This window comes from Mytilus edulis, chromosome 3 (genome assembly GCF_963676685.1).
Source record: "Mytilus edulis chromosome 3, xbMytEdul2.2, whole genome shotgun sequence".
In the NCBI taxonomy this organism is placed as follows: Eukaryota; Metazoa; Mollusca; class Bivalvia; order Mytilida; family Mytilidae; genus Mytilus; species Mytilus edulis.
Window position 1 is genome coordinate 4,335,121 of NC_092346.1, and position 60,948 is coordinate 4,396,068.

Below are 60,948 nucleotides of genomic sequence, written 5' to 3' on the forward strand. Positions count from 1 at the left end.
GCTTCATTATACCCAGGTAGTCCATAGTAATACTAACACTTAGTGGAAGTGGAGAATCGTAGTAATCTAGATGACAATTACAACAAGCAAACACAGGACATCAATGGAGCAAGACAGATGATAAAACATAAAGAAGGAAGTCACACATAAACTTTACAATAACTTCAACAAAATCTGCTCTCATCTTCACATTACTAGTCATTTGCATCATATAAGCAATTGTTCAAACAATGATTCTTTTTTTTTTAAAGTATAATAAGAGTCGGCCGTCCATGAACATTTTGAAGGATTGGTAAAAGAGATTTATGAAGTACCTAAAAATCCTAATAATCCATAATAATTGCGAAAATCAATTTAGCATTCAAAATTTTAACAGTTTAATAAATAATAACTTTAGATATTTGATAATGATTACATATGGGGATAGTTCTAAATATACATCAAACCTTTAACGTTATTTATGAGACAAGATTGATGATTTGTTGCATGCAAATATGTTTAAAGTTAGACTTTGATTTATGAGCATGTAATACCTAAACAAGATTACAAAGGACGTAAGCTATATGTTTGAATAAAAAAAACCTGTTTATTTCGTGCGTTCGAAGAGATTTTCTGGATTAACGGTCATCATAAACGCTCAAACCCAAACAGTTAAAAACTAACAATGTAGAAAACCCACACATGTTATTAGTTATATGATCAAAAGGGACCTTCAATATAGCCAAATTCATATTAGGTCAACCTTGCCTGAGGGAGTTAAAACCTTTAGTTTCTTAATAATTTCTCAAGGTAATCAAGGGAAAAGTTAAGAAAAGTTGCTATTAATCATGTCAGTACTCAAGCACTGACTACTGAGTTGTTGATAACCTCAGGACTAATATTTCACCAGAATGAAAACTATATTGGAAAAACATATACATATACATTAAGTACCTAAAGAACCTAATATAGAATAATTTCGACAAACAATTTAGCGTTTAAACATTTATGTAAGTAATGTGAATTATTTAATATTTTACTACATAATTACATAACATATACGAGAATAAATTACATGTGGGGGTAGTTTAAAATAGACATCATATATTTAACGTTGTTATGCAGACATGCTCCATGAGTTGTTGTATGCACATGTTATACTTTCAATAGTAGCCTTTGATTTAAAAGAATTCGGGATTTAAATAATTATTAACTGGACGTATGTTAAAGAAAAGATATCTTCTTCGTCTTAAATATAAACTATGCATTAAACTTTGGCATTTCAGTTGCTCCAATAATGATTTTTCTAATATAGAAAACAAATAATTAAATCAAACATTTGATCATTCCCACCGTTTTTTTTGCCTCCACAAATCTAAAGGCACACACAAAGTTAACATGGAATTTATTATAGGTACATAAGTCCAGTAATGCTTAACATATATATGTAAACCTACAATTCTCTAAAAAGTATCAGAAATATTTGGAGCATCCTTTCAGACACTTAATAAGCTTTTAATAAATCCATAAAAAAAGTTACATTTGTCGTTTGAACATTTTCATCAATTAACCAATGAAGTCATTGCGGAAATAACTCAAAAAAGTCAAATATATACGAAACAAAACATAACAGATATTGAAATGCCCCATTGGTTACTTTGAGGGTCCTTTAACGGGTCACAGTTTCATGTGTGTATTTGATGTTGCTCAGTCATCTGAAATAAAGAAATTTTAAGCTTATAAACTGTACACTTATTTGTTTGCTGAAAGACGTTTTCGATGATATTGAATAAGACCAATTTAAATTTTATGTAAAACATGACTACAGTACACATGTATATCAAGCTTAATTGAATAAACCTGTCGGTCTTTTTAGAGGACATTACATGCATGAATTTATAAGATTAGTCACATATAGGAGGGGATTAAACCCCTCCTGGAGCACATGGTCACACTCATGTTGTTTTTTTATGTGCTGTCTGTGATTTTTTTTTATTCAGACTTGCATTATGTTTGTACTGACATTGGACCGCCGCCAACACTTTCCGTGCAATATTTTATAAACCATTCAACCAATGCTTTTCGAATTTTAATATGTTGTTACTACTGACGAAATGGAGGTCAAGTTCGATATTGACAATTTTCTTTTATACCGTTCAGGAGTTATGGTCCTTGATAGATTGGAAAATGTAGGTGCAATAACTTACAAATTACTTCTGAGTCGTTCAACAATCGTTCAACCAATCCTTTTCAAAATTTAACATGTGGTTACTGATGACAAAATGAAGCAAATTCAAGTTCTATATTGACGATTTTCAATTGTTATTCACTGTTCAGGAGTTATGGTCCTTGATATATTGAAACATGACCCTCTATGTCGTTTCCATACAAAAACTAATGACCTGCTCTTCGAATGCTTTTAAAATTCAAATATCTTGTTACTGATAATAAAATGGAGGTCAAGTTTGATATTTACTATTTTCACTTCTACCGTTCAGGACATATGCTCATTGGTAGATTATAAATTAAGAACATAACGTGGTAGGTCAAACAACTATGAAAGTATTTACTATACAGTTCATTAGAATACATCAACACCCGTATTGATGTCAATTTGACACCTCATTTCTTGTTTTGTTTAATTTCAGGTGTGTTGTTAACATCACACATAGTTTCTGGTAGTATCATATGGTCTCTGTTGGATAATCGTTTCATTGGCAATCATACCACATCCTCTTATTTTTGTCTTACCGAGTATGCAAACGGAGTACATGTATGTTTGGTGGGTGCCCTATTTGGCCCCGAATATTAAGTCCATTGTTTAAAGTGAACCAAAATTATGTTTATCAAACTATTAAGGCGTACCATGGCGTTCAATATAAGTATACATGTAGATGGAAATTTCCCATAGGAAAGGAAAGACATTAATTTTGTAAGTTTTGTTTAATAAGATTTCTTTTTGGATAAATTTATCTCAGAAATACATTTAAACTTCAAACATTTCCAATTCTCAGGAACTTCTTTTACACCATCACAATAATCTAGAACTTTTATCTGTTTCAACTTGTAAAACTTGCTAAAAGAACTCTTTTACATCGTCCGACTGCTTCAAAATGATTCTACTTTCCTTTTCCACGATGCCCAGGATAAGGGTATTTACTGTATATCTTTCTTTGGTGTCAATAAAATACCAGTACTCTTCTATGAAAGATGCAGACCAAGATTTCGCATTTGTTCATCAAAAATGCCTGAACGTATGTCATGACTATAAGTCTTCCCTCAGATTCAAAAAATTATCTCCAGCTACATGTAACCCTGTACCAAATTTGTCAAAGTTTCTAGTAATGCATTATCCCCTGTAGAAATGCTGCATTTTTCTTGTGAGTAAATAAGTTTCCCAACAGGACATTACGGCATAAAATCAAAACACCACAATATTTATCGGTTTTCAAATTGAAGAGCATCACATTTAGTATGTCTTAAAACAAGAAAGTTGATAACAAATTACCATATCCTAATAGTTGTACTGCATTGGAACATTTACATATGAACAGATACCAGAGATGTTATTATAGTTTCCTGATATATTTATGTCCATCTTTTAGCATATATTATTTTTCTCTAGTGAACTGTTTTTGATGAGAAATGAATACCCATAATTTATTATATAAACAGCCAAATTTCAAAATTGATTTTCTGACGATAATAACCCAATATAACTGTTTAAAATGAAATGTCCCTACAAATCAGAGTGCAAACAATGCAAAAAGACATTTTTCAAAAAAAATCTTGTTGAACAAGATATCCAATTTCTCCCTGGTTTTCGGAGAAATTGCATCTTAAGATATGAAACTGTTCGACTTCAATAAACAAAACTTATACTTTCTGTTGATATTCGGAAAATAAATCATAGCATTTTGAAAAAAAGAAATATAATCGATAACATACATTCTATTTATATTTAGTGCATACATACGTCCGTAATACGGAAGCCGATAAGGGCCATTCAAAAAAAAAAATTATGTCGTAATTACGACATAGCATGTCGTAATTTCGACATAACATGTCGTTATTACGACATCGCTATGTCGTAATTTCGACATAACATGTCGTTATTACAACATCGCTATGTCGTAATTTCGACATAACATGTCGTTATTACGACATCGCTATGTCGTAATTTCGACATAACATGTCGTTATAACGACATCGCTATGTCGTAATTTCGACATATCATGTCGTAATAACGACATCACTATGTCGTTAAAACGACATAGCTATCGCTATATATAAAAGAATATGTATTATGATTGCCAAGAGACTAAATGACACAGAAATTAACAACTATAGGTCATCATAATGCCCCCAATAATTAGAAAAGCCCCACATAGTCAGCTATAAAAGAGGGAGGAAAGATACCAGAGGAAGAGCCCCCGAAATGCTGTGTGGCAGACAGTGTTATAATTAATTATTAGCTCCCTTGGTAAAACTCCAAATTTTATATTTAATGTATTTCATTGTTAAATAATTTACATGAAGCTTAATAAGTACATATTTGTGAATTGCATAGACTTTGCTATTTGAATTCATTGGTTAAAGATATTTATTTATATTGTAAAGTTTAATATTTGCATCGTCGCAAAATCTTTGGTTACCTTCTTTGAATAGATTCAGTGAGAAACTTATATATTTTATTGATCCCATGTAACTATACCGACCCGACAGTGTATGTTAGGTCTAACAATCATTCCTACCAAGGCAAGTCAAGCTGTTCATCTCCCTACAAATAAGTGCAAACTTCAAGGCTTTTTGTTAAAAGTTTGAATTGAACTCTTGATTGCTCTATTTCTACTTTCAAACGTTGGGCACGATGTTCCTACAACGCTTAGGATTTAAAACAGAATCTTCGAAATTTCATTCGCAAAACAAAATAAAAATAAAAATGTTAGAAAACACGAAACAATATTGTAACAAATTCAGTATATGTTTTAAATTATGTTTTTACAGCTCTTGATCATATACTAAGTAATATCTAGTTTATTTGAGGATTAAAATAAGAAACCTATGTGAAAAAAACGGATGTCCAACGTTACATTTAAGAAAAACTGTTTTAACTCTTATGTATAGTGATCCTATTTCTTATTCTCTGATCTTCTTGATTCTTGGCAGGAACAACGACATGTGTTGGTTCTCTGTGCCGTTAAAGCCGTTATTTTGCCAAATTTCATTTGACTCGGTGGCTGCATATTAAGCTGGAATAAGAAAAATGTCCAACGACGTTTTTCATTAACTCAACATCTGAAAGTGAATTTTATAAGTAGATATAGCAGAAAATGAATTAAAAGAGTAAGACAATAATAATATCTAACAAAAGTACAAATATTTGCCTCATGTGAGTTCAAATATTGCTGATTCAATAAAATCTTCTCTACACAGTCGTTTTTCAAACGGTAGCCATTTTGTCCAAGTTGATATTTCATTTTTCAAATCAGTTAACGCGTATTTTTTATAATTGAAAAGAACAAAAGTTAGATACACGAAGAGTAAAAAATGCAAAGATTCTTTTCTTATTACCTACATATTTGGGTCTTAAAGGAATAAAATGCTTCCACACATTACAAAACGGTAATTATTACGATATAGCTATGTCGTTTTAACGACATAGTGATGTCGTTATTACGACATGATATGTCGAAATAACGACATAGCGATGTCGTTATAACGACAAAGCGATGTCGTTATAACGACATGTTATGTCGAAATTACGACATAGCGATGTTGTAATAACGACATGTAATGTCGAAATTACGACATGCTATGTCGTAATTACGACATAAAATATTTTTTTTGAATGGCCCTTATCGGCTTCCGTACATACACGATAATTAAATAATTGAGCTACTTAATTCGAAGAATACATTGTTTTCAGTTCCCCATTGAAAAGTTAGACCGGAGTAAATTATATAGTGGTTTATGATTGAAAGGACACATTTAATGATTTTGATATAAATGTCTATATGAATCTAATAATAGATAACAATCAATTCAACATTTTTAGGCCAAAATTAAAAATATGTTTGTTTCCCCTCCCCCCACTCGGGTCAAAAATAAGCCCCCGGGTCAAAAAATTATTTTCCACAAAAAAATCAAAATTATTTTTTTCCTGAAAATAATGTTTCCATTTTTGGAATGTGCTTGAAAGCAGGAGGATTGATAATCAAAATAAATACACTCAAATTGAGCACAAACAACTGATAAGTGGCCTGGACTGGACAAGTCAAACCATTCATGTGACCATGCTATGACAATCACATCCAGTTAAAAAAAAAAAAAAAAACCTGCCTTCCTGGTCTGTTTACAAAGGGTAGACCCGGGGGAGGGGAAACAGACATTCTTTTAAATGTGGTCTTATGACCTGGATATTTTTTTAAGAACATATTGTTCTGAACAATTAGTTTGCTTTTTCATAAGTTATACATTTCTTGATATTTTAAGGTGTCTATTCACTCCTGATATGTTGGCATTTAGAAGACTTGATTCATTCTTTGCTCTCATAGCATACATTTTCATACCGATAAATATTAGACTTTGTAAAACTTTTTCTCTAATTGTAACTTTGGAAGATAAATCCAGTTATGCAAACAAATACAGCGAGATAAAGTATTTAAAAAATAGGCCACTTTATGTTCCCTTGAATTCATTCATTTAAAAGTATGATATTGCTATTAATAAACATTCTACACACGTTCACAGGACATATATAAGTGTGAGATCAAAGTATATATTTTCTAATTGTGCCTTAATTATTTGCATTAGAGCTTCGAACTGTCTGGTTTTTTTATACAAACTGCAAACGATTATAGTATAGAACAATTTTTGGAGCTTGTCGGTAATATTTCAAAGTGAGCAAATGCTTTCCCAAGAAAGCTATTTTGGAATAAGATGTATAACATCAAACATTCTAATGTGGATAACATATCGTTTTGGATAAGTCTTTTAGTTTTGCTTGTACTGATTTTTATTCCAAAACAGCGTTTAGATAAGTCAATTTACGCACGTTTATGCATGACGTATCAGAAACATCACTAACTGAAATTGTCTACAAATGCTAGAGTATATCATCCTTTTTCATTTATCACTTAAACTAAAATTAGTGTGAAAAGATTGAAATATTTGACCATTTTTATTTCACGTTATATGCAAAGTTATGAATCGACCCTCGTATAAAAAGCAGTAACTGAATTGAAATGACTATGTCAAAGATCAAACGTTATCATTAAATTCGTTATTTTTAACTTTACGAGGTAATTAGGGACTTTTACTTTCAAGAATTTAAAATCATTTGTTTATCGTCCCAATACAAAAACACTTTAGAAAGCAATCGACCTTTCAGCATACATAATGAACAATTTGAACGGGGATGAAAACTAGGTAAAAAAATTGGAAAATTGGGAACCAGACGAACCTTAAATGAACACTTTTTAAATTGATCAAATATATTCGTCCATACATTTACAAGCACATTAGAAATGACCATATATTATAAGAACATGGGTTTTGAAGAAGCCTGATATTCTTAAAGATCTATCCTATCTTCACGGCAATCATTTTTTTCTTCCAGCAGACAAAGCCTCAAACAATTGTTTTTACAATTAAGAAATAATTACTTTAATTGTTTAAAAATTGGACATGAGAGTTACAGAATGGGAATCCCATTACCTACATATTTTACACTTTTCTTTTCAATCTGGATATTCTCATAAAAAAGAACGATGAAAATCTCCTTTCCCTAGAACTTCAACATAATTCCCATAAAGAACGATCGATAGTGACCATGACTTTCTAAATTTCTCACTACCATTCTTTCCACAGAAAATGATTTCATAAAAAAAAATACTGTCCTCTAGGGTCCTCAATGAGCAGTGTAAATCAGATCCTTAATAGGCTTATAAACTATAAAGTTCTACTAAAAATATTCAAATCAAGTAATTCCAATTTTACAGGGATATCAAAACGTGAGATTTATATACCAGTGAACCTGACATGACAATATCAAGTTGCTTGCATGGACACTTAGGTTAATAATAAGTTCAAAAGTACTGAATACGTATATATTTGCAATGTGTGAAATTCCTTATTTATTCTTAATACAGCACAGGACTATTCGGTTGTCGGGAGTTCAATGACTTTGCAATGGATCATCATTTTTAGAATAATATATCACTTCCTGTTAATATACAATCAGAAGCTAAAATGACTTTGAGGGTTTAAATCCATATTAGGAAAAACAAATATCAAATTTAAGTTGAATGTATCAAACAAATTGTACTCGTATTAGTTATTTTTCATCGGGATGCATTTCCAGAACTTTTCAAGGTGATCTATGTTCATTACATAGGGAAACCATGTTCAACGCTTTTACAAATGTTATTAATTAGTGTTATGTTATGAAATTAAAATACAAAATCTAGACAACTATGTGAAAATTCTTTGCTTATTCAAAATCGTTAAGGAAATATAATTTCATACCTGGATGGACTGATATGAACTTATAAAAAGAAATTAGTAAGATATAGATTACCAAAAGCTGAGCAGTTCACTTTACGTTATTTTAGATTAATAAATGTGATCTTAAGAAATAAGGACCAGTAAAGCTGAAAAATCAGATTTTGTATAGACGCCTAGCATATATTTCTATGAATGTTTACCCAGTTTTATCTTTAAAACTTTAAAAACCCAAATGTCAAGCCAATACTGCAAGTATACAAATGTTTAAAATAAACTTTATCTATGGATTATTTCACTGAAGGAATATATTAAAATTTAATCCAATTCTTTTTTTAAATATTTCAGAATTCTTAACTCCGCCTTTTACAATTTGCATAGAAACACTTCCGAAAACGTTAATTCTCAGTTTTGATTAAATTGGATCACACTTAGAAGTAATATATATGTCTGATAATTAAAGGCAACTCTCATTGATGAAATTAAACAAATATACAAAGTGAGTTAATTAATATAGTTATGAAATGGCTGTCGTTAAATGTCACTTTGTATATGATGCTAATGGTAAATTTATTTGTCTTTGTGAGTAAGATGAAAACATCATATTCTATTTGTTTATAAGTGCCAAAATCGTTTAAAGCACTTACACTATCCTACGGCGCACTTCATTGTAAAATTGCAGTGTGCAGTATATCGTTATCTTATATTCTACTTAAGACTTCTGCATAATTACTTGGTTTCTGGAGTGTATGTTGAAGAACTGTATAACATATTTGAAGATTTTTGTTCGACATATCATGTTTATTTGTATTTAAAGGTAGTTTTGCATCGGACCCATGTGCATTTAAACTAGACTTTCCATGCATAAATATATAGTTGTTTATACGTTCCGATTAGCCAATCATTTTTTATACAATATATTTTAATTCAAAATTGTAAGATTCAAAGCATGCAACCGTGGCAATGAACTTATAAATGAAAAATAAACGATTATTACACACACTTAATGTTCATGTATAATAATAACGACGGCACACAATAACCGTCTTTTTGACTTTTGACGTACGCGAATGTTGTTTAGGAATTTAGTTTGAAACGTTACATTTTGTCTCCTGTTATAGTGGTCTGTGTACAGTGTTCAAAAATGAAGTCGCAATCCTCTATATTTTTGTTGAATAATTTGAGAAATGTTGAGAGTTAGTTAAATTTTATAGATCAACATTACACTTCCAATATGCAAATCTTTTTGACGTATGAAATAATCAGATGTGTGATAATTTGTTTTTCTAAAGTTATGAATGAGGTTATATGAATTTGGTTTCATAATCACAGGATGTTTGGATTATAATCATTTTAAAGAGATACGTATGGTACATGTGGTACTGTCGGAAACGATTCAGGTCAAAATTAGTTAGACAGCAACAACTATTGAGATAGCAATGAACATAAGAAAGTATAATCCCCGATATAGACTTACCGTGGGTCTGACTGCACATTTAATCCTTTTCTGAATTTCATCATAATGTTTTACTACACTTCATTGAGACACAACGACGCACCACTTGAAAGATATTTCAAAAATACTTATAGATAATTAAGCGATAAATATCATGATGAAACTTATCTTTAAGACACCCTGTTCTTAAAGATATTAATATACCAGGGTACCTTGTTTGTGAAAGCTGTAGCAATACGGTAATTGTAACAGCTTTAGACTAACAAATCAATTATCATAGTAAAAAAAAAATTATCAAGATGATTCTACATATACAACTAACTCATATTAAATCCAACAGTGATCGATGTCCTTTTTAAACCTCAATAGTAAGATTCATATGATTTTCTTCATGCAAAAATTCATGTGAAACGGGATAGCTTTCTTTATCTATTGTAAACGTTGACGAGGACGTTACGGTGGCTCTTTCTTATGTAGTGTTAATTTCCCGGATTATTTTTTATATCGATATGCGAGTGTTTGCAGTGATTTCAAGTAACATTTTCGTTACTAAAATGTGTATAGCATGGTCTAATTAAGTTGGTAAACCATAAAGAAGATGTATTGTGGAAGTAAGATTCCACCGGCATGACAATGATTAACAGTTGGATTCTACTTTCATAAATGAACAAAGCAAAGGACTTGACTTTACATTTTTGCTGTTGACAAGATCAACTTACTGATTAGAGTAAAATCAACCTTGCCTTGATTTAGAACTTGACAAATTAAATATATTGCCGGAGATTGTATCTTCATTTTTATGTTTCTTATTCAGTTTTGTCTTTGGGTTGTTGTCTCATTGACGTAGCTTCGTTTTAATTTGTATTATGCTGCTTTGGTTCATACAGTCTGTGGGTGAACATACACTAAATAATTGTATGAAGCAAGACTAAGATGTTACGGTTATTTACTATGCATATTCAATGTATAGCAAATTAGACGTTAAACATGTACAGTAATCGTAAACTTGTAAAGTGCATGAACATATTATTTATATGTCCATAGTATTCATGACACTTTCTCTTTGGTAAATTATTGCTTCTAAGAAGGAAACTTTCAATTAAGTTTTCTAGATAACTAGGTTGACGTCATTTCATCGAATGTTTTACTGGGGTTGGTTATTTGATAAATATGATATACTAGTATTGCGTTTGTCACACTCTAAACACTTCCATTTTTTTATCTGTTGAATGCAATCATATTTCAGATTTTGATATGTTATTGTCATTGAACTGATTTGTGTTGCAAAATTCTTATTTCAACATAGTTTACTCATGACACATTTGGAAGTGAAAACTTTGCTATATTGCTTTCTTTGCATGTTTGTCATATTTTTATTCTATTCGGGATATATACGTTTTAGTTTGGTAGCTGATATGGCAGTTAAGAGTATGCATGTTATATGCCGTTTCTGTTCTCGTACATGTATGTCATTGGTTTGTATGTCTAAATTACAACCTTGTTCATGCAGCATTAAAATTCAAGGTTTGTATTTGGAATAGTGAGGTAAAAAGTCTGTATACCAACGTGAACTTCTAATTAACCTGCTCGCATTTAAGTCAATATAACATCATGAGATATGATATGATTGCCATTGAGACTACCCAATGGAGTCCAAATGAAAACATTGCCTACTGCAATGTCTGCATGTCATACCGGTGATAACCCAAATTTAACATGTCAATCTCAATTTTTATGTCTCCATGTCTGCATAATAATCTGATGATTGCAAATATTTACACAGGCAATGCTTTTTTCTTAATCTTTACTAAAAAAAATACCTAAATATTAATATCGTAAATGCAAAGCTTCATTACAAAATAGACTTATATATATATGTATATAGATCACGGTATCTCAGTAGCATGGGTTCGAATCCCGGCGAGGGAAGAACAAAAAATTTGCGAAAGCAAATTTACAGATCTAACATTGTTGTGTTGATGTTTAGACGAGTTGTATATACATAATGTACACAGCCATGTATCACCATCATTGCTGATGATCCGATGGATAAATCTGTTGTAGAGTTGTCACTGACTTAGACGTACTTATAAATATAATTATTTTCTGTGACTGTATCTTGCATTAATTTGTAGGATCCTTTACTATAGATAATTGAGCTGATCTGTAACAATAACATCTCCATGCCTTTTATATCATGTACTGTAGTACGACGCTAGATTTAAACTGACGAGGAAAGGTAACACACGGCCACCGAAAGCTTTATTATTGTGAAGCCCAGGTGGTCGTGTGGTCTAGCGGGACGGCTACAGTGCAGGCGATTTGATGTCACGATATCTCAGTAGCATGGGTTCGAATCCCGGCGAGTAAAGAACAAAAAATTTGCTAAAGCAAATTTACAGATCTAACATTGTTGGGTTGATGTTTAGACGAGTTGTATAGATATATATATAGATATAGAAACACGTCTAAATTGAAAACAACATTCAAACCTATGATTGCGCTGGATAAAAACCGCAATTTTTATACGTATGCATGTAACAAATTTCGTTGTAGAAGGGTCTAAATACAGCACAAACAACATTTTCAAAAAGACCAAAAGAGTGAAAAAATATATTTTAACAAAACGCATTTGACTAGCAGGTCGAACAACTGATGTTCTTAAACCCTGCTGATTGACATTGGCGATTGCCAAAAATATAGACATATAATAACTGCTGATTCTATTTCAAAATATAAATGTTTAAAGTATTGTTGAGTGTTTACAATATCTTGAATGGTTCGATAAGTTTCAGTGTATTGACAACATTGTCAAATACTATTTTATTCCACAGAATGACACTTACATTACAATGAATATGTTGCAGGCATACTATGAAGACATTTCGCCGATATATTTTCTTGATTATTTGCACTGTTTTTGAAAGCGCTGTCTTTGGGTGTCCTTCATCATGTTTGTGCGTTCATCCTTTCGACTATACTTATTGCCATGATAAAGGTCTAGCGACAGTTCCGTCTGGAATTTATAATACAACAACACGTTTGTAAGTATTTCAATTTACATTTGTTACTTAAACTTTGTTATAAAATCATAATGAAATTATAAGTAAACTTGAAAAAAAGTTCTACTTTGATTTAAAATAAACTTTTAATGTATGAATTTTCTGTAAAAGCACAATAAAGTTTTTAACTACAGCTTACTTTTACTGATATCACTATGCTTTATCAATTATGCTTTACCAATTTGTTATTAAATTAGATGACTTTATCAATATTTAGTGGATGTAACTCGATACATCAGACAAATTATATATACGCCTAACATATGAGGGTACGGATGGTGTTTACAGAATATATAATAATCCTTATGGGCAACAGTGCAGAATAAAGGGCTTAAAAATTAATAAATAAAAGATGACCAATAATAAAAGAGAATAATGGGGTCTTAAAATACAGAGAATAGCGAATAATGGGCAAAACAGACAAAGAATAGATTAAATGGTATGAAACACATAATAACAAACTGAAGGATCCCTAGCAAGACATATCCCAGTCAATAGACTAACAGTGGGCCAACGTTGGCAAATTGTCGGCTCGTTGGTCGACCGTTGGTGTTGGCTGCACAACCTTGGCCCAACGTTGGCAAATTGTCGGTCCGTTGGTCGCAAGTTTATGTTGGCTGCACAACATTGGCCCAACGTTGGCAAATTGTCGGTACGTTGGTCGCACGTTGATGTTGGCTGCACAACATTGGCCCTACGTTGGTCTGTTGTTGTAAATCCATATTATTATCTCATGCTGGTTATAAAAAATCGGGAAAATGTTTGCATTATGTTAAAATAGTAACATAGGGCCGATATGAAATTTTGTTAATAAAAATTGATTATGAAATATTTTACGCTTTATTTCTCTTGGGAGGAGGATAATGTCGATTGTTGCATGCTTTATGAAAAGTTAATGTTATACCGAAAGTATTTATCAACTGAAATTACATTTACATGTTTACAACTCTATGTTGGGCCAATGCCGGCCCAACGTTGATCATTATATTATACTCTATATATAAGCCAGGTAAAATTTATCGATTGGAATATCATTATTGTAATAAAAAAAATGTATATCGTAAACATAGATTGCCTGGTTAAAAGTTTAAATTTATTGCAATCATTATTTATAATAACTTTATTCATTAAACTTTGTGAAACATAATAATTTAGCAATTATATGAAGAGTGATATTTGATACAGCCAGTCTGATAAGGTTGACCCTATGTTCGACAAATTTCAAAGATAGTTACTATGGTAGTTAAGTTTATAAGAAATCTGAATGTAATGGGATGGTCACTTTTGTGGTTATTTCCTGTTGTGTATTTGTAAGAAAGCAGTAAAACGAAGAAAACAATAGAGAAAATCATATCATCTGGGTTCAAAGAGAAAGAAAGTAACATGTAAGTTGTAACTTTAAAAAATCTAAATACGATTAAGAATGACAAATACTAATTACTGAAGCTAATGGAAAAAATATGTCTTAAGATGTACCTTATTCCGTAATGTTTCAGAAATGTGGTATAATGATTTCGACTTCATTGAAATATAAATGAGTTTGTTAGTTTTATTGTATTTCTAAATCGCATGCAAACATATACGATATATTTGTGAAAACTGATCATATACACACTTGCATGTGTAGCAGTGTATTAGATATTAAAATTAAATAGAGTATTTATTTCGTAATCTTATTTACAAATATTATCTAAATTCATTGCAAGAATATGTTGTTATTTGTATATATTTATACGGACTCTGCTGAATTTAGTTTTTTGTCCTAAAAAAGGGGGGGTGCGGTAAAAAACTATACTACACAGACGGATATTTATAAAAGAAAAAAAGACTATAAATTAGTGTCTGAATTACTTGAAGTAGCTTTTCTTTTTAATATACAATTTTACATTTTAATATAAATTTATAGGTCAGGTATTTCAGTACTACAGAAGACAAAATAAATCGGAGTGCATAAGGAAAAAAAGAGAACTAGGAATAATAAGAATTATTGACAACATCCTAGCTAGAAAATGCATGGGAATGGAAATGGGGGAAAAAGCATTCTACCATTTGATAGCCCAGAATGAATAACTTTAAGAAAGTAAGTTAACATAATAGCCATCCTTTATCATGTTTATGCTACATCAGATTCCAATTTCACAGATATATACGCATAACATGTTTAATACTACCGTTAATGCTAGTGTATTAAGATTTGACTTTGTATTTTTTTCAACTAGTTTTATTTATTCACTTAGAACATTTTATGACAAAGTTTTCTGTAACCATTTCTACACTCAAAAAAGAGTATTTTTTCTATAGTGAGTTGACTGTTAGTGTTGCTCTCCACCAATTGCAACTCATTCAAAATTTTGACCAAATTGCAATTTGTTTTATTAAACCAAATTGTTCAACTGGTCAGAAAATTGAACAAATTGTTCAGTCAAAATGTGAAAGTGCATGGTGATAAAATAAAATATACTTACAATCCTATAAGACTTTAACTCCACTTTAATGATGTTGTGACAAAAATTAGTTTATCAGTTTGTATAGTTATATTATATTCATTTCCATGCTGAAAGGGAACTGTTTATTTTGAATCGCTATTAAATTGTCCAAACTAAGCTTTCATATAGTTTTTCTTTCTAAAAGTCTTCTATATTTATAAGAATCAGATATCATTTTAAATAAAACATCATATATTCAGTAAAATATGTGTGAAATAACAATATGCTATTGATAAATTTTCAGGGGAGATAACCTAAAATATTATTCTTTTGAATAAAGACTTTTTGAAAGAAAAGTTATTATCTCCCCCATGGAAACTTCCTACAAACATATATTGCAATTTACACATATTTTACTGAATATGAAATGTTTTAAATCACATAATGTCTGATTCTTATAAATATAGAATACTTTTTTGAATTGCTATTAAATTGTCCTAACTAAGCTTTCATATAGTTTTTCTTTCTAAAAGTATTCTATGTATAATACTAAAATTACGAGGTCCAATTTGTCAGCCGTCATCACGTAAAAACGACGAATAAAAAAATTCAACTTTATATATAACTAATATAGTACAAAGGTGTAGATTAAAAATTACACCACTCCAGGCCCTTTTGTTTTCCACGTAATTAATATTGCCAATAATTAAGAAGTTCCGGGTCGAGTCCAATACCGATACCAATAGTATATTCACCTGTTACTGATTACCTTATCTGTACGTTCCGCATCTGACAGGCGCACCATCAGGATTAATATGTTATAAAGTATTACACGGGTCATAATCACAGGGTTGACACTACTTAATTGTCAAATTGTTACCTATTGTAGTATTTTAATCAGTCAATACGAATACTAAAAATCTGGACTGAAATAAGGCGTATAGGTACAGTTTTCAATATGTTAGCGGGCATGACGTAAAACAGCGAATCAAAGAATTCAACTTTATTTATGACACATATAGGACAATGCTGTTGATTAAAAAGTACTCCATTCCAGGACCTTTTGTTTTCCAAATAATTAATATTATCAATAATTGATAAGTTCCAGTTCGACGAGTTCAAACAGAGAGATTTGAAAGCGGAGAAAACTGTGTATCTTATAATCGGCATGACTTTATCAAATGACAATACTAATACTAAAATAAGGCTTGCGCATAGTTATATACTTTAATTCAGTCACGGACCTGCGATATCACGGGTGTGTTCTAGTATTTATAAGAATCAGACATTATGTGAATTAAAACATTTCATATTCACAAATAAAATAAAAATAACAATATAACCGTAGAATGATTTTACCAAATGATGTGCGCATACTAAACATCATAATAACAATATACAGATATAAAATGCAAACAATACTGTATTATTCTTATGCGTAATTTAGACAGCTATCAACAGAAAATAACTTTATGTTAATCCGTGTGTCCGAAGCGCTACTCAGGACTCGTCCCCCTAAGGAACACACAACCCTAAACAATTGAAAGCCAATGAAGTAAAAGACGTGTGGATCCACATGATCAAAATGGATATTAAAAAAACAGCTAAACTCATCCAGGGTCAACCCTGCCAAGGGAGCCGGAACCTTAGGTTTTTCAATAAGTACTGTAACACGGACTACAGAGCTGGTGACACCCCTGGAGGACATCAGTGGTATCGACCCAGTGCCAGATAATGCAAATAGCACTTTAGATAATTTCATGCGCCCGAAGTGCTTTTCCGGAAACACCTCCATCAGGAACGCTCAAACCAAGCACGTTAAGGCCATGAATGTATAATACCTGAAAACTTGAGGAGCTATGTGACTCAGGAACCAAAAAAGAATGGCAAATTTCATTTCAAGTCAACTTTGCCTGAGGTAGTTGGAAACATGATAATAGATGACAGGAGGAAAAAAAGCAATAGCAGTTAACAACGAATGCTTCAATTGAAACAGGGGATTCCCAATGTTCGCGACTGTAACAACAGTGCAACGTTTGTCATTTTACACAAATGTCAAGCCTGTCATGCAATAGTACTGTTAGGAATGCGACTGATATGGTTTGTTCTATCTTGTAGTTACCCAATTTACTACACACATTTGTGGTAAAACCAAGCAAAAATCAAACGAAATATTTTATGTTTAAAATGGTGACATATCTTTGCAGTACTTTAATTTGTGTGGATAGGTGTCTAATAGACAATCATACTATGTCACTTTCATATCAGTAGACATATCTCCAATATCCATTATTCATTATCCTGCGATCTCCTTTTAAAGAGATAAAAGTATTTTTTGTATATTTGTCGCTAGTTAAAGTGACATTCTTTCTTTCATCATCCATTACAACTATGAATATAACATTTGCAACGAGTACAGAAATGATAAAAAAAAGTCTGTTTATCGTTCTAAAGCGCTAAAGTCTTTTCAAGTTTTGCATTTTTTTTAGTTTTTGTTGTTTAAACTCTAAAAAGATAGTGAAATATTTTATTAACTATTGCAATTCTTTTTGACATGCTGTTGTCTGTATGAGTTATATATTTTGTATCTCAAAATCATAGTTTCTTACTTTTTCATATCTTATTATTCATCAGTCCATCGGAAACTTCAACCGTAAATGGAATTAGATCGGGTAAGACTATATCTAGTTAACGTAATGAAGGTTAAAAAAAATGTGTACCCAAAAATAGCACAGATACATGAGCAATTATGTTTTGGCAATTTATTCAATTTGAGTAACGAAGTTGTTTTGAAACATAGATACAAAACGTAGAGGATGCAAATGAACTACCTGATAAAAGACAAATTAAGATGCTAGCTAGTTACATTCAACATAGGGAATAAAAAACAAATTGAGGTGTTGAGATATATTTTTGCATTTATCATTGATGTGCTGAGGGTATCATACATTGACATTTCAATTAATAAAGGGACATGTTATAATTAGATAAAAACATATCACGCCTAAAACTGATTTTGAAAATTTAAATTTTTTTCTACATCTTACCCAATCTCTAAATAAAATGATATATGAATTGTTTGTTGAGATATACTTTTGCATTTCTCTCTGATATTTTTTATTCGATGCGTTATAAAGTCATTTATGTAAAAACACAAGTGATCGAAGACCATTTTGCTCATAGCAAAACCTCTGTATGATCCTGATATTTTCTAGACTAAATATGAAATAGTCGTGGTTTTAAATTTGAGTATATTTCAGATTCATCGTCAACAACAAAAAAACACTTGATCATCGGTTCCGCTGTTGGTGTTGTTGCTTTATCTGTGTTTGTCATCGTTAGTATTTTCTACTTCTACAGTTATCAAAAGATGTATTTTAATATAATATGAACAATTATAATTTAGTACCAGAAAGCGTATATAAAGAAACTGTATCCGATATCCGTTTTTGTATGGTATGGCAATACAACATTGAATGTTTAGAATGTTGTACCATTCTGTAGCCGTAGTTGTATGGTATTTCAACACAAAACGAAATGCTGAAAGTGCTGCTAGAGTATGTAGGATACATGGTAATGTAAGACGTAAACACTTATTTAGACCTGTTGTTCCACGAATTGATCTCCCTCCCCTTAACACCTACTAGAAAGTGTATTGATATTGGCAGGATCTTATTTATACATTTTGATTGCAATCTTTCTAAATTAACTGTTTACTAAATTTAGAAGTTTTGAAATACTAAGGCTTTTCTAACTCAGGCATAGAATACCTTAGCTGGCTTTGGCAAAACTTTTAGGAATTTTGGTCCTCAATGCTCTTCAACTTCGTACTTTATTTGGCCTTTTTAACTTTTTAACTTTTTTGGATTCGAGCGTCACTGATGAGTCTTTTGTAGACGAAACGCGCGTCTGACGTACATTCAAAATTTAGTCCTGGTATATATGATGAGTTTATTTTATCAGTTAGTATGTTTGTATACAATCTTAATTTCATAATTGTATAATAATGTTTAAGTTTTTGTTTTCTCTCAAAATACAACTGTAACTGTTTTATCCAGTCAGTGTACAACATATCTACAATATTAGAATAGGGTGACATTTTTTGATTGCCAATGAAACAATATTCCATCAGAGTTCAAATGACGTGCTTGTATGCTTGTTTTCTGTTTATTATTAAATTTTTGTTAAGATCCATTTTGTTACATCTTGTGATCAATTTTATTTGACAATCTCAAATGACAGTCAATAGGGTTAAAGAACATCAGTTGTTCGACCTGTTAGTCAAATGAGTTTTGTTTAAATATACTTTTTCACTTTTTTGGTCTTTTGGAAAATGTTGTTTATTTTTATATATAAAATATACAAATAATAGTTCAGAAGACACTACATTGAAAATTCAAGATTAAGCAACACGAATCCCAAAATAAACTGAGGGTTAACTCAGTTGATTCGGAAAGAGAAGCAGATCCTGCTCCACATTGAAACCCGTCAAAGCGACATGTTTTTTCAAACGTTTCATGTAAAAACAAATAACAAATTAATCTTTTTTTTTGACAGTACGTCTTCTTTAAGTAGAAGTTTTTTCTTTCTATTTTTTTAATTGTATTTAGATATATCAGATGCACACATTGTGTTTTTTGGCAAAACGTGTTAGGAGTTTTGGTCCTCAAAGCTCTTCAACTGCGTACTTTATTTTGCCTTTTAAATTTTTTGGATTGGAGCGTCACTGATGAGTCTTTTGTAGACGAAACGCGCGTCTGGCGTATATACTAAATTTAGTCCTGGTATCTATGATGAGTTTATTTATTTCAGTTTCCTCTATAATTTCTTGGTAAAAAGTGCTAAATATTTATAAGTCTGGTAACTTTGTTTATTTTTTATTTTTTTTAATACCACTTCGGGTAACGCTACATATGGTGATGTTTTGTCCACGAGGGTATCATCAGCCCATGCCCAGTAGTCAGCATGAATATCAATTATATGGTAGTTTCTATAAATTTTCTACTTACAAAACTTGCAATTGTGCGAGTTTATCTTAGTCATATTTGGCACAACATTTTAGTCCTAAATGCTCTTCAATTTTGTACTTGTTTGCTTTCTACATATTTTGATCTAGGCGTCACTGATGCGTTTTATGTAGACGAATCGCACGTCTTGAAACATACCATTGTTTATATAAAAAGTATGTTTTGTTCAGTTTTGATGCATCCTTCATTTGTTGTTGAATTAATTTTTCATGGTAATGAAACTGCGTTTATTCAGTAGTTTTGTATAAAGAATAAATCACGGTAGCTATATCCTTAAACATAACTTTCTGCATCAATGGGATGTTCTCTTATTGTATACCAAGTTTAGTGACTATGCAGAAAGTATATACCCCATATAACTTAAAATACAATTAAAAAGATAAAAATGCCTTATATCTAAATAATATCTAGTCATTTTACATTGACGGTCGACGGAGGACAAACTATTACGACAACAAAGATGATCTCAGCTCTCAAATTGTAAACTTTCCAATTATTGTAGCAATATTCCATCAACGCTTGTATATAGTGTCAATTGTGTACGTTTTCCTATTCTGATTTCTTTAATAGAGTATTGTGTGGACAAAAAGCACTTCTGGCGTAATATAATTTTAAACTTGTTGCCTTTTGTTTGCTATTATTCGTGCGTTTTTTTTTGTCAATTGTGCATTTTAACATTGTGTTTCCGTTGTGTCGTTTGTTTTCTCTATTTTTGAGTGTGAATTCACATTACTATAAGACGTGTCACGGTACTTATCTATCTTAAATTCATGTATTTGGTTTTGATGTTATATTTGTTATTTTCATAGGATTTTGTTTAATGGCTAGTCCGTTTCTGTGTGTTACATTTTAATGTTGTGTCGTTGTTCTCCTCTTATATTTATTGCGTTTCCCTCAGTTTTTGTTTGTTATCCCGATTGTGTTTTTTGTCAAGGGATGTATAAGTTTTGAACAGCGTTATACTACTGTTGCCTTTATTTTACACTTACAATGACGTTTTTGAACAATCACAGGAATCTTGGTGGCCGAGTTGTCTAAATAGTTACTACTGTATTCACTAGTCAGTCAACAATGAGATTGTGAGTTCGAAGCCCGCTCGTGCAGGAGGACTCGAATACAATCTTTTTTGACAAGGATCGTCGGTTTCTTATCAAAAGTAGGTAGTCTTCTCAGGGCACTCCTTCTTCCTCCACCAACAACAACCGGCCACCGCAAAATAGCATAAATGCGGTGCTTAAAGTGGCGTTAAAACCAAAAAAATAAAAATCAAATCAAAGACGTGTAAGTTGGGAAGTTGTAATTATCCTTTTGTATGTTTGAGCTTTTGCAATGTTTTAATGTCGTCATTTGATGAGGGACATTTCGTTTTGATTTTTTTCTTTAAGTTCAATATTTATATGTTTTTTTTTGTATAATCTAGAATTACAATAAACGTACGCGCGAAAAAAAATTTCGTTGTGATGACCAACGATAATCTATTATTCTCAACAAATTGTATTTACCTTAGAAAGATATTAATTAGAAAAAACAAAATTAAGAAAAATGTATATGCAATTTTGAGATAGTATTCAGCTGCCTCAGAAAATGAAGAAAGGACCATTAAGTATAGCTCAATCACATATAAACATGGGAGAACAAATTGAGATGCAACCCACTTTCTACTATAATAACAAAATAAATATTTAATGAAAGATTTGTTTTCTATTTTGCGTAAAACATAAAAATAATATATCTATTAAAAAGAAAAGGTTAGTGGTTGTAGGGTAAATATATGCACATATTAAATGCATTGCGTGTCAGCAAGTTGGATCTTGACTCTACCAAATATGTTTATGTTTTGTAATTTTATTGCAATTACATACAATGTTTTTTTTTACTTTTTTCATTTTGTGCAAAACGTGGAACCATGTCTACGGAAAGGAACGTAAAATAATTGTATGTTAAATGCATTACGGGTGAGCAAGCAGGATATTGATGTCTATCATATATTAATATTTTTTTACAATTTTATGCATTTCTTTAATATGTCACATTTATATTTAGTTTCACCTTCTACGACAAAACTATGTCGTTTATTCTCATATTTAGACTTCACTCAGTAAGAATTGGTGGTTGCGGGTAGCAGTTAGACTAACAGGTAAATAATATGTATTAGATAATTTGTGGTATATATAATCGATAAATTCTAGTTTTCTAAATACAAAGAAAATGATTTTTTAATAATTATCATATAGATGAATAAGAATTAGTTCAAACTATACGACTAAAGTAATTAAAAAAAAATCTCATGAATCTTCGGAGAAAAAAAGTGTTGCTTTTAATCAAAGAAAAACGAATTGATTAATTATAATAAAGAAACATATTCAAAAAGTGAAAGAACAACACATTCATTCAAGAATGCGCGTATTTTTTTTTTAATTTATTTTCTTAAATTAGTTATTACTTCTTGATAATACGAATGCGCGTATTCTTTTTTCTTTATTTTATATTTTTAAAATTAGTTATTATTTCGTTATAGATTCGGAAATATTGTTTTTAAATGAAATAAAGGTTCGGAACTTAATCCTTTTCTAGGTATTCTCTTTTTATTTTGGTCTTATTTCAATATCTGACTTGTAGGGCTTTTATAATGATTTTCGGTATACCGTTGTTCAACTAAGGTGATACCAGAATAAAATGATATACTATAGGAATTCAGCTACTGTTTTATAAATTGTTTATATTTTTTTTTACATTTGTCATTTTGGGGCCTTTTGTACATTTAGCTGACTCTTTGGTGTTGTATTTGCTCATTGTACGTTGTCCTATATTAATTTTTTTTGTCATTTGGTCTCTAGTGCCACAACTTGTTTATTTATATTTATCGACGTCTTAGCAACGCCTATGAAATATGGTATGATTATTGAAATAACAACTTTTATTTGACATGCGAAATTATCAGATCTCGTTTCAGTGAGAAATTAATAATTACATTAACGGTACCAATTTTCCTGCACCAGATGCGCATTTCGACAATACATCTCTTCAGTGATGCTCGTGGCCAAAATATTTGAAATCCAAAGCTTATATAAAAGATGAAGAGCTATATATATACAATCAAAAAGGTCAAAAAAATATAGCCAAATCCGTGAAAATGCATTGCCACCATTCTAATGCAATTCCTTTGAAATGACAATTTTCTTTTCCCCACGCGTCGCTAGATACGTTTTAAGGAGGCCAAGCTTAATAACAGTTATGTCATCCAATTTGATTATAGATAACGTGTCCATTACGTGTCCATGTTTCGCTCAACAGTATTGACAACACTCAGTTTTCGTTTTAGTCGGGTAACATTTAAATCCACCAGAGGCCGGTTGTTCATGACTTGGTTTAATTTAACCATCTGTTCAATATAACCCAGAGTTAAATCATTTAACCGACGGTTACACAACCTGTTATTTAACATGATTTTAGCCCTTGGTTATGTAACCGTCAGTTTAATTTGTTTTCAAAACGGATTAATTTTATTTGAGAATTTATGTTCCCACAATGCATCATTCTTTTGTAATATTTTCTGGGTTAGCAATAATTCAATATGGCAGAAACACCCAGATCAGACAAAAAAAGGCCAAAGAAACCCAACATGACGTTGAGAAATATTATCATATTTTAGATTAATTCTAAACAAGGCAACAAAGTAAAAAAAAAAAGTCGAAATTTGGCAAATTATTGCTCACCACACCAGGAACCGCGCCTCAAAAGTTATCTTATCTAGAGGCCTACTATCCGTTGACTCTTTTTAAATTACTCAAAAGCAAAGCTGGTGTATAATTAGTAAGCATCCACTGATTCAGATAACTTTACCTCTTTAAAATTTCACATATCTGGTGCATGCATAATCAAAATTTCAACTGCGAGTGTTTCAAAATAATGTTCCGTAGCATAATTACCAACGTAAATTTGGTTAAATTTAAACATATATTATTAGACTATCATGTGCAGATATATTTTCCTTGCTGTCCATTTGTTTTTTATTGGTTTTGTCATTTCATTTTGACATATATTAAGCACTTTCCGATTTTATTTTCTTCGAGGTTTTGTACTTTTGTGATTTTACTTTTTCCTATTAAGGAAACTCAACTTATATCTTTGATCGTAATCTGTAACGTAAACTAACAAAGAAAAAGTGTGTTCTTTAACGCGATTGCTTAATGTTTGAAAAAAGAACTCGGAAGAAGGTTATCATCACAGATCAAGGAAAGCATTAATATAAATCGTTTGGGATCATCATTCATTATTTAGAAATGAGAATAGATATATATTTTTTGTATTTGTTTTAAATTTATTTTCGGGGAGGGGGCCGTATTCATTTTTTTAGAGGCGGGATTTTGAGAAGCTTGATCTGTTTTGAACATTGTTTGCGAATGATGAAATCGTTAAAAAAACGACTTTCATTGAATGTAAAACAAAATTTTATTTGTTATCTCATCGATCATTATGTAAAATGTTGTCGTGCATTTGTTGAATGTAATCTTCGCCTTTTTTTTTCTCTCTATTCGGTCCTGACTTCTCCTTTTTAACATAAATTGTCATCCGCATTTTTACCACACACTTATGTCCTGCCTTTTTCAAATCCCCCCTCCACCACCTCCAAAGAAAAGGACATCAGACTTGGCAAGGGAGGCGTATATGAATTATGCAGAAAGCACTGAAATATCCAAGAAGCTAGAAGAAAAGCTTGATCGCTGTATGCACAAGTATTTTGTCATATTGAAAAACAATTCTTTCAAAAACATACAGTAAGTCCGTTAGCGCTACAATATTTAAAAATGTCCTTTAAAATGTGTGTTTGTTCAAATATCTGGTTAGCTTGCTTGCTAGCTTAACTGTGAGGTCACTATAAAGTCAGGTAAACTGAGGGTAGACTAGTCCAGCAGATGACTAATATATCTGTCTGTAGGACTAGGCTATTTTGAAAGGAGGAATTTTCATTATCTTTTGAGGCGAGATGTATAGGGGACACAGCCACGTTAACTTTTATTTCTATAGAAGTCGCTCTTCACTATACTACTACCTGTCGATACATTTATTTTTGGCATTGCACAAGTCATGTCTTCTTTGACTATTAATGACGTTAAAATACTAAATCCCTGTGATGTGTTTTAGTCGATTTTAGTCTCTGATGCATGATTTTTTACTATTAATTGGTTTTGGATTTTAACTAGCTGTCAGTAACTGCGAGTACTCTCAAATCGTACTTTCTTGTTAATTCGACCTGTTGATACTGTTTATAATGCTTTTTTGTCATTTTTTATTTATATGGATCTTGGCTGTATACCAGCTTTGATTATTTGTAATATCTTCAATTTTTCACTTATTCTTACAACATTTGTATAAACTTCAAGATTATAAAAAAAACGGTTTTTTTCTAAAGTGAACATTGATTGGTTAAATATTTCTCAGTGTGTTTGAATTTGTTTGTTAGCCTTTTGGTCATGAATGTTTGTCTCTAATATTTAATTAACTGTGCATTTGTATTCAGATATCGCAGATCAAATTTATTCGTTCATTGTGTAATCATACGTTTTTTGATTGAGTTAAGTCTGCTAATTGATATTTTATCGTATGTTTTTATATGTTGTGATGTTATGCTATTGTTTCAGAAAAAGGGAGAAGGTTTGGGCCCATTAAAACGTTTAATCCCGCTGCAAATGTTTGCACCTGTCCTAAGTCAGGAATCTGATGTACAGTAGTTGTCGTTTGTTTATGTAATATATACGTGTTTCTCGTTTCTCGTTTTGTTTATATAGATTAGACCGTTGGTTTTCCCGTTTGAATGGTTTCACACTAGTAATTTTGGGGCCCTTTATAGCTTGTTGTTCGGTGTGAGCCAAGGCTCCGTGTTGAAGGCCGTACTTTAACCTATAATGGTTTAATTTTTAAATTGTTATTTGGATGGACAGTTGTCTCATTGGCACTCACACCACATCTTCCTATATCTACTTACATACTCATTACTTCATTGTCTATATTACAAGCAACTGACCAAAGATTCAACTTTTACCTATACACTCAATGCAATCGGCTGTAATTCTATTAAATTATCACAAAAAAACAATTAAAAAAATAATCAAATGGTCCCTTAAAAATTGCAAGCTTTATTGTGACTTCTTGATATATTCTGCTCTTATCATTAGGCAGAAACCTTGACCGCTGTTAGAAAATAAAATCAGCAAAAATTATTTAAAAATAAAATTAAGAATTGAAATGAAAAATATGGAAAAATGAAGAAATCCCATATTCGGAGCTGGGCTTAAGCTGGCTCAATAACTAAATTATGCACTAGTTCCGTGAAAATGGACGTCATACTAGACACTAACACATATAAATGAACTGAACTAAATTATGCACTAGTTCAGTGAAAATGGACGTCATACTAGGCACTAACACATATAAATGAACTGAAATTTAAAAAAAACACACACAAAACTAACAAAGGCCAGAGACAGGCGCAAATATGCGGTTAGGTTAAAACAAGTTATGTGAGATGTCAACCATACCTTATATATCTAGTCAACGTAGTTTTGTTGAAATGGTCCTCTTTGAAGGAAATTTTGTTTGAGCTTTTAAGTTAGGATCCTTGACACTAATGGTAAAACTAACGAAAGTACAACTGCCTATGCTTTTTTTATCTAAACTTTATACAGCTCCTGACAATGATGTGAAACTTCAATATAGATAGGATTCTCCGGTTCATTGAGATCTCTTAGAGATCCTGTGGAATTAAAAAAGTTTGACTGTATATATTATTCCAGGTAATAGGCAAATCGCAAGAAGGAAGACGAAGACACCTTTTTTAAGGATGGATTAAGGCAGCGAGGTCGTTGATACAAATCAGAATTAGAAAACTGAATGGGTCTATCAATGCCCATGCTTCGTCAATCTTTAAAGACCAAAATGTTGGAAAAAACTTATCCTACCTCCAAAAAAAAAGTGTTGATAATAGAATGAGGTATCGACAATTCACTTCAAAACTCAACATATACCCTCACGACACGTTCCAAAGAATAAATCCTGGGTAATCATAGGTCCGTTCTATGTTCCTTTGGAATTTCAACCAAAGATGAGGAACTGGATCTTCCATCACTGTATTTGATACCTAAACTACATAAGCGTCTTTACAACCAACGGTATATTGCTGGGTCTTACAAGTGCTCCACGAAATCTCTTTCTAAATTTTATCAGCAATCAGAGAGGGGTTCAAAGTTATTGTGAAACTGTCTATTCTAGAGGTGGTGTGAATCAGATGTGGATTCTTAAAAATTCCAAAGATCGTTATGAGCACATACAATCTAACTTTCTTTCATCTTCTAATATTATTAAAACATTTGACTTTTCTACTCTTTACACAAGTATTCCACATTCCAAACTAAAAGACAAATTGATAGAATTGGTATTGATTGCTACATTAAAAAGAATGGCCAACGTAAATACAAGTATCTTGTCTTCAGGAGGGATAAATCCTACTTTGTAAAATATCACTCTGTATAAAACAAAAAATCTCTGAAACTGACATTTTCAAGATGCTTGATTTCTGGATTGACAACATATTTTTTTACGTTCGAAGGACGTGTGTTTTTCAACAGATTGTCGGCAATGCAATGGGGACAAATTGTGCCCCTATACTTGCCGACTTGTTTTTTTAATTTTTATTATAAGGCTGACTTCATGCAGGAACTTTTGGGGAAGACAGATAAGATGTTAGCGATAGCCTTCAAAACTACTTTTCACTATATAGTTATCAAAGGTACCAGGATTGAAATTTAATACGCCAGACGCGCGTTTCGTCTACATAAGACTCATCAGTGACGCTCAGATCAAAACAGTTAAAAAAGGTGTTGATAATCGAATTAGGTATTGACAATTCACTTGAAAACTTAACATATACCTTCACGACACGTTCCAAAGAATAAATCCTGGATAATCATAGGTCTGTTCTATGTTCCTTTGGAATTTCAACCAAAGATTGAAAAAAATATAAAAATAGTGGACGAGTTCCAAAACTTGATAACTGTGGGGGTTTGAATAATCTAATTACAGATACCATAATTGACATTTTCGATTACCTGCACCCGCAGACGGGCGTTTCGTCCACATAAGTATCATGTGACCCTCGATCAAAACATGGTTATTAAGGACTATTAAAGTACAAAGTTGAAGAGCATTTAGATCTAAAAATATTTTTATAAATGTATTTTATACAGTGCAAACTGCTCCGAGTCGGAAAAGACCATTTTTTGTGCTCGATCAGTAAAATCCAGCACACATTTTACTCGACTAGTCTCGACAATGTCTCCACTGTATTTAATTGTACTTAGGTGAACTCAACTAGGTCTTGACTTTACTTAATTAGTCTGATTTAGTACTTGATCATTTTGGTATCGACCAAGGCTCGACCTGTATCGACCAAGGCTCAACCTCTCTCGACTTATGTCGACGAGTATTGACTCAGTCTTATCCAGTCTCGACCTGTCTCAACTAGTCTTGCCCTTTAAATTTAGTCTTAACTGGTGTAAATCAGCCAATCAAACTACATAAAAAAAAATGAACTTACAACATGCAAGCTTATTAGGTAGTTTGTTTTAATGCTGTGAAATGAAAGAATTTAATTTTACAATAGGTTAAAATAAATATCATTAAATTCAGATAGGCATCATAATGTTTTTTTTATATATTCTTAAAATCAACTTGGATTTTCATCACACTATGCAGCTATCTTAATAATATATATTTAGCTTACTGAATTCCCGGTCATGATATAGTGTGGTGTATTGCTGTCAAATTTAAGACTTAAATAATCTAGTTACAGTAAATAAGGCTAGGATTTGCTATTTCGGACAAAATAGAGACAGTACACTTTATTTTTTTTAATATGTTTTTTACATTAACTTGGATTTCCATCAAACTATACAGCTATCTTAGTTATATATTGATCTAACTGAATCCCATGTCATTGTGTTGTTTGGTGTATTGCTGTCAAATTTAGAAATTTAAATAATTAAGTTAAAAAACCTACGATATTAGAAATATATCTTTCCTTATAATTTGGAAAAGAAGTATATATGAAAAAGTGATTTCATTCCTTTAATGTTTCATTTCTCTTTGATATTATATTATATTAAGTAATTATTTAAATAGTGCTTCTCATTTTTTTGGTGATTAATAAACATGATAAAGCAATACATCCTGCTTGGGGCAAACTTATTAAAAAGATCGCATCTACCAGATAGTTTTAAATTCTAAATAAAATTCATTCAAAATTACATTATACTGTTAAATCTAAATCGCAAGGCTGTTTGAATTTACTAGGTGAGTAATACACATGTTTAAGAAAAGTAGGGATTTCTTTTTACCTGTAAAACTCACCTGTACTGATGTAATTAAACCATGTTAAAGTGCCATGTCATTAAATTTGACAACAAATATTTTTAGATTTGAGTTATAAAAAGTAAAATCACAAAAATACTGAACTTAGAGGAAGATCAATTGGGAAAGTCCATAATCACATGGCAAAATCAAATAACAAAACGCATCAAAAACGAATGGACAAGAACTGTCATATTCCTGACTTGGTACAGGCATTTTCAAATGTAGAAAATGGTGGATTAAACCTGGTTCTATAGCGCTAACCCTCTCACTTTTGTAATGACAGTCTCATCAATTTCCGATATTTTTACATTGATGCGTTAAATAAACAGACACAATAAATATAATAGTCAAAATATGGGTACATCAGTCATCATCGTTTAACAATTTTAAAAGGAACAATTTAACAGAACACAAAAACATCTACTATCTACGAACACATTTATTGAGTTTACTGTAACTTTGGAACACATTTCTTTTTTTTTTAAAGGTTACCAAGGATTGTTATGAAAGTTCATGATATTAAATTCTTGTTTAAACAAAAAAAGAGACTTTTTATAAATTTAATAACTTTTTAAATCAGCTTTGACCACAGGGAAAATTTTCAGCTATCTTTATCATATATTTTTTTACATACAAAAACCAAAGTTGTTTTGAAAATTGGTGTTTTGCTGTCAAATTTAATGACCTACTTTATATGTAATATTTTTTTTAGTTTGGATAGATTCAGATAGATACCTTTGATTTGAATATTTAGATTTGACGGCAATAAACTAAATAACCAAATAAACTGTTTTTTGTTAGACTACTATATAATATAGATAGTTATAGATTTGGATGAAAATCCGAGTTGCTTTGCAATAATATAAAATGTACTATCTGAATTGTGTCTGAACTGAAAATTCTAGCTTTTATGACCTACGTGTACATCAATTTTATTCTTAAATTGGTCAATAATACTACAAATTACGTAACGATGTGTTATTCAGCAAGATCAATGTATTACTAAGGTTGCTTTATAGTTTGATGAAAATGTAAGTTGGTTGGAAAGAGTGATAAAATAATTTGAAGTGTACTATTTGAATTATGTCCGAAATGCAAACTTTAGCGTTATTTACCTAATTTTTTTTTTTTAATTTGACAGCAATACATCAATCCTCATATTGACCTATGTTTCAGTAAGATCAATATATTACCAAGGTAGCTGTATATTTTAAAAATAAAAATAAAAATAAAATTATATTTGTAAAAATTTAAATTAAAGTATACTCTCTTTATATAGTCTGAACTGCAAATTCTAGCTTTTTCTTACCTAGCTTAATGAAATCCTTAAATTTGAAACAATACATTAAACTCAAAAACAACATGGGATTCAGTAAGATCAATATATTACTAAGATAGCTGTATAGTCATGATAGTTACGAAAAAAAATAAAGCGTACTGTCTCTTTTTTGTATGAACTTCAAATCCTAGCCTTTTTAACCTAGATAAGTGTAATTCTTAAATTTTACAGCAATTCATCAAACTTCATAACAACCTGGATTTCAGTAAGATTGATATATCACCTAGGTAACTGTATAGTTTGATGAAAATCCAATTTGATTAAAAAAAATATTGAAAAAATCAAAGTATACTTTACGAATAAAGTCCGAACTGCAAATTCTAGTTCATTTTACCTAGATTATTTTTATTTTGAAATCTGATAGCAATACACCAAACATCATAACAACCTGGGATTCAGTAAGATTCATATACCACCAAGGTAGCTGTTTAAATTGTGAAAATTCAATTTGATGTGAAAAAAATGTTCACAAAATTAGAGTAAACTATCTCTATTTTTTCCGAATTGTAAATCTTAGCTTTTTTTATTTTCAAATTTCACAGCAATAAATTAAACTACAAAACAAGCTGTAATTTTGTAAGATCAATGTTTAATTTAGTTAGATTGGCTGATTTACACCAGTCAAGACTAAATTTGAAGGTCGAGACTAGTCGAGTCAGGTACAAAAAGGTCGAGCCTTGGTCAATACCGTTTCAAACTACACCAAGATCATCAAGTACTGAATCAGACTAAACAAGTAAAGTCGAGACCGAGTCGAGTACACTTAAGTACAGTAAAGTAAAGTCGAGACAATGTCAAGACTAGTCGAGTGAAATGTTTGCTCGATATTACATGTCGAGCACAAAAACTGGTCTTTTTAGACTCTTAGCAAGTTGTTGTGATACACTTGTACGGTTTACGTTTTTGATGAACGACTTTACAAACATTCCTTTTCGCAGAATATCCTTCATTTCTTTAAAGAAAATACAAAAATCTAGAGCTATTGAAAAATGGTTTTCCAGTCTCTTACCTCGTCGAAATGTATATCTTATGCAATGATCTACACAGGCAAATTTTATTCTCATCAATTTCACGTGAATTTAACCTCAAACGAGCTTATACATGAAATTCACGTGAAATCTGTTTATGGGAGTTTCTGGTGCAGGAAAGTTATTACCATTAATTTTATTACTACCTCTGGGTCGATGCCTCTGCTGTCGGACTGTAACTCCCGGAGAGAATCACCAGCCCAGTAGCCAGTACTTTGGTACTGGCATGAAAATAAATTTATTTGTGTTATTAAAATTTGCTGTAACAAAATGCTACGATTTTTAATGATCAAGAAATAAATGTCATTAATGTGTCTAGTTTGTAGCCCTATCCTTCTTTATTGTATAGGTACACCAATTTAATTTTTATCCCATTTTGAGTCATATAAAAATGGGTTTGAATCAACCTCCAAACTGTCCATTATTCTGTAATGATGAGTATCCAAATTGCATCCATGCTTAAATTCACATCGTCAAAAGTCTTATAACCGAACTGTTGTTTAATTCCTTCAAATATTTTGAACACTAAATACTGTGAACGTTTTGTGTATATCTAAATATATTTACCTATGTTGAAAGATGTGCATAGTATCAAATCATAAAAATATTTTAATCTCTAGAAAATCTTGTAAGATTTGTTTTGCTATTTTTTTCTAGATAGGTGCAATTTGGGTACTCGAAGCAATTTGGGTACCCTTACGTTATAATCGTAAACCTGTTTTACAAAGTAAAAAATGCGAACGCATGAGAAATGTCAATAAATAAAAATCGGTTTTCGTCTCAGGTGGTTTGAGATTCCACTATCAGAGCTGACAAAACATATTGAATATTATTTCTTTCAAAACCAAACTCAGATCTAGATTGGATTCAAGAAGCGTCATTTAACCCGTTTTTGCGTTTAGTTCTTAAATAAATGACAAAATATCTATCGTGTGTTGATGTAGTTTGAACATGGTCTCGTTTATAGCATTTATATAGATTAGACCGTTTGTTTCCCAATTGAATATGCACGTCTCTTTATTAATTTAGTTATGTATTTCCACCTTTCCGTGAAAAAGCCTTTGTTCTGATTATCATTATTGATTTTTTTCGTCCGCTTAATTTTTTTCTTGCTAGTTTTGTTTTTCATAAGATTTTGCTTACATATTTGGAATATGATATTGTATAGTTTATATGCTTTTAAAATTAACAACCGCTCAACCATATACTTTACGTTGAAAATGTTTTCTCCCCAAACACTGTTTTTTATTGTGACCACTTCCCCTTCGCAACCGTAAAAGATTACAACAACTCTTTTAGGTCAGGGTCAAAGGTCAAGGTTTTTGATTTTGGCTTACTTTCATTCATTTTCAAAAACCGTAAATATATTAACAAATTATGTTTTCTAAATTGTTAGTTGCGACATGTCGTAACACTTATATTTTGATTGCAAGTAAACAAATACCGTAAGTAGGAGTTTTCTTCATTCTTATATAAAGAATTATGCGTAAAGTTATATAACTCATTAACCATACTTATAACAGACCTAGGGTATTTTGATTTGAGATCCTAAGTTTATGTTCTTGCAATTGAAGGTCAATGTCATGGCCACATTGGACGTTCTAGATTTCGACCTTTGCTTAAAATTCATATGTTCACAACATTAAGCAAACGGAATTGACATGTACACTGAACTTCAATGTTTTCATTCTGGTACTGATGGAAAGACCTTTAATTTTTCCCTGATCAATTGTTCTTTAATTATTAGATACATTTTAGTAAACTTTCTTATTTTGGTAGAATTATGTGTATGTTTTCCATAAACTTTCGGAATACATTATTAATATTAACATTTTTATCTAACGATAGTGTGCACGTGTCTGTGTGATTTTCTTAAACACATCTTAATTCTTCTTTTACGCGTTTTTCATCAGAAATGATGATTAACATTGATTGAGTTCTTATTTGATATCATATATAATGAGCAAATTAAAACTAAATAAAATGAGGTATATTGTAGAAGACAATGCTCCGTACACTTGTGTTTGTCATATGCACAGTTTTGACAAGTACAGTCAATGGTTGTCCACTTCAATGTAGCTGCTATGGCACGACGGTTAATTGCAGGAATATAAATATAGCAACAGTGCCGTCTGAAATTCCTAATTCGACAACCATTCTGTGAGTTAAAGTAACATTTTAGTTTTTGTTTATTTATGTCATTAGTAGTATTGATATAATAGAAATAATGATTAATTGCACATAAATTATAGTTTGTGATTCGGTGAAAAAAATACTATATGGATTATATCAAAACTAAACGTTTAAGTTTCATATTAGGAAACTATACTAAGGAGCAATCACTATTATGAGGCGATTAAAGCAGTCAACCTTATAAACAAACAATGCAAATTATAGACAATTAACGTTCTAAGATAAAATACATAAAGGGTATTGACTTCAAAATCATGTTCACCGATTCTCATATTTGAAATAAGGTCTTAGATACTTTTATTTTATTTCTAGGTAAGTTGCCTTTATTATTGCTATCATTAACTTTCAAGTATTGTTGATAATGACCTCTCTAAATTACTGTTTCAAATACGAAATGAAAACTTTCTTGTATGTTTTTCTGCATTTCAAAATAAAAATCTTTGGATTTTGTTGATTAATTACGTCCTTTTAATTATTCTTTCGATTCTGATAACTCTACTTGCCGACTTGTTTCTTGTTTATTAGACTGTCTTTATGCAGGCACTACTTAGGAAGAAAGATAAGAAGTTAGCAATATCCTTTAACTCTACTTTCCGCTATATAGATTATGTTCTTGCATTAAATAATTTTAAATTTGATGACTACGTAGAACGCATCTATCCCATCGGAATAGAGATAAAGGATACTACAGATACAGTTAATTCGGCATCATATCTTGACTTACATCTAGAAATTGACAAGGAGGGTCGGTTTAAAACAGAACTTTACGATAAAAGAGAGGATGATGTCAGCTTCCCAATTGTGAACTTTCCATTTCTAAGTAACAACATTCCAGCAGTACCTGCATACGGGGTATATCTCCTAATTGAAACGATATCCCCGTGCTTCCATTTCAAATCAAGATTTTCTAGATAGAGAGTTGCTGCTCACAAGGAAGCTATTAAACCAAGAATTCCAAATGGTAAAGTTGAAATCCTCCCTTCGTAAAGTTTACGCACGCCATCACGAATTGGTTGACCGTTATGGAATAAACGTTTTGGAATTACTGTTTCACAAATGATATCGGATATGTTCCCTACGTTGTAACTGAAATCCCCTTCCCTTTCATGAATATGACCTACCGACTTTTTCCCGGATTTTTTTATCACATAAGAAACACGACGGGTACCACATGTGGGACAAGATCTACTTACCCTTCCGGAGCACCCGAGATCATTCCTAGATTTTGGTGGGGTTCGTGTTGTTTATTCTTTAGTTTTCTATATTGTGTCATGTGTACTATTGTTTGTCTGTTTGTCTTTTTCATTTTTAGCCATGGCGTTGTCAGTTTATTTTAGATTGATAAGTTTGACTGTCCCCTCGATATCCTTAGTCCCTCCTTTTTTACTAGATTCTTTTAAGATGATTGCATCTTTGATTTTTTGTATCGATAGTATGTATTTACGTTTCAGCGACAAATAGCTGCCAGTAGTTGCGAGAACTCTTCGATCTATACTTAGTGTCTTTTGATGGATAGATACACAAGTATTTTGTTTGAATTGTTTTACATTTGTAATTTTGTGACCTTTGATAGCTGACTTTGAGGTATGGGATTTGCTCATTGTTGAAGATCATTTTGATGTGTAGTTATAACATTCATATATAGCACCTCTATCATGTTTCGTATACTTTAGTATATTTTTCTCATTAAACTTTTCCTAAAATATCAATTTCTCAAGCGACATATAAAGACTGTTATAGCAGTGATTGCCAAGACTTAAATGTAAACGATGAATTTCAATTCTTGAAAAGCAATCATGAAAGAAATATTTACCGAACATTCAATAAGACAGAAATTTCTGGGTTTGTGATGATGTCTTGTTAACAGGTCAACGCTTAGCTATCGTATATGTGTTATATACACTACTAGTTCCTGCATTTAATCTAATTTATTGACTGGCCTCAATATTCTGATATATTTTATCTGTATCCAAATGTTAACAGTTATATATCAATGATAATAAACAATATTTTTAAGTGTTAACTATATTATGCATTACCATACTTTTCTTTTAGGTATTTGAATTTTAATCAAATAACTACATTACAGACAGGAGTATTTCGAGACCTACAAACGCTGACTACTCTGTATGTATACATTAGAAGACCGTAGATTTTTACGATCGAATGGTTTTACACTAGTTAATTTTTGGGCCCTACAATGCTTTCTGTTTGGTATCAATTAAGGCTCCGTATTGAAGACTTGTACTTTGATCAATAATGGGTTTTTTTCTTTTACAAACTGTGACTGGTATTTTTGAGAATTGTGTCATTGACCGTCATAACACATCTTGTCAGATGAACTGTTAAAATATTTTTATTATGTAGCTAATTTTAACAAAAACTATTTACCGCCGTTGTTATCAAATGAGCGGCACGACAGGTTCCACATGTAAACAGTTATCAAAGGTACCAGTAGTTATCAAAGGTACCAGGATTATAATTTAGTACGCGAGACGCGCGTTTCGTCTACATAAGACTCATCAGTTACGCTCATATCAAAATATTTATAAAGCCAAATAAGTACAAAGTTGAAGAGCATTGAGGATCCAAAATTCCAAAAAGTTGTGCCAAATACGGCTAAGGTAATCTATGCCTGGAATAAGAAAATCCTTAGTTTTCGAAAAATTCAAAGTTTTGTAAACAGGAAATTTATAAAAAATGACCACATTATTGATATTCATGTCAACACCAGGATTATAATTAAGTACGCCAGACGCGTGTTTCTTCAATATAAGACTCATCAGTGACGCTCATATCAAAATAGTTATAAACCAACCAAATACAAAGTTGGAGAGCATTGAGGATCCAAAATTCCAAAAAGTTGTGTCAAATACGGCAGGTAATCTATGCTATGGAGAAGAAAATCCTTAGTTTTTCCAAAAATTCAAAGTTTTGTAAACAGGAAATTTATAAAACAAATGACCACATAATTGGTATTCATGTCAACACCGAGGAGCTGACTACTGTGCTGGTGACTGTGCTGGTGATACCCTCGGGGACGAAACGTCCACCAATAGAGGCATGACCCAGTGGCGTAAATAGTACCAGGATTATGATTTAGTACGCCAGACGTAACATCTGTTCTAGCCTCTCGTACACCTGAGATCACCCCAGTTTTGGTGGGGTTCGTTACGCTGTTGACGCCTTTTTGTGACATTTTACTATTGTGACTTTTTTTTTGTTCACACATCGTTGTCAATATAATGACATTTTATGAGATTATCATACAAATGAGAGGTTGCGGTTAATTTCTAGCAGAGCATGTTATCCGTTATAATAGTGTACGACATTTTAAGTCTGATAGTGCTCATTAGTGACAGTTATTGATTAACCTAGACTTTTTTAATCTCCACTCGAACAATTTTTACTCAGCTATGTTATTTCTTTGTATGTTTTATCATAGTTCATAGTCATATGCAAAACTTGTTTTCACACATTACAATGAGTAAGTAAATTATAAAAATACAATAGATCGATGTCAATTGGTTAAAAAAATATAAACTACTGTTGCCTATACATAAAGATGTTAGTCTATTTGTTTTAAAAGACTTTTAAAATATTTTCAAAATTTAATGAATCGACATGTATATATGGTGATTAAACAAATTGTTTAATTTAATAGAGAGGCGAAGTATACCGAAGGATCTTTCAAACTCATAGGTAAAAAATAAATTGACAACGCCATGTTAAAAAAAAAAAAGAAAAAGAGCCAAATAAAGTCTAATGATATGATGATTCGGTCTGAAACTAATAAAAATGCGTGACATCCCATTAACCCGTGTGTCTTTCAACCGTTGAGATGTCAAGTCAATACAATTTGTTTGTCTATAAGGGCAACAGTAGTATATCGCTGATCAAAACTCGTAAAACCATGGAATAAAACCAAATCGGGGTATTTAACTAAAACTGAGGGAAACGCATTAAATTTAAGATGATATAAAAATGAAGATGTGGTATGATTGCCAATGCAACAACTATCACAAAAAGACTAAAATGACACAAACATTAACAACTATATGTCACCGTACGGCCTTCAACAATGAGGAAAGCCCATACTACATAGCCAGTTATAAAGGCCCCGATAAGACAATGTATAACAATTCAAACGAGAAAACTAACGGCCTTATTTATGTAAAAAAAATGAACGAAAAACAAATATGTAACACATAAACAAACGACATCAATGAACAACGACACAACATGAAAATGTAACACACACAGAAACAGACTAAGCATTAGACAAAATCCGATGAGAATAACAAATATAATATATAAAACAAATAGACGAATATGGGATAGAAAAGTACCGTGACACGTCTTATATTGATATATTCTTGTTTTTTTACCCATAGAGAGTTATAGTAATAAATATAAATCTCTACCTTGTAAGTATTGAACACAATGTCTTTATCAGAACATATATTTATCATTACTATTGTTTTGTTTCAGGTATTTGGGAAGCAATCAAATTACCTCAATACAGCAAGGAACATTCAAAGACCTACCAGCTCTACATACATTGTATGTATACATTGTTATAATATCTAATCAAGACGCAAATGATTACAAAATCTATAGTTAATCTGTGTCAAAGTTCTGCAGTTGCCTATTGGTGTCGAAGAAGGCCGTAATGGTCAAAACGTATGGGAATTTCTGTACACTAAAAATAGATACTTCGTGTATTGTATCAGAGATCCTTGTTTAATTCCTACAAGCAGGTAACACCTCCCGAAACGGAAGCTTATTTTTATAAGCTAGAGTTAGAGGAGGGGATAAGGTCTCTGCACAATGCTAGGCGGTGTTGTCGTAGAAGTTAGAAAATAAAGTACAGGTTCCAGCCCCGGCGCCGGAGAGGAAGTTACGAATCAAATCTACTCTAACATCGTTAGGTTGATTTTCTAGGCACTTTCTATATATATATATAAACGAGTCTAAATTGAAAACTACGTTAAAACCTATGATTGCGTTGGATAAAAACCGCAATTTTTATACGTGTGCATGTAAAACAAATTTCGTTGTAGAAGGGACTAAAAACAGCACAAACAACAATTTTTCCAAAAGACATTACTTTTCTTATAAATATTTTAATACTAGAACAGGAATTATATTTTATTCCTCATGACGTCTGCTACATCATGTCCGTATTATAATGAATACAAAGAAGCTTTGAACGACTAAAACCGATTTAGTTGACAATAAGTGGAAAAAAGTAATTAATTTGTTAATTTATTATGTATAAAACCTGTAAATCATTATGATGTATGCTTGTTGTTTTAGTCCAGTCCATACTCAAACGAATTATTTCAATTCTTAGCGGTAATGTGCCTTTCATTGTGTTCTGCATTTCTCCGCCTGGGATGTGTGGCTTTTTAACAGAAGAGAAAACATACCCGAGGTACAGTCAAACTTATAAATCGAAAATTACCTTACAACGCCATGAGTAAAAAATTAAATAGACAATCACGCTAGACACACCAGAAACAAACTAAAGACTAAGCAATACAAACCCTCAAAATAATTAGGGTGATCTCATGTGCTCTGGAAGAGTAAGCAGATCCTGATTCACATGTGTCATCCTTCGTGTTGCTCATGATATAAGAAACCAAGTAATGAGTTAACAAAGGTACCAGGATTATAATTTAGTACGACGGACGCGCGTTTCGTCTACGTTATAAGTTAGTTTTATATTTTTGAGTTTGACTGTCCCTTTGGTATCTTACGTCCTTTTTTTATAAGTTTATATCTGTAGGTCACATTCATGAAAAGGGACGGGGATTGTTGTTTTGACGTAAAACATATCCTATATAATTTGTGAAACGGTTAATCCATAATTTTCAACCAACTCCTGAGGGCGACCGTATAATTTACGAAGGTATGCTTTCAGCTTTACCTTTTGAAAGTTTTGGTTTAATAGCTCCCTTGAGAGCAGCAACCCTCTAAAAATCGTGATAGAAAATAACACAAGCCCTAGAATATCGTATCAATTGGAAGATATTTACGTCGTATGCAGACGCTGTTGTTACATAGGAATGGAAAAGTCACAATTGGGAAGCTGAAATCATCTCTTTCTCTTTAAGTTTCGTTTTCAATCGACCCACATTGCCAATTTTTAGATGTAAGTCAAGTTATAAGGCAGCATTAACTGTATCTGTTGTAGCCTTTTTCTCTTGTTCGATGGAATAGATGTATTCAAAATAGTCACTAAATAAGAAATTAGCGAGATAACATCATCTTTATAGCGTCAATTAAAGTTACAGGATATTGCCCACTTCTTATCTTTCTTAAGTTCCCTTATGAAGTCAGCTTCATAAAAATGATAAAAAGAGGTCGACATGGAGAGGGCACAATTGGTTCCCATTGGAATGTCTACAATTTGTTGAAAAACACGTCCTCCAATCGTAACAAATATGTTGTCAATCAAGAAATTAAGCATATAAATAAAAGAAATGATGCATTTTGTTCATGTCAGTTTCATGGGATTTTTGTTTGTATTCAAATATTTATATATATTAGATAACAATAACGCGATAAACAACATTGACTTTTTTTCTAGATTGCAGTATAAAGACAAATCCTATCAAGTCAATTCACTAGTATTGTTATATATCTATATATTCTTGTTTGTTGACTGGGGCCAAGGCTTCACCATTTATACATAAATACCCATCTAGCAATGATAGGAAACAATATCTTTAATGTAATATGTATTGAACATTACATTTTTTTGTGTTTTAGGTTTGTGGAAAGCAATCACATAACTACAATACAGCAAGGAACATTTCAAAACCTACCAGCTCTATACTTACTGTATGTGTTCTCAATGATAACAATTAAAAAGTCTTATATATATGTTACAGTAAATATAGGAGATCTACACGATCTGTATGTGTATATTGTTATAATATGTGATCAAGAGGCAAATGATTACAAATTCTATAGTTAAAATGTGGCAAAGTTTTGCAGTTGCCTATTGGGGTAAACAACTGTTGCCTTCACGAAGAGATGCTAGTTGACGTGCGTCTAAATCCATTTTTTGATATCATTCATAATTAGATGAATATACCTCTCTATATATTTAGATGAATCCAACTGTTTAATGTAAATAAAGGCAACAGTAGTAAACCGCTGTTCAAATTCAGAAATCGATAGAATAAAAACAAATCCGGTTTACAAAATTAAACTGAGTAACACATCAAATATAGGAGATCTACGAGCAACAGAATCACAACATCACAATGTAACACACACAGAAGCGGACTATAATATACCAATGGCTATTTTCCTGACATGTCAAACCTGTCGCTTTAATGGCAATGTTAATTTTTACATTAAAAAGACAATATTACATGACAGGACTTCAATACAAATAAATGGGAAAAAGAATGTAGGACAGAGAAACATACGAAAATAGCCAACAAAAGGTACTAGGTTTATAAAAAAAAATGTAAGCCAGGCGTGTTTTACGTACACACAAGACTAACCAGTGACGCTCAGATGAAAAAAGTTTAAAAGCAAACAAAAGTACAAAAATTAAGGGTACTGAGGACCAAATGTTCCAAAAAGTTGTGACCAGTACGACCAGGGTTATCCGCCTTGGACAAGATTATCCTTAGTATTTACAATACTCTTAACTTTTGCAAACAGTAAATTTTCTAAGAGAGGTGAGGATACCAAAGGGTATTTCAAGCGTTTAAGTTGAAAATAAATTGACATCGCAAAGGTTTAAAATGAAAGGTCAAACTGAAAAATACAATGCACAGCACATGACATTAAAACAAAGACTAAGCAACAGTACCCTCATTTAAACTTGGGGTAATACCAGGTGATCTGAGAGTAGAAATATATCCTGTTAAGTACATCAAGCTTTCCAAGACCTACCATCTGTATACGATTTCTATGTGTACTTTGCAATGGTAACAACTAAAAAAGCTTCCATATAGATTTAATCTGCACTCGTTCTATTGGAGAGTTTTTTTAAAAAAATATATAAATTGACAACACAAAGGTTAAAAAAAGACAAAGTCAAATCATAACATGACATAAAAAATAAAGAATAAACAACACGTTAACAACCTGAACTCGGGGTTATATAAGGATCTTTCGGAAGTATAAGAATATTCTGTTAATAAGCTTACGCAATTATTATTGGTTTGTTTCAGAACTTTATCCAGGAATCAAATAACAACAATACAACAAGGAGCATTTCAAGACCTACCAGCTTTATACAAACTGTATGTGTTCTCAATGATAACAATTAAAAAGTCTTATATATATGTTACAGTAAATAGGTGAAATTAGGAATTACATGTATGCACATTGAACGACAAATTTATGTGACGTGTATAATTTTTCTGACGTCGGACACTCAAGTAGATCCATGTGTTCGTGGATAGGTTTTTGTGTCCTGTTAAATTGTTCCTTTTAAAAGTTTTGGATTCTCATAAATTCTATGTATAACTTTTGGACTAGTTCGATTTCTGTAATTTATTCTTACATACTTTTGATTTTTTAACCCTGTCTGCGCTCATTGCCTATGTAAAATTTAAAATTGTTTATAATCCAGGTACTTTTGATAACTATTGTATGCACATTGAACGACAAATTTATGTGACGTATATAATTTTTCTGACGTCAGACACTCAAATCAATCCATGTGTTCGTAGATAGTAGATGTTGTTGTGTCCTGTTAAATTGTTATACGATGATGACTGATGTTCCCATATTTTGACTATTTTATTGATTGTGACTGTTTATTTAACGCATCATGTAAATGTAACGGAATTTGATGAGACTGTTATTAAAGTGAGAGGGTTAGCGCTATAGAACCAGGTTTAATCCACCATTTTCTACATTTGAAAATGCCTGTACCAAGTCAGGAATATGACAGTTCTTGTCCATTCGTTTTTGATGCGTTTTGTTTTTTGATTTTGCCATGTGATTATGGACTTTCCAAATTGATTTTCCTCTGAGTTCAGTATTTTTGTGATTTTACTTTTTACTAAACATTTCAGTAAATACATGTAATTACTAGCCAATTTAGTAATTACATGTATTTACTAGTTGTTTCAGTGATTACTGGTATTCACTGATTTTCTTTGTCTTTTTTACAGCTATTTACTTACTTTTGATATTTTTGTTTTAAAATTTAAGATATAATCAAAAAAAAAAAAAAGAAGACAAAGTCAAAACATAACATAAAAATAAAGAATAAGCAACACGTAACCGACCTAAACTCGGGGTAATATAAGGTGCTTCCGGAAGTATAAGAATATTCTGTTAATTATCTTACACATTATCATTGTTTTGTTTCAGATATTTATACGGCAATCAAATAACAACAATACAACAAGGAGCATTTCAAGACCTACCAGCTTTATACGAACTGTATGTGTTCTCAATGATAACAATTAAAAAGTCTTATATATATGTTACAGTAAATAGGTGAAATTAGGAATTACACGTAATTACTAAACATTTCAGTCAATACATGTAATTACTAGCCAATTTAGTAATTACATGTATTTACTAGTTGTTTCAGTGATTACTGGTATTCACTGATTTTCTTTGTCTTTTTTACAGCTATTTACTTACTTTTGATATTTTTGTTTTAAAATTTAAGATATAATCAAGAAAAAAAAAAGAAGACAAAGTCAAAACATAACATAAAAATAAAGAATAAGCAACACGTAACCGACCTAAACTCGGGGTAATATAAGGTGCTTTCGGAAGTATAAGAATATTCTGTTAATTATCTTACACATTATCATTGTTTTGTTTCAGATATTTATACGGCAATCAAATAACAACAATACAACAAGGAGCATTTCAAGACCTACCAGCTTTATACGAACTGTATGTGTTCTCAATGATAACAATTAAAAAGTCTTATATATATGTTACAGTGAATAGGTGAAATTAGGAATTACACGTAATTACTAAACATTTCAGTAAATACATGTAATTACTAGCCAATTTAGTAATTACATGTATTTACTAGTTGTTTCAGTGATTACTGGTATTCACTGATTTTCTTTGTCTTTTTTACAGCTATTTACTTACTTTTGATATTTTTGTTTTAAAATTTAAGATATAATCAAAAAAAAAAAAGAAGACAAAGTCAAAACATAACATAAAAATAAAGAATAAGCAACACGTAACCGACCTAAACTCGGGGTAATATAAGGTGCTTTCGGAAGTATAAGAATATTATGTTAATTATCTTACACATTATCATTGTTTTGTTTCAGATATTTATACGGCAATCAAATAACAACAATACAACAAGGAGCATTTCAAGACCTACCAGCTCTATACGAACTGTATGTGTACTTGTCAATGATAACAACTAGAAAGTCATATATATACATGCATACTGCACTCGTATTATTAGAGCAGTCACAAATGTGTTGAGTGTATATTTCTATATCATAAACAGTCACCGAATCGATATCACTTTTCTCATGAATATTTAATTAGTAGAGCCAGAACTATATTAACGGATTCATTACTATTGCCATAACCTGTCCTGGTTTACAATGTATACACCGAAGCGTGGAACAACTCAAACCTATTTCTTTTACAACTGTTGGAGAAAATAATTAACTTGTTAATATTTTTGTTTAAAACCTGTAAATCATTATGTTGTATGCTTATTGTCCATATTCAAACGAAGTATTTCAGCACTGACAGGTGATGTACATTTCATTTTGCAGTATATTTTGCCGTTCAAGATATACGGCCGTTTTAAAGGGGGATTGGTCCTAATATTCAAATAAAAGAATAACAATAACACAATAAAAAAAAACAAGTGAAAATGATTTTCTAAATGATTCAAGTTTAAGGACCACTTTAGTGTTTTTGACTTGACATACTCATGATACTGACGATATAGGAATTAGGCCCGAACGGAGAAAAAATATCGACATAGCCTTGTATATCCCCGATTCTAAGCCTCTTCTTTGTACCGTTGATATTTCAAGTCAATACACTAGTGTTGTCTATATACTAGTATTGTTTATTGATCACTTACAGTATTACATCAACATTACATAAATCTCTATTTGACAATGAGAGTAAACAATGTGTTGATGTAAAATATGTTTATCATTATTATTGATTTATTTCAGCCATTTGTACGATAATCAAATACATACAATACAGCAAGGAATATTTCAAGACCTACCAGCACTTAACACCCTGTATGTATAATTCTTGCAATATTAAAAGATGGAACACGTCAGTCGTCAATGACATCACATCTCATGTTTATTATGTTAACAGAATATTTATATTTATGAATTGATTTGCATGAGTCCATATGTCTGTTTTGTATTTAGATATAAACTGCTTATATATCAAATGTATGTATAAATTGTAATAATATTTTATTAAGAATTAAATGATAAAAAATCTATGGTTTATATGTGGCAGAGTTTTGTCTACCGTTATCAATGCGAACGACATTTGAAAGTTCTGCAGTTGTCCATTGTTGACAAATATTGATTGACTTAAACTTCTCCGTGGAATAATTGTGTAGGTAATGGATGGTATGCCTTATTATATTTCTTGCTGTTATATACAAATTTTGATTGCAAAAATTAAAACAATCCTGTGAATTATAAGAAAACAATCTGTCAATGTCAATTGGTAAACAAATCTGAAAAACATAACTGTTGCCTATACGGAAAGATGTTAGTCGACTTAGACAAAAATAAATTTACAACCCTATGGTTTAAAAAAAAAACCAGATAAATACAGCACATAAAACGTTACATAAAAGAGAATAAACCTCCCAAACTCTGTGAAATTTCAAGTGATCTGGAAGGATAATCTTATCTTGTTTATTATCTAAAAATATTTCATTGTTTTGTTTCAGATATCTATACAACAATCAAATAACTACAATACAGAATTACTTAGAATTACTTACTTTTGATATTTTTGTTTTAAAATTTAAGATATAATCCCAAAAAAAAAAAAAAAAGAAGACAAAGTCAAAACATAACATAAAAGTAAAGAATAAGCAACACGTAACCGACCTAAACTCGGGGTAATATAAGGTGCTTTCGGAAGTATAAGAATATTCTGTTAATTATCTTACGCAATTATTATTGGTTTGTTTCAGATCTTTATACAGCAATCAAATAACAACAATACAACCAAGAGCATTTCAAGACCTACCAGCTTTATACGTACTGTATGTGTTCTCAATGATAACAATTAAAAAGTCTTATATATATGTTACAGTAAATAGGTGAAATTAGGAATTACACGTAATTACTAAACATTTCAGTAAATACATATAATTACTAGCCAATTTAGTAATTACATGTATTTACTAGTTGTTTCAGTGATTACTGGTATTCACTGATTTTCTTTGTTTTTTTTAAAGCTCTTACTTACTTTTGATATTTTTGTTTTAAAATTTAAGATATAATCCAAAAAAAAAAAAGAAGACAAAGTCAAAACATATCATAAAAATAAAGAATAAGCAACACGTAACCGACCTAAACTCGGGGTAATATAAGGAGCTTTAGGAAGTATAAGAATATTCTGTTAATTATCTTACACATTATCATTGTTTTGTTTCAGATCTTTATCCAGGAATCAAATAACAACAATACAACCAGGAGCATTTCAAGACCTACCAGCTTTATACGAACTGTATGTGTACTCAATGATAACAATTAAAAAGTCTTATATATATGTTACAGTAAATAGGTGAAATTAGGAATTACACGTAATTACTAAACATTTCAGTAAATGCATATAATTACTAGCCAATTTAGTAATTACATGTATTTACTAGTTGTTTCAGTGATTACTGGTATTCACTGATTTTCTTTGTTTTTTTTAAAGCTCTTACTTACTTTTGATATTTTTGTTTTAAAATTTAAGATATAATCCAAAAAAAAAAAAGAAGACAAAGTCAAAACATATCATAAAAATAAAGAATAAGCAACACGTAACCGACCTAAACTCGGGGTAATATAAGGAGCTTTAGGAAGTATAAGAATATTCTGTTAATTATCTTACACATTATCATTGTTTTGTTTCAGATCTTTATCCAGGAATCAAATAACAACAATACAACCAGGAGCATTTCAAGACCTACCAGCTTTATACGAACTGTATGTGTACTCAATGATAACAATTAAAAAGTCTTATATATATGTTACAGTAAATAGGTGAAATTAGGAATTACACGTAATTACTAAACATTTCAGTAAATGCATATAATTACTAGCCAATTTAGTAATTACATGTATTTACTAGTTGTTTCAGTGATTACTGGTATTCACTGATTTTCTTTGTCTTTTTTACAGCTCTTTACTTACTTTTGATATTTTTGTTTTAAAATTTAAGATATAATCAAAAAAAAAAAAGAAGACAAAGTCAAAACAAATCATAAAAATAAAGAATAAGCAACACGTAACCGACCTAAACTCGGGGTAATATAAGGAGCTTTAGGAAGTATAAGAATATTCTGTTAATTATCTTACACATTATCATTGTTTTGTTTCAGATATTTATCCAGGAATCAAATAACAACAATACAACCAGGAGCATTTCAAGACCTATCAGCTTTATACGAACTGTATGTGAACTCAATGATAACAACTAGAAGGTCTTATATATACATGCATACTGCACTTGTATTATTAGAGCAGTCACAAATGTGTTGAGTGTATATTTCTATATCATAAACAGTCACCGAATCGATATCACTTTTCTCATGAATATTTAATTAGTAGAGCCAGAACTATATTAACGGATTCATTACTATTGCCATAACCTGTCCTGGTTTACAATGTATACAACGAAGCGTGGAACAACTCAAACCTATTTCTTTTACAACTGTTGGAAAAAATAATTAACTTGTTAATATTTTTGTTTAAAACCTGTTAATCATTATGTTGTATGCTTATTGTCCATATGCAAACGAAGTATGTCAGCACTGACAGGTGATGTACATTTCATTTTGCAGTATACTTTGCCGTTCAAGATATACGGCCGTTTTAAAGGGGGATTGGTTCTAATATTCAAATAATAGAATAACAATAACACAATAAAAAAACAAGTGAAAATGATTTTCTAAATGATTCAAGTTTAAGGACCACTTTAGTGTTTTTGACTTGACATACTCATGATACTGACGATATAGGAATTAGGCCCGAACGGAGAAAAAGCTCGACATAGCCTTGTATATCCCCGTTTCTAAGCCTCTTCTTTGTACCGTTGATATTTCAAGTCAATACACTAGTGTTGTCTATATACTAGTATTGTTTATTGATCACTTACAGTATTACATCAACATTACATAAATCTCCATTTGACAATGAGAGTAAACAATGTGTTGATGTAAAATATGTTTATCATTATTATTGATTTATTTCATCCATTTGGCCAATAATCAAATACATACAATACAGCAAGGAATATTTCAAGACCTACCAGCACTTTACACCCTGTATGTATAATTCTTGCAATATTAAAAGATGGAACACGTCAGTCGTCAATGACATCACATCTCATGTTTATTATGTTAACAGAATATTTATATTTATGAATTGATTTGCATGAGTCCATATGTCTGTTTTGTATTTAGATATAAACTGCTTATATATCAAATGTATGTATAAATTGTAATAATATTTTATTAAGAATTAAATGATAAAAAATCTATGGTTTATATGTGGCAGAGTTTTGTCTACCGTTATCAATGCGAACGACATTTGAGAGTTCTGCAGTTGTCCATTGTTGACAAATATTGATTGACTTAAACTTCTCCGTGGAATAATTGTGTAGGTACAATGTAATGGATGGTATGCCTTATTATATTTCTTGCTGTTATATACAAATTTTGATTGCAAAAATTAAAACAATCCTGTGAATTATAAGAAAACAATCTGTCAATGTCAATTGGTAAACAAATCTGAAAAACATAACTGTTGCCTATACGGAAAGATGTTAGTCGACTTAGACAAAAATAAATTTACAACCCTATGGTTTAAAACAAAAACCCAGATAAATACAGCACATAAAACTTTACATAAAAGAGAATAAACCTCCCAAACTCTGTGAAATTTCAAGTGATCTGGAAGGATAATCTTATCTTGTTTATTATCTAAAAATATTTCATTGTTTTGTTTCAGATATCTAGACAACAATCAAATAACTACAATACAGAAAGGAGCATTTAAAGACCTACTCGCACTAGATCGCCTGTATGTATACATAGTGACAATATTTTGTAAAATAAATGCTGCCGAGAACAAAATGTTATATAATTTTCCGTCGTCGAATAGTTTGTCCATTCACATACCTGTTCAGTTCGAATGGATTGGATATACTTTTATTTAACAATGACTCTAAGAAACAATTTTGTGTAAGGGAGTTTGTTTCTCAGTTTCAAAAGTACTAATTTTTCAAAACACTAGTTTATATAGATAGGGGATTAATAAAGGAATTCAAAGAGCAGAACGAAAAATATAGGTCACACTGCTTGATTTCGAGATATAAGTCATTGAAATTTTAGCGGTGAAAATATTCTCTCTTGACTTTTCATAGCTTTATCATTGACAAGTTGAAGTTCTCAAAAACTGTTAAAAAGTAATTAAAATTGTATAAGACTTTATCAGATTGTTTATCATTATATATGTAAATGATTTTGTGAACTTTACATAATGACACACAGTGTTCTAATACTTCTTGTTCTTCTTCAAATGTAATAACAAGATTAACGGTTCCATAAAAAGACAAGTAGAGGTCACTGGGCAATTTTTGTTCAAGGCATTCCAATGGATAAAACCAGAGGATTCCGAAAGTCGGTTAAAAGATCTAAAACAATCAAACTTCTTTAAGTAATTGACTTTTAAATAGTTATCAAATAGACATCGATAAACCGAATGTTCACACTGCAGAAATCATTATAAAAACAAACATGTATCGTGTTTGTGAACTTCACAAAATGACGTCACATGAAAGCTTCGAGCATCGGCTATTAACACCAGTGTTCTAATACTTCTTGTTCTCCTTTAAATGTAATAAAATGAGATTGAAAGGATATCTGATGATACACAATGTGTATTTGTAATTAATATGAAATAAATAACATGTCAACACATTGCAGAATAAATAAAGGTATACAGAGAAGGGTATATGCTTGTTGTCATCCGATCAGAACCATTTATACCATTCGTGTTGTTTATTCTTTAGTTGTCTATGTTGTGTCGTGTGTACTATTGTTTTTCTGTTTTTCTTTTTCATTTTTAGCCTTGGCGTTGTCAGTTTGTTTTAGATTTATGAGTTTGACTGTCCCTTTTGTATCTTTCGTCCCTCTTTTTATACAAAATGAATGCATTAAAATGCATCATTTCTACACTGAAGAATACAATTAACAGGACTATTTATGTTTTTGTTTCAGAGAATTGAACAACAATCAAATAACTACATTACAGGAAGGAACATTTCAAGACCTACCAGCACTTAACACTCTGTATGTATAATTATTGCAATATTTAATGAAGGAACACGTCAGTTTTTATTGGCATCACATCTCATGCGTATTATGTTAACAAAATATTTATATTTGATAATTGATTTACATGAGTCCTTATGTCTGTTTTGTATTTATATAAACTTTTCTCTCTTTTACAGATGAGAAAAGATATTCCGATTTTTATATAGTTTTGATCATGTTAATAAAAAGTTGCAACATTGTTTGAACTTTTATTTATGCTGTTTGATTAGGGACTTTCCATTTTGAATTTTCCTCGGAGTTCAATATTTTGTTGATTTTACATTTTAGAAAATATCTTAGATATCTTATTGATTGATAATTTCTTTTCTTAGCGTAGTCGAGTAATACATGTATGAAAAATTATCTTAGACATAAGAGGGGGACTTAGCGTTTCTAATGAAATTGACATGCAATTGACAACGGTGCCATAATCTTTAATGATCAAACCTAATTATAAATGCCTCTTACGAAAAAAGATTCACAACTTGACTAAAATAAAATCAGAAAACCCCTCAATAAAACAAAATTACGGCTAAATTAATGTTCAGTATTAATTGAAGATAAAATAAATAATAATAATTTGGAAAAGGATTTTCATTGACTTGTTTATTCCATCCAAAAGATAATTAAACATTTGTAAGTAAATTGAAAATATTCTTATAATTAAATTAAAAAAAAAAAGAATGTTGTGTATCAATATGTATCCGATTTGCATGCTTCGAAGAATAAAGTAAAATTATATTAAATGTTCGCCTCAACAGGAAATTAGGGAACAACCCCTTGGATTGCGATGCCTGCGAGTTAGGGAACCTCAAGCTGTATTTACTAAACAATACACAATTATCGGATGCATCTGCGACATGTAATGGCACATCAACTCTGGTATTAGATTTTAACTTCACCGACTGTTCAGGTAATATTATCCTATCCAATATAAACAATGAGAAAACAACAAAAAAGTCCCCTCACAATGATTTTATTTCTAATGCCTGCGCCTTTCTTTTTTTTCTGCTCTATGTTGTCTCTTTGACACATTCCATATTTGAATTATAAATAAAGTAAACAGTAGTATACCGCTAACTCGTAAATCCATGGGCAAAAAAAATTGGGGAAACAAACAAAAATTGAAGGAAACTCATTAAACAAAAGAGGAGAACAACTACATAACATTAAAATATAACACACTAAGAAACGGACTAAGCATTAGACAAAATCTGATGAGAATAACAAATATAACATCAAAACCAAAAACATGAATCAATGTTACCTTGTTAGATTTTATTTAAGTGTATTACGAAGTTACAAAACAAATATACACATGTATATTTCGAAAATGTATTAGATAAATTGGAGCAACAGTTCTTAATTATATCTTTAAAAGGAAATTTGATAACATTGAGTTTTGGAGCTGATGTTACGTTATTAATGGTGTGTTATATATTTAAATGAGTTTTGAATTACTTTCAACTGTGTACTTAATTATAAACATGAGCATACAGTACTAAATAATGAATTGAACTCAACCTTAAACTGGGGCTGATCTCATATCTTTTTGAAGAGTTTTTGTATCTAATTGTGCAACAATAGAGTCATAAAAAAAAGTTTGTACACCCTAAAGTTTAAAAATATTCTGATGGATTGAACACATACAGACGAAACTTTTCGATGCGTCAATAATCCAATAACATACCAAAATTGGCACAGGCTATTTATGTTTAAACATTGTAATGACGTTATTCATTACTCATCAAAACGGTTTCTTGAAAGAAAAAAAATATTTTAACATTCCCAATACCTTTAGCACAGCCATTTTTCTAATGTTTTGTGTTATTTCCTTAAGGTAGATAGGGTGTCTTCCTCCATTTTGAATTTTGAAATACCAGAAAACAAGGTCTAGATTTTTGATAAAATGTGCAAATTTTGAAATAAGTAGGTGATTCATGAGTAATATTTTTCATTCTGATATAGAATATGCCATGTTTTATCATATTTATGGTTGTACATTTTGTATATTACCAAAAAAACAAATACTTTTGTTTGATTATTTTTTTTTTTCAACTTTGCCAAAGAAGGGGACACAACTCAAATGCAAGGGCAGATAATGTTACTTTTACAATAGAATGTGTTAGGAATTTACCCATTTTATTATGTAGCAGGAAAACGAGTTCGGTGACCCCCTTTTTTCTTCTTCTTATCTGAGAGAATAATATTGGAGCTATCTTCTCATATTTTATCTCAAAATTCTATGGTGCGGTTTTCGTTTTAGGACCGAAATTTGGGTTTTCCATGCATAATTTATACAACATTTTACAATTTTGCACAACCTGTAGTGTGAAAATTAGTCCGGTGACCCATTCTTTTTATTAAAGTTCTTAGACAAGCAGGATAAAAACTACAGTTTGCCAAATTATTAAGAAATTCTATGGATTATGATTTAGACACCCCATCTACCTTAAGCAGTAATATAATAGGTTGATCGAGCACGTTCAAAGTATGTTTTTTTTTTGCTTATTTGTATCTATTTTTTGAAAGAAGTAATCGGCATCCGTCTTTGGTGAACGAAATGACCCTGGTGTTGCTCTTATTCCTAACATCATTACAGGGTTTCCCCTGGGTCAATTATTTTTTTCGCCACCTCTTTCGCCAATACAATATATTTTTCGCCACTTTATTATTTTTTTCGCCAAGTAACACAAATATATTTTTCTTTTTAAATTTGTCTTTTTTTCAGCCCCCCCCACCCCCCCCTAAATAAGAAGCCGGTTTTTACAACAAAACAAAACATTTTATCACTTGAAATTGATCACTCGTGTAAGGTGTAGTCATTACATTGAAAGGTTACTCTCATGCCAACCTTTTAAATAGATTTCTTCATAACGACAGTTTTCTTTTCTAGCCTAGATCATCGTAAATAAGTAAAACTATGATAATGCTTGAAACACGTGTGTCATTGAAACGACTTTTAAGTACCCACTCAAATCAATTATCTATATCAAAGTTAAATGATAAAGTTTTAAATCAGAGACCTTTCTTGCTTTTCAATATTTTTCGTCATAATAACAGTTTTCTTTTCTGGGCTATCATTAAAAGTAGGATCGAGAGGAAGCGTCAATATTTTGCTTGAAACTAGAGCGTTGCAAATTTAAGTAGTTAATAAATCCCTTTTGTGACATGTGACGGACGCCATTTATCTATATCATTTTGTCATATAATACAATACAATCAACAATTATTAATTAATCCTTTGATGTCGGTACCTATTCAATCAGCTGATTATTGATTTTCTGTCAAAATCTAAACGAGTTCAAGGTGAATTCGGAGTATTGTCTGATTGGATAAAGTCCGAGAAACCCGAAAAAATTAAATAAACAAGATGGCTGAAAATTAATCGTTATATATTTCTTTCGCCAAATTCTTTCGCCAATGACGAATTTTAAAATCGCCAAAATTATTATTTTTTCGCAAATTGCCAGCGGAAACCCTGTCATTATCAGCTACAATTGAAATGAAAAAATAATAATAAAGTAATACAGGCATATACTTGCCAATTGATATTTTGTCGTGTGTTTTTCTATGTTGTGATGTTAGGCTATTGTTTCAGAAAAATGGAGAAGGTTTTGTACCCTTTAAACGTTTAATCCCGCTGCAAATGTTTGCACCTGTTCTAAGTCAGAAATCTGATGTATATTAGTTGTCGTTTGTTTATGTAATTTATTCTTGTTTCTCGTTTCTCGTTTTTTTTTATATAGATTAGACCGTTGGTTTTCCCGTTTGAATGGTTTTACACTTGTAATTTTAAAGCCTTTTAAAGCTTGTTGTTCGGTGAGAGCCAAGGCTCCGTGTTGAAGGCCGTACATTGACCTATAATGGTTTACTTTTATAGATTGTTATTTGGATGGAGTGTTGTCTCATCTTCCTATAGCTATATACGCAGCATAATCTGCATCATGTTACAAGGTGCAGATCTAAAATTTACTAAATGAACTACGGGACTACAATAGTGTTGTAAAATAGTTTTTCATACTGAACATTTATGAAATATTTGCCACCCGCAGCTACCGCAAATTATCTGTTAAACAAATTCATCTTGATTTTCACTTCGTTCGTATGTAATAAACGAAAATAGGAGTTATTTTGCAAAACGAAATCTAGAGAAAAATAATGTGTCGGTAACATTAAAAAGTGAAATAAAAACAAAAAAATATTAATCGAACGACCTTTCTAAAAAAAACGAAAAAGGGCGGGTACTTATGTGGTGCCGTTTAGAAAGACAACAGTCTCTTGAAAATTATGAAGAACAACTTAATTTAAAATAATGACACGTTGATATCTCTTCATTTGTTCATTGTTAATATGTATTATATATTTCAAATAAAATCAACGCCAGTGCACTTGACATAGTTCAACGTATGTGCATATGTATCCTCTTTGTGATCCATATTGAAATCGAAAATATCTGAAAACACATTTGATTTTAATCCAAATCTAAAACAACACAATCACTTTCATCGTTTTTGGCCATTTTGAAACACTCAAAATATTGGGAGTAGCCCTTGCGGACATTAACATCATGATCTGCATACTATTTTTTTAAATCTCTTCATAAAGCAAAACATGTTGCTGTACTTCAGCTGTACTAACTTTTTGTCTATTGTTTAAGTTGAGATACTGTTTTAAGGGGCCAATATTGAAGATACATTTTAATGTAAAGAAAGTTGATTCACAAAACAATTTTCACACTTGATGCAAATAAATCTTATCAATAGTTTTATGCTTATAGGAGACTTAACAACAGATGATACAACTGAGATCAACACAGCAAAATTCAAAACAGTGGCATCAACAAAATCTACTCGTGAGCATATAAATATTATCATTGCTATTTAATTATCTGTTTTGTTTCATGAATATTTTCGTCGGTGCTTTAACATCATGATATGTTTTGAACAAGTATTTTTTGCAACAATTTGCATGAGACATAGATTTGGTAATGTATTCAGATACTTATAGCTATCCTGCAGTAACATGCCAAGTGTTAGAAAAACTAGGTCCAGTAGACAGGAGATTTCAAATTTTATTTAAACTACATATTTAGCAAAACGTTGTCTACTCTTTGGTCGGGTGGTTGTCGCTTTTACACATTCTCTATTTGCATTCTCAATTTCAAAACTTAGTTTGTTTCAATTCTAATTTCGATCATAAGACATTAAGTAAAAATACATCACTATTTACTATTATATACCTATATGGAGTTATTTTCTTTCAGAACGACAGGTCATTCTTTTTCAGAATCACCCCGGACGATACTGTGTTTCAATGATATATGCTCCGAGGCATAAAATAATGACCTGTGTGAGGTCTTTATTTTCCTTGATAAACATGCAATCTATAACCTACTTCAAAACTTTATTCGTCTAATAGTTTTTTGTTGCCGATTTGGAAATTTATTTTCTAAAGTTCAATCGATGATAGGTGTAAAATAAACCGTCATTGTAGTCCCACATTTATATTTTAGAAACAAATAACGTGAAGTTTTGTTAATTTATCGTTACAATAAAGAAACATTATCATGTATATTGTATATGTCAGATGAATTTTAATGAAGACTTTCATAAAATAAATCCAGATTTGACATATTCCTGTGTAAGATTTAGAAAATATTACTGAGTCAAACTGAATAGGTTGATTGATTTTTGGTTGCTTGCTTAACGTCCAGTGACAAATATCTCATGCATGTTCTGAACAATACACACACTGAATAGGAAATCATACCGTGACCTACATGTATTTATATTCGTCTTTGTGTAAAATTTATGTATACCTTTTACTTTATCAAATGATTAACTAATAAGATAATATTATATTCTATTAAATAACATTAATGTAACTAAAAAAAAGGTCGGGTGCGGAGGGTATATAATCATATCCTGATTATCTTTTAATAAATGTATTGCTATTCAAAAGACAATCTTTCTAAATTTTTCATTCGATTCAAGTAAAATTGTTAAAAAAACAACCACTTTTCCGCGATAGAAATAACATAGCAAATAGGAAAAAAAACATACCCCTCCCCCTTTTCCATAAGCTAAGTGGTACAATAAATAACTTACAATGTGTCTTGTATTTGTCATACATCGTTATCGGATGGTAACAATACATTTGTGTCTTACTGCATGCAGTTACAGTAATATTTTTTATTGTGTATGGATAATAATTTTTAAAAGGTTTATATCTAAAGTATTTATTGAGTTTTATTTCACATTCTAAGTGAGCCGCAGGGCGTATTAAAACCTGAACACATTAGAAAAGAATAACCCACTTTAGTGTTGTCGGTAAAATAGAATACAAAGTTTTACAACTCTTTATAAAATTAATAATTTTTTTGACGGTATATAAGTCAGATAATGCATATTTTAAGGTTTTACTTGTCGTAGAACACACCGAGGGGTGTCAGGATTGATCAAATGAAAGACCGACCGGAGGGAGGTCTTTCTTTTAACAATCCTGGCACCCCGAGGTGTGTTCTACGACAAGAAAAACCTTAAAATATGCATTATCTATAACTGAATTACCCCGTGATATTATTGATATTTAAGAGGCAATTTTCAATAGTGATCATATTTTATTTTACAGTTATCATAGTTGGAACTGTTGGAGCTTTTATTGCAGTTATGATTCTCGTTGGAGCAGTTATAATTACTTGTGTGATCTTGAACAGGTACATATAAACAACTTCATCATATGTTTGTATTAGAACTTTGTCTCGTTTTTTATATAGATTTTTACCATTTGTTCTTATGTTTGAATGGTTTTACACTTAATCTAGTTAAACGGGCCTTATAGGGTGCTGTTTGATGTGAGCAAAGGCTCCGTGTTGAAGACCATACTTTGACCAATAATGTTTTTTTTTTAAGTGACGTTAATGGAGCGTTGTTTCATTGGCACTTACGCTACATTTTCTTATATCCTTTAAAAAACTTTGTCAGATGAAAGGAACTTATATTGTATGAACTCTTACCAATCTTCGATTTTTTTTATTATCAAAATCTGATTCACGTCACCTCTAGAAAAGGCAGTTTAACAATATTGGCCGCTTTGATTACTGATTCAATTGATGGAAGTGTTTGGAAAGAGATTTCGATGAGACCCCACAATATAATATTATTGTTAAGGATACTTTTGGTCGGGAACAACAACATGTTTGTCATGGAGGAAGGAGAGATATTTTGCAACATTAGCATCTTTAAAGATTGATGTAGGATTGGTATTTATTGGTGCCTAAACATTTTTATTAACGACGTCCTAATCTTAATCCCTTCGTAAATAGTATTTATGTCCTCTTTATTGGAATTAATTGAATGCGATTGTCATACAAGAGTGAGGTTTGGCTAGTTACTAAACCAGGTTTATTTAAATATGTTTTACATAAGGTAATGAGTGTACCAAGTCTGGTTTACGACAGTTGTTTTTTTTCGTTTTTTATTTTGCCATTAGATAAGATTGTTCACTAACAAAATAGTACCTTTAATGTTGATACGGGTAAACACTATGTTTATCCATAGATTATTATGGATACAACAAACTTATTCTCTTGCGGCCACTTAGGTCTAATTGAAAGAGAATACTTTCATTGAATCCTTGTTTTCGTATTTATAAATGAAATTATAATTAGGTCTTTATATGAAATTTTGTTTATTTTCAAGTTTTTAAAAATTATCAATTGGTATTAAAAATTAAACATATTCACAAATACCAAAATGTTGAAAAGCCAACCCGCTGTTCTTGATATTCACTTCGTTTTATAGTTATGACAGTTTTTATCTATTTAATTGCAGATTGAATAGGAAGAAAAAATCAAGGATACAACCATCTGACTGATTTGATAGGAGAAAATTTTCCAGCTATGCCACTACGATATGGGGGACATCAGTTGGAATAAGTATTCCGTCCATAAGGCATCAATGTCATTACCATTATCTCCGTAAAATGTTTTGGCGTTGCATATTATCTGTATTTATTAGATATTTCTTGGTAAACTATGCTAACCTTTGCTCAAATTGATCGTTAATTTATAACTTGTAATTTATTGAAAACATATATTACGAATTTTACATTTGATCGTTGGTTATATCTTTTGATAATAGTTTTGTGTTATTTATAAACATTTGAATATCATTTTTTTTGCATCTAAGTACAAAGTGGAACTCTCCATTTTCTCATTCAACCTAATATATATCACATGCTCTTGTATAATCGTAGAGTAGATTCCTACTTCGAAGCTTTATTTAAAAGGGTAGATTGAAAATAAAGGTATGTATTTTACCCAAGATTTCCAATCAAAGTTTTCAGTGATTAATCTTTGCCCTGAGGGATAAAAATTAAAAAAAACTCCATATTTTGTTTCTGTTTATCGTCATGTATTCGAACTTCACAAAAAATACATCCTGTTCCAACAAACTGACCTTTACCTAATATTGAATTTTTTTAAAAAATCCATCTTGTGGATTCCTAAAAAAAAGTGATATTTAAGTCTATTCCACTTTTTCGAAGTTTTTCATAGTCATTTGTAGCCTTCCGAAATTAAAGATCAGCATTGAGATTATTGTTCGGCCAAACCATAATGGTAATCATAGATTTAAACTAAATTTAACTATTTTAGATAGTCATGTTGTGAAAGCATTCTCTTTGTTTTTGTGTGGATTTCATACGTAATTATCATCTTGAATGAGTGCTTAATTTTGTAATGTAAATTAATACTTTTATTATATTTTGTCATGGAGGTTTACTTTATATTAATATGTATATCTATCAATAAAAGAAGCACAATATTATTCAAGAAATTAAATCAAATTGAATCTCTAACATCTGTATGTTAAGTTCTAATTTTGTATGTCATCGATGTAAAGTTTGATAGATTTGTAGCAGTTAGGATCATTATGTCATAATTATTTCCCTTGTTTAAAACTATAAATTTCATATTTCTTAAGTTGATAATTTACTTGAAGCTTATTCAGTATATATTTGTTAAATTGCATAGCTTTTGCTATTTGATATCATTATTTAGAGATATTTATCTTAATTGTAAAGTTTAATATTTGCATCGTTGCAAATTCTCTGGATACCTTCTGTGAGAGATTTATATATTTTATACAATTCATTTTAGATTCTTATCTTGAATTCTCTGAGGACTGACATTCAGTCCCACCAAGGAAAGCCAGGCTTTCCAACCTTCGATAAGAATAGTGCATTTGCTACATGCCTCCTTAGTACGGTTAAATTGAAGTCATTGAATGTTCCATTTCTACATACTTTTGGCTTTACATGATATACATGATAACAGTTGTACTTTGATGATTAAATTATATATTGTTTTCAGTTTTTGGTTTTCATTTACTTAGATATATTACAGCTCATCACTTTTGGCATCAGTCGTTTTCCGAACACATCAGTTTACAAACTAGAATTAGCTGTGGTCCGCACCCCCGAATCTTAGGCAGAATTGTTCCTGCTACAGATTTATTGATATGTATTCGATTGGTTTAAAATAAAAGGGATATAGAAATGTTTGTTATACTAGTACGGTTGCTTTTAGTTTAGTTCTGCTGATTTGTTATGTTTTTATTTCTTGTTTTCTGCCCCTATTGTATGCAAAATAATGCAACCATTATATTTAATACATTGTTATATTTTTTCTCTTTTTTTGGCTTGTTTGATCAATTAGTTTTACAAGTATCTACTAGTTTCTAGTTCATGTGACGTTTTAGTTATGTATCATGTAATATATGGTGGTATTAAAATAGTTCCAAAGATACTAGTTTTATCATTGTGTACGTAAGACATTCAACTTCAAATTGATTATCAGTGACAATCAAATTTAAAGAGAAGCGACATATATCAAAGGAAATTCAAACTCATTGGCTGAAAATGAAAAGTGTTCAAATGGAAAATCAATTTCGAACTG

At 30.9% G+C, this 60,948-nt stretch overlaps 1 protein-coding gene across 2 annotated transcripts; it reads left to right on the top strand.

The window, feature by feature from the left end:
• The first annotated feature begins 22,478 nt into the window (after positions 1 to 22,478).
• LOC139515646 (carboxypeptidase N subunit 2-like) lies at positions 22,479 to 60,362 on the top strand. 2 transcript variants are annotated; one of them, XM_071305270.1, is made up of 20 exons: positions 22,479 to 22,592; positions 34,230 to 34,390; positions 36,479 to 36,550; positions 38,915 to 38,986; positions 41,201 to 41,272; positions 42,625 to 42,696; positions 43,778 to 43,849; positions 44,246 to 44,317; positions 44,713 to 44,784; positions 45,592 to 45,663; positions 46,590 to 46,661; positions 47,057 to 47,128; positions 47,524 to 47,595; positions 47,991 to 48,062; positions 49,621 to 49,692; positions 50,892 to 50,963; positions 51,749 to 51,900; positions 55,768 to 55,842; positions 57,621 to 57,705; positions 58,823 to 60,362. In XM_071305270.1, exons 2-20 carry the CDS (start codon positions 34,236 to 34,238, stop codon positions 58,863 to 58,865), a joined length of 1,518 nt encoding a protein of 505 aa, XP_071161371.1. In that variant the 5' UTR covers positions 22,479 to 22,592; positions 34,230 to 34,235; the 3' UTR covers positions 58,866 to 60,362. The 2 variants fall into 2 exon arrangements, with proteins under 2 accessions (XP_071161371.1, XP_071161372.1); XM_071305271.1 differs by lacking the exons at positions 43,778 to 43,849; positions 44,246 to 44,317.
• Positions 60,363 to 60,948: the final 586 nt, after the last annotated feature.

What these genes read in the sequence shown, in the direction of transcription:
- LOC139515646 (XM_071305270.1), top strand. Translation starts at nt 34,236, where the DNA reads ATGCTCCGTACACTTGTGTTTGTCATATGCACAGTTTTGACAAGTACA. An exon ending in CTACCAGCTTTATACGAACT is followed by an intron (nt 44,318 to 44,712) that starts GTATGTGTTCTC and finishes GTTTTGTTTCAG; the next exon opens with ATATTTATACGGCAATCAAA. An exon ending in CTACCAGCTTTATACGAACT is followed by an intron (nt 47,596 to 47,990) that starts GTATGTGTACTC and finishes GTTTTGTTTCAG; the next exon opens with ATATTTATCCAGGAATCAAA.